We start from the raw sequence: 72,089 nt of genomic DNA, 5'->3' as shown, positions 1-72,089 counted from the left end.
CTATCCCAAAATGCCACATTTTATAGGAGGAAATGAAATACGTGTACTCTTTTTAGTACTTAATGTTGTTTTCTAAACCTTGTATAAAACAATACGTGGGGAAATACTTTTACTACTACCATCAAATTTTATTTTGTTTACTGAAAGGCGCTCTTTAGGAGAAGGCTTTTTCAGGGAATTAAGTAGGAAGGAGCTGGTGAGAGGCCATAACGGGATATCTGGAGTGGGCCCAGAGGAGGCCTGTGTCTGGATTCAGGAGTGAGAGTTTACCAGGTAAGGAGGCTGAGCTGGGCTGGGGCCTAGCAGGGACTCAAAGGCAGGGCACCTCTGTGGTACTCCATCAAGCATGCAGCAAGACTGGGCAGGCGTTTGTGAAATGACCTTAAATGATGAAATGACATCAGAGCAATCCACAGAAGGTACTGATTGTGAGTTGCTGTGAGGATCATGGCCGAGGTGCCACATGGGGGCACCTGTAGTGCAGCGATGAAGAGGGGCTGTATAGTTTGAATCCTAAGTGCTTTCCAGGGCTTACTGCATGTGGCCAGGCACATGCGTGCACAGTATCCTGTAAGGTGGGCATGCCAGGGCCTGTTTCACAGGTGAGAAAACCGGAGGTAGGAACTAGAAGGGCCAGGAGTCAGTTTGACCTGGCAGGTTGATCCCTGCCCTGCCCCTTTCCATCTATGTGAGCTTGCTGGGCCTCAGTGCCTTGTTTCTGAAGGAAGATGTAGGCCATGACATCGTGGTGTTGATTTAAACAGGAGAGATAGTGATGAGCATGTAGCGCAGCCCTTGGGGTAGGGCAGATGCTCTGCAAATGTGCATAGCAGATGCTCACCTAAAGAGATAATGGGCGAGTGGATGGACAGATGGATGGATGACCAGTAAAATAGAAAGACACTGTAAAGCAGCTCAAATACGAAAGAAAAGCAGCTGGCCATCCAGCGTGGGACCTTTTGTTTTTTTTCATTATAGCTTCAAGAGTGTCCTGAACATACTGTAAGACAGGTACCAGTGCTTCCATTTGGGATTTGAATAAACCCAAATTCTGACCTCAAGATATTTCCCACAAGTTCACACGCTGATTTGACTATTCAACAGACATTAGTTCAGCACCTACTCTGTTCCACGTGCAGGGGATACAGTAATTAAACAGATAAAACCCTTTTGCCACATGGAGCTTATAGTCTGCTGGGCAAAGGGGAAAGAGACGATGAACAAAATACGTAACTAATGTTCATGCTCCTACTTAGATGTGAGTCTGAATCCCTGAGGTCTCAAGATTACACAGGCTAGACTTGAATCTGAGACTTTGCGTATCTACCATGACCCTTGAGCCCACCCACAGATTCTCTAGTTGCATGATCACTTATCTGCAGCCTCAGCAGCCACTCCTGAACTCAATTTTGTTTCTCTTAAAATTGCACATTTAACTGTGGCATGCATGTGACAGGGGCGGTGCCAAAGTGCAGAGGTGCCTTGCTCTGTTAGAGCTTGATTCCTGAGAGTCCTGAGAAGAATTGACCTCAGGACCTTTAGACCAGAGGGAAAATTGGGGTCACTCTTTGCTCTGTTGTGTCACATTAGCTGTTCTGGGTTTTATAGCTTCATGGAAGTGAAGCAGCTGGAGTTCCTGACCTTGGGTGCTGACAAGCTAAAAAATAAGAAAAATATCTCCCCGGCTAAATGTGGTATCTGGTTAATATCACACAATAGCAAAGACCCTGGCCAAAATTCAACAGTGATGGACAATATGTTAGCACCCATGTCATGACTGATCCTTGTTAAACTCTTAGTCTACACCTAACTCTGTAAGAGGGATCCAAACCACAGAGATCATAGAACCAGAACCTGATGTTCTGCACCTGTAAAAAATTTTTACCTCCTGATGATCTCTTAATCTCTCCATTTCTCTCCGTTCCCCACAGACATCACCAAACATCAGATCACCCTCTTCTCTCTCTTAAGAGAGCTGAGTTGGTCTCCCAACCTTCTTCAGTGTTTTCCACTGCTCTATAGTAAAAGTAAACACTGATTAGCAGGTTTGTAAGACACTTCAAGACCAGCCCCTTTGAGACCGCTTTGTGCCTCCTGCCTTTCCCTTCTTTGCCCATGTCACAGCCATGATGAATTGCATGAAGCTCTTCAAATATACCACAACCCCAGGACCAGCAAGTGGTGTAATGTTACATCATTGAACTCCCATGTGGTTGACTGCAGTTCAAGTCCTGGACTTGGCGGCTTAAAACTCATGCTGGGCACGTGTGCACCCAAGATCCCAAGAGGAGAATGGAAGAGAAGGGATTACATACAACATGGTCATCCCCCACCCCCACCCCACCCCACCCCCAGGGTGATTTCTCACTCTGTATCACTTCCTGTCTTTCCACTGAGCACACACCCTATAACAAAAATTTCTCTTAAAAATTATATGTGCCATGGTCCCTCTAATAATCAGATACTGCATACACTGTTCCCTCTGTTTGGTATTTCCTCCCTCCTCTTGTTCATTCGGCCAAGTCATACTCGTCCATTTTCCCATTTTAAGTGTCACCTCCTAACATTTAATATTGCCTCCCTAAATGTCCTAGGCTGGGTTGGTGGTTTCTTTCATGTACTCTCATATAACTTGGCCTTCCTACTCAGTAAACATTGGTTGAATAATTGGCTTAATGTATGTAAAAAATGAGTCAGACTGTTTCCCAGAGAATCAGCAGCGAAGTGGAATTCTAGAACTGAGATTGCTGACCTCTCTTTCTTAGCCACCACTAAATTGTGCTAGCCCAACACATAAAGTGTGCTCACCCATGTTAGTGGGCAGCTGTGTGGATGGATGGATGGTGCGTTTCTCTGAGCAGTGTTCTGCCATGGGCTTTGCTCTCCTAAAAATTGATCCTACCCTGGGGTTGTGTCAGTGCACTGAAGTCAGTAGTGGACTCTCTTTTTTTGTTTTTTGTTTGTTTGTTTGTTTTCCTGCTCCAACTCACAACTAAATCTTCAGTGTGCATCTAGCTCCCTGGACAAGTATTTTGTCTCTTCCCGAGAGGCTTAGAAAAAACACCATGATCCCTTTGTCATTGTCCCAGTAAGTGCATCCCGGTAGAAGTCTAAGAGGGCCTCTGCTAATATATATTTTCTAGAAATAGACTTATGGTATCTCAGAGTGTTCATGAGAGAGAGATCTTAAAGATTATTTAATCCACATCCCTATTTAATAGATTTTGTTTTTACTCCCTCCCTTCTCCTCCTTCCTTTCCTCCATTTTCTCCTTTATCTTTCTGTTTGTATATTTTTTTCCTTCTGACAGCAGCTATTGTATATCTGGCAATATGCTCAGACTTGGGAGTTTAAGAATCAGGAAGAGACACACAGCCCCTTCTCTTACAAAGGTAATAGTTCACGTGGACTTGCAGACAAGCAGCCAATCCGAACACTGAGTGCTAGTGGAGCGCTTCTTCGTTCCCTCATTTGTTTAGCCTTTATAAGACATGAGGCGTAGGAATAAGAATACAGTGGCCCAAGTTTGTGTGGAAGAGTTGTGCTCTATGGAATACTGTGTTCTCATTTGGAAGGTCAGTTAAGATTAAGAAATATGTTTCTACTCGGCTGCACGTGTGTAGGTAACAAAAATGATTTTTAACCCACAGGTGGGAGTTCGCATCCCTCTGTTGCCTTTTGTTTCCTCAGCATGCCAGAGTCTAGGAGTCTTCTGGACTTGGCCTTGGTACCACCTCTAGGAGGAAGGTTCAAGTCATGCTTTAGAAGTTATCTCATTACTTGCTAGTTTGGCACTGGACCTAGCAAATACTGTGAAATACTTGGTAGGCAATCTCAACTGTTTCAAATGTTACTTCTCATCTCAATTGTATTTGCTGGTCTTTCCTCCAAATAAGCTAGGAAAACCTGGATTAAGGGTCAGATTCTGTACCAGGTCTCATACTACTTAACATATTTCACTTTTCTCACTGCAGTACCCCAAGCTGATGAAACAACTGGAGGCTTAGGGAGGTTGGGTGACTTTCCTGATGCCACACAGTCACAGTCTAAGATGATCTACAGTTGCGCATCACATGAGCTGCACAACTAGCATTCTGAAATGGGCTTACATAGTTTTGTGGAATAAGAATCCTATCCATTCAGGAGACTATTTTAGTGAGGCAGGGATGATTTTCGTGTTGAAATCTGTTCTTCCTGCTAAGACAATCAATCAGTCTCATTACCTCAAATGCAAAAGCAGGGTTTGTCTTCTAGCATATACCTAAAATTCACCTTTTTCCCCCCTGTACTTTATACCTCTGAGGTTCTTTCTCTTTCTCTCTGATTAGGAGGGCTCTTTTGGCCAACTCTCAAATTCTGACAGCCTTAAGTTTTGATTATCTTTCGTTTTCATCAGCTAACATCAACTCTAGGCACTTAACTCCTCCTTTATCTTATGCTTACTGTGCAGTTGTGGTTTCCATGGGAACCTGGGTCACCCTTGCTGTGAGGCCATAAAGCCTGGATTTGTTGAGGTGGTCCCCCTTTCCTCCCTCCCACTTCCCACCCCCAGCATATTAATTAGACCACTTGATTTTAAATTACAGAAACCAGGCTGAGGTAGCTTAAGCAGAAAATCAGGAATCATTAGAAGATTATTTTTAAAAAGTCTCATAACAACAGGGTCAGGACTGCATGTGAGGCTGAAAGGGAATCTATCTCCATCTTTCATCTCTGCCCTACTCTACATGGACCCTTTATTTTACTCCCCATGAGGACTGACTGTCTTTGGTCTCTGATCCATGTAGAAAAACAGCTGGGCATTTTCAGTCCTCATTCTTACAATCCAGCCATCTAGAAAAATCTAATTCCCTTGGCCCAAGTTTCTGGGGAACAATTCTGAGTGACCATGATGGCAGAATTTGGTGGAAGCAACTGTGTCCAGGAAGGTAGCGCAGGGGCTTTCACAAAGCCCATGAAAGCCCATAGAAAGTGGACGTTATGAGAAAACTGTGCATGCGCTTCAAAATATTCTAACAGCAAAATAAAGTCATACTTTTTTTTTCTTTTTTTTTCTTTTTTTTAAGATTTTTACCATAGAACATGTGTACTTGCTGGAGGGACCCAGAGAGAAAAAGTATGGAAGTCACCTCTCATGGGAGTCGGCCATGTCACCATAGTCCCTTCTCCTCCACTCTCCTCCTGAGATTTTGGGCACACACAGAAACCCTCCCAGAGTGATTTTTAAGCCACCATATCCTGGACTCAAACCACAGTTGGCCATGTGGGAGTCTAGCACATTAACCACCACATTACCTGCTGACCCAAATAAACTCACACTTTAATTGCATGTTTACACCAACTTGTTGAGGTCTGCTCATATCCTTGTTCAAAGTGGCTGACATGAATCTATACTATGAAAGGGTGGTGGCTTTAAGAGAGATTATTGTAAAATGATTAGACTCTGAAACAGGTCTGCTATGTTCTCTTTTTTTTCAGTTACTCATTTTCTGAGAAGTTCAGTAACAATGAGAAGGGTTAAGGCAGAATCAGAGACCTGAACACCATAATGATATTTATCAATATGGCCATGGGGACTAGGCATGGGAAGAATGACCTGGGCAGAAACTATATCCTCTGTCCATAGCCATGTTCTTAGTGCCCAACATGGTGCCTGGTACTCAATGGAAATCGGAGAACTACTTTTTAAATGATGCACAAAGTTGGATCAGAAGATGGCTTGGAAATGAAAGCATGGGATTCCTGCACTGCCAACTGCTGTTCAAGTCCCGGATCTGGCAGCTTAAAAAGCATGTGCATGCACGTGTACCTGTACATGTCTTCATGTCTAAGTCTGTGTTAACAATTTCTTATGTCCAACAAACATGGAAACATGACACCCTATGGTATATATGAGGTAAAAGAATATTCAAATTAAGCTCAGGTACAATAAGTTTGACTGTGTCAAGGCTTCCTGGCCATGGTGAGTGATACCATCCCCCCAGATTTAAAAAATACCAAATGTATGACACCACAATTATGTTAGGCATGGGCTGATTAGTCATGAATCCATCAAGATGTCTTATTTAGTCAAACTGTGTGGGAGATCTTAGTTTTATGGCCCTGAGGTAAGAACCAGATGCCACTTATAGTTTCAGGCTAGAAACCCCCAAGTTTTATGGGCCCGGAACAAGAAGAGGGACATGAATTGGGTGGATTGATGATTTCACACAGATAGTCAAATCAAGGGACACCATTAGGAGATGATATGTATGTAGTTAAGAATTTTTGAGAACATATGTGCTATGTACAATCAATAATAGTATGCAGTATGTAATATTAAGGGCTAATAGCACTAGCTTGATATTCATGTTGTATAACAGTTATGTTGAGTTAATATTAAATGTGCTATGTAAATCTACATTGCACATATATATATATATATATATATATACATGCTTATAAGAATGTTGTAAACAAATTAATGCACAATTATACATATATGTACTATGTACTGTTATATATTAACATACTGGTATATATTATGTGGTAAAGCACATAATGCACAAAGAACTTAAGACAATATAGATAAGCTAGTTGGGAATGGTAAAATCAATTCTTGTTAGAGGTACTGGGATGACAGCATGGATTATAGGGTTGAACAAGGAATAGTTTAATTAGAATGTCAGCTTTGGGTGTTGATGGTGGAGCTATGTGCTTCCTCCTAAAGTGTCCAAGGGAGATTGGTCTCCATTTCTTGTTTACAAGACCAGTATATTGTTTATATTATAGGGACTATTATTTTAAAAGATAGTTTTCCATAAGGCTTGCTAGAGGTATGAACACAATGATAGTTAAAAGGAATAAGATGTATGCTGCTTGTCCGATAATGATGAATGGGTGTTCGACTGGTGGCCGTCCATTCATGTAAATGTCAGTAGATCAGCTACTGGGATTCAGAATAGACATTGGCTAATTGGTCAAAATATCATGCTGCATTGTTCAGAGGTATAAAGTAGTGGAATAATGACTAGAATTAGAATGGCTATTATTAGGGCTGGTACCCCTCCTAGTTTGGGATTGATCACAGGATTGCATATGCAAATAAAAAGTATCATTCTGGTTTAATATGTGGTGGAGTGTTAAGTGGGTTGGATGGCATGTAATTGTCAGGGTCTCCAAGGAAATCTAGGGTAAATAGGACTAGACTTAATAGAAAGAGACTAGTAGAATGACTACTCCAAGAATGTCTTTAATTGTGTATTAGGGGTGGAACAGGACTTTGTCTGTGTCTGAATTAATGCTGGATGGGTTGTTAGACTTTGTTTCATGGAGGAATGGTAAGTGAACAATTACTAGTGCGGTAATAATGAAAGACAAGATAAAATGGAAGGTAAAGAATCAAGTTGCTTTGTCACCTGAAAATCTGCCTCAGATTCGTTATAGAAGGTCCGTACCAATGTATGGAATAGCTGATGGAAGATTGGTAATAACTGTGGCCCCTCAAAATTATATTTATCCTCATGGAAGGACATAGCATGTAAATCCTGTAGCACATGCTGAACACATGTGCATGCATGCCCAAATCCCAAGAAGAGAATGGGAGGGACTGAGATATGACCATCCTCCCTGAGGGGCGATTTATCACTTTCCCTCTTTCTGTTTTTCTCTCTCCAATGACCATATATCCCCTATGGCAAAAACCTATTTTAAAAAAAGAAAAAGATAGATAAAGCATTGTTCTTCATACTCCAACTGCTGGGAAAAGAAGATAAGAATGACTAAAAAGAGTTGAGAAAGAAATATTTGTCTGATTAACATATGAGAGATGACTTTGGATGATATTTTCCATAAGATTGGTAAATAACATTGTCTTGATCTGCAGGAGTGTGGGATACACACATTTATTGTCTAGGATTTTGAAAGTGCCATTAGTGTTGGGACAAGTCTTTTAAGCCTATGGAAGTAAATTCTGTACCTAATTCGAGAAACACTATAAATTAGAGGTGTTAGAAATAGTCTATTTCATGGAGCCAAGCTGAGAAAAAATAATGGACTATTTTATAAGTAATTAAAACTATTCTCTCTAATAAAAAAAAATTCATGTTCCCCAAATTCATACCCTTCTATTATTTTTTGTTGTAATCTAGATAATTGAAATGGAAATATTTTTAAATATACATACTTGGGGACCAGTGGTTAGCGTAATGGCTATGTTGCTGGACTCCCACATAGTCGACCACAGTTCGCATCCTGGACCCTGTGGCTTAAAACTCACACCGGGCGCGTGTGCCCACATGTCCAAGATCCCAAGAGGAGAAAGAAAGAGAAGGGACTGTGGCGTGGCCATCCCTCCTGGGGGGTGATTTCTCACTTTCTGTCTCTCTGTCTCTCTCTGTCTTTCTAGCGAGCACAAGCACCCTATAGCAAAAACCTTTTCAAAACAAACAAACAAACAAAAAATATATACATATACATATACATACTTGGCATAGTGATTAAAGCTCTGGACTCCCACATGATCGGCCGCACTTCGAGTCCTAGACCCAGCAGGTTTAAACTTATTCCAGATGATTGTGTGTACATGCCTAAGATCCCAAGAGGAGAAGGGATTGAGGCCTGGACATCCCCCCTAGGGGATGATTTCTCACTTTCTGTCTCTCAGTCTTTCTGATGAGCACACACAGCCTAGAGCAAAGAAAAGCTCTCTCAAACAAAACAATACTTGGGTGGAAATTTTGGTTCTTGATTAGTTTTCTTTAACTTTCTAGTTGTTACATCTGTTTGTAAAGTATTCACTTTACTCACCTGGAATTCATGTGCCTTGTTAAATATTATAGATACAGATAGTTCTGTGGAAAGAGAACAGAAAAAATAATAATAATAAAAAAATCATCCTTCAGTTTGCACTGCGGTTAGTGAGTTACCCTGTTAGTGAGTTACCCTGTTGTTATTTGTTCTCGGTAAATTAACTTGGATTCAGTGGTTGCTAAAATTTGTTTATATTCTCTATATTACAATTTTCCTACCAAAAAGTATATATCAAGGAGGGATAGTTTTCTGGGAAGCAAATCAAAGAAATAAAGAAAGACTTATAAGAAAAAATGTTCTCATTGTGGCACTATTTACAAGAGAATTTCAGAAACAACCTAAATAGTCATCTTCATAAAAACTATCACATGAATCCATGGACTCTTCCAGAGAGAATACAGCGAGGTCATCTAAAATTTGGTTCTGGTAACTATATAAAAATCCAAAATGTATATATAGCACTGTGCTCACTCTACACTGCTGTACACCGATCCATGAATCACGGCTGGAGAAATATATCAAATGGTAACACTATTAGGGCTAACAGACCAGGGGTGATCCTGTCTTTCTTCTTTATTTTATTTTCCATATTTCTGGTAATTAGCATTTTATAGCTGAAAACTAAACATTAAACAAATCTGCCAGCAGACATCCATGTGGAGGGAGAGAGAGAGAGAGAGAGCGCTAGTGCCCAATGTCGATCACTTTATTTGCTTTTAAAGATGGAAGATTGAAGTATGTGTAGTGAAAAGAACAGGATCGCATACGATCCCATGCTGTGATGTGTGGTCAGACTGAGAAGGTGACACTGAACAGCCCTGAGTAAGGATATGATCATCAAGCTTAATGTAACCTTGAACTTCCATGCTTCAGTAGAAGCACAGTATCTAAACGTGGAAAGACAGTGGTGCCACTCTGCCTTGGGACGAGTCATACTGGAAACACAAACCAGCCAGCATTGATTCAGAGCAGGCAGAAAGAAAAAAACAGATGAGGGACCAGCAATGAGGTCATACGAGAAAAAGCTAGAGAACTGGGGATATTTTGTTGAAAAGTGGGGAGGGGGAGCAACTCAGGAATTTAAGCTCATCCGGAATTATCACAAAGAAAAGGAAAGAGACTGTCTTGTAAAGTTACCTGAGAAAGAAGAAGTGGGAGTCCTTAGAAGGTCGATTTTAATAAAAGAAGAGCTGTGCTGCTCCTGGGGACAGTAAGTGGCCGATCCTTAGAGACAGGCCGTATGAGTCTACAGAGACTGGAACATTCAGGCTCATTGGAAAGACTCAACACAGAAGGACACAGTCCTCAGAAGTACCTTTCAGCCCGAGCTTTGGTGTCTCAAGAACTCTGGGAGGGGGACCAGCAGTTAGCGTAATGGCTATGTCACTGGACTCCCATGTAGTTGACCGCGGTTCAAGTCCCGGACCCGGCAGCTTAAACTCACGCCAGGCGCGTGTGCATGCATGCATGCCCAAGATCCCATGAGGAGAATGGAGGAGAAGGGATTGCGGCATGCCCATCCCCCTAGGGGGGTGATTTCTCGCTTTCTATCTCTCTGTCTCTCTTTGTCTTTCTGGCGAGCGCATGCACCCTATAGCGAAAAACCTCTCAAAAAAAAAAAAAAAAAGAACTCTGGGAGAAGCAGATTAAAGGCAGGAAGTCCCACAAAAAAACTGTATCACATGATTCTTTTCTGTAGGGTAACTCTCAGAGGACTGTTAATTCATAGAAGCAACGGTGAAAGAAAAATGTGGAAGAAAATCTAGAGAAGAAAAAAGTAGAAAAAAGTCTATAATTTAAATACAGCAGTGACCAAAGAAAGTTAATATAGTTAATATTTTGGAGTAGTTCTTGTCTTATTCTATGCCTTGTAGCATATAGATTTAATTTTAACATAAGACAGATCTTTCTGTTTTCAATCTTCTAATAATTAATGAGTTTCTTCAAGAATTAAAAACCTCTCTCCAGTGAATAGACTGAGTAACCACCTGTAAAGAATATTGTCCAATGTATTTTGGATGAAAAATTCATTTTGTATACTATAATGATGTATAGCATATTAATGTTAAAAATAAAAACATATAAAATAAAATAAAATATAAAAAAAACTATGGAGTATGAGCAAAAATTCTTTGATATGTAAAGTAATGTTTGTGGAAAAGTGTAAAAATAAAAACAAGTGAAATTAAAAAAAAGAAAAAAAAAAAAAAAAGAATATTGTCCAGGCGCCAGCAGGTGGCATGGTGGTTAGGATGCTGGACTCCTAAATGGGCCACTGCAATTTGAGCCTTGGACCTGGCAGGTTGCTGTCTTAGTTTCTTTCTCTCTCTCTCTCTCTCTCATGAGTGCACGTGCCCTATAGCATAAAATTTTTAAATAATAATACTTTTTAGAATGTCCAGTGGGTGCCATCATTAGGTGAGAAGGTAATTTAGACCAACAGATGAGAGGTGCTTTCTGTAAAGGGACCAAGTAGTACATATTTTAGGCTCTGGAGGTCATACAGCCTTAGTGCTAATGGCAACTACTCATCTCTGTGGTTGTAGCACAAAAGCAACCAGAAACAATGCCAAAACAAATGGGTATGGCTTTTTCCAAGATAGACCCTACCAAAGCAGGTGGTAGGCCAGATATAATTTGTGAATGCAGTTTCCTAACCTCTTAAACCAGCTAAATGTCTTATCTAAACCAAATAGGCTTCTAGACTTTTATAACTTTAAAGGCCTCACCTCAGACAAAAAGATTGCTGAAGGCCTCATTCAGAACTCTCTAGGAAGAGTTCTGGCTGACTCCTGTGGTCATATGAGTTAAGAGTCAAGTTCAAGAAAGTTAACCCAGGTCTTGTGAGGCAAACACTGATTTTTGCTAATTAGACCCCGGGAACCCAAGCTGGAAGACTGAAGAATAAATGGTCTTTAGAACAGGATGGTTTAAGAGAACCAAGACAAGTCATTGGCATCACACAAAGGCAGAATCTGGACAAGAAAATATAAAGTGAATATGTGTGATGAATTTAGCTCAGTGCCTTGGGATATAAGTGCTTGACAAAATTATTCACTTGTTCTGTCACATGCTAATTCACTCAGTCCACAAAGTTATACAGCAGATGCTTATTAAGTACTTAATGTATGTCAGGAACCATACTCAGTACTGACAACACAACAACAATTAAGATATATAACAATACCAAGCAAGAAAGACACGATCGTTCCGTAAATTGTCATGACTGAAGCTGCTCAGCACTGAGATAAAATACTGCTGATAGAAAAACAGTTCTGCAGGAACTGGGTGGCTGTGCACCTGGATGAGCCTTGTGGTCAGGATGTTTTTCAGAGAAGGTCAAAATACCTGAACGGGTGTTGGGCACAAATGGGATTAGTCTGATAAGAGATTTTGTGGGAACAGGAGAGGCATGTTTTTCTTTCTTTTTTTTTTTTTCCAAGAGATTTTTGCTATAGGGAGTGTGTGCTCAGAGGAGAAACAGAGAGATAGAGACATGAGATCATATTCAAAGGCCTGTGGGAGAGATCACCTCTGAGATTCGTAGAGAAGCTAATGAGTTAGGATGGCTGAAAAGGAGACAGTAAGCTGGAGAGTACAATGAGGCTAGAGTCAGGTTTGGTACCAGAGCCTTATGAACCCTGCTCAGGAGTTTTTCCTTGACCTTCAAAGTAGGAAACCCATTCAAACAGGGAAATAACTTGATGAGCTCTTCACTTTAGAAAGACCAGCCCGGAATGCATTTAATCATCTATTACATATTTTCAATCAAAACTTTGTTACTTCTTACAGAGGGCTAAAATTGGCCTCCGTATGAGGACAGCCTTAAACTCACCAGAAAGGAAAACTGTAAAATGGCTGCACAGAGTTTTCACTGAAGAAGTAAAAGCGAGGAAATTCTAATACCATTCTCTCCATCCCTCCCTATCCTATACCCCAGGCTGTCTTGCAAGATAGTTGTATCAAAATGTGATCAAGCCATATTCCTTGTTCACAAATGTTTTCATTCCCAAAGAAATGACTTCTCTTTCTCTTTACAGATCAACCTTTGATGGAACTTGGACTTGTCACGAGGGCCTCTATCCAGATAAACATTTATGTTGGTGAGTTATATGATTCTTTTCCTCTGATTTGTCACATTCAGTCATGAGTCAAGTCATGGTGAGAGTTTGACTGGATTTGTTGCTTTATTCTTGAGTCATTTGGTATTCACGGTTCTCAAACCTCCCCTCAAAGCCTTCAGAGTTCTGTCCACACCCACTCCTGGGATGGTTCTTCAGGTATACAGGTAACTGTAGCTCTCCTAGGTCATGGTTGTGTTGCTGAAGAGGTGTGTATAAACCAAAGATTCACAAACTACATAGATAAAATACACATCTCCTAGAAAATATTTATGTTTGTAGGAATCCTGCTATAAAATGACAAATATATCTGAAAAAAAATTATTCCTTTTCTGTCTCATTTGAAAAGCAATCACTGGTTCACATGGGGAGTGTGCCTTATGTTCAGTAATGAAACTGTGCTATCATAACTGCTTTGGTTTGATCTGTTGTTGAAAGGATGGTGACAAGATACAGAGTTTGCTCTAGACTGGAAAAAGTTAAGGTTAGACATTAAAATAAGATGGTTTAAAACGTCCCGAAAAGATGTCTGACGTTCACATACGCTGTGTTCTCATGGGAAAACAGAACATAATTCCAGACATGTTATCTATCCTGATCTCTTCTTCGGAGCATGTTTTGTTGTTTCTCGATGAGATTTTCTTCTGCATTTTTTGTTGAGGGTAAGGTTGGTGTTTTGTTTAGTGGGAGGCATAGGAGCGAGAGGTATATAAGAAGAAGCTTGTCTTTCATTTCTGTAAAGAAAAGAGTTCATTCTGGAGACTGAGTTGTTTCTTGCTTTTAGCGCAAAATATTTCTTCATGCGTAGATACAGATTGGGAATAATACATATACTCAGGAGCACAGTTAACATAACACATTTTTTTCATACCCACACATTTTGCCTGTACTGCTAGCAATAATTTGGGGAAAATAGAAACAGGTTTGAAAAATATAATTCACTTTACAGTAATTGGTTCTTTTTTGTAGCTTTCTTTTCTCCATATTAACACCTTTGTCAATGTTTCTCTACCTCTTTATGCACTCCCTGGAACAATAGTTTTTGGATTTTCTGGGGCAGCCATAATTTTCTATCCTGTTGTTCCCATTGTTATATTTGGAGTCACAGAACTCGTACTGATTTTGGGTGGAGAAAATTGTCAATATATGCCTTCTACCAACCTCTTCACATATTCCTCCATCCCTACCCATCTTCCCATCATACATGCCTTACTATTTTTACTTCTGGTTCTAAGCCAATTCCATTTCTATTTTACCCATCCAAGTGCAATGTAATCACTTTTGGATTGTCGGTGCATTGTTGAAAACATTGGTATACTCAAAACCTTTCATGTTTGAACGTCATAAAAAACAAAATCAGAATTCCAATTACATTTGAGGAATAAACTGTGCACATCTTAAAATCCCAAAATGTCATCTGAAATAAGTTGCAGGGGACTCGCTTGTGTTCCTTAGCACACCTGCAGGAAATCATTTACATCTTCACCATATTGTTTAACCTACTTTGATTGCTAGCGGTAATATAGAACAGAGAATCAAATGTTTCAGTACAATTACTTATGTAACAGCCAAATGTGTTAACCTCATTTGAAATCAGTATTTACCTTCATGGCAAGTGAGATAAAATGATTTGTCTGCAATCTCAACAAAAATATTGCTTCAAAAAGCATAGAAAACAATAGAAAGATGTCCATAATAGTGTTGGCAACACATAAACGATTATCCTTTTATATGATGTATTTTTGCTTTTCCCCAGTTATTCGAATGGTCTGGTAGATTCTTTTCAAAATGATCCTCTTAAAATTTAAAAGAAGTTATTTAATAGGGTTAGCAAGTAACATAGTGGTTAAGGCACCAGACTCCCATGCGGCTGACCGCAGTTTGAATCCTGGACCCAGTAGCTTGAAACTCATGCCCCAATGGCTTGACACTTATGCCAGGCTTGTGTGCAAGTGTGCCCAAACCCCTAGAGGAGAATGAACAAGAAGGGATTGCAGCATGGCTATCCCCCGAGGGGGTAATTTCTCTCTCTCTGTCTCTCTGATGAGTGCACGTGTGCATGTGCCCAGTAATAAAAATCTCTCTGTCTCTCAAAAAAAAAAGTTATTTAAGAACCATAGTCAACAAATTCTTCATTTCACTTTGAGATTAAAGTTTACTAATTCAAGATTAAAGAAATAGAGACGTGTTAGGACCAGTAGTTGGTGTAATGGCTATGTTGCTGGGCTCCCATGTAGTCGACTTTGGTTTGAGTCCCAGACCTGGTGGCTTAAACTCATTCTGGGCATGTGTGCATGCGTGCCCAAGATCCCAAGAGGAGAATGGAGGAGAAGGGAGTGCAACGTGGCCATCCACCGTTGGGGATGATTTCTTGCTTTCTGTCTCTCTGTCTCTTTCTGTCTCTCTGGTGAGCACATGCATCCTATAGCAAAAACCTCTTCAAAAAAAAAAAGAAAGAAAGAAATACATGTGTATGTGTATTTATATTTCGCATTTTATATTTGTCTTTAATATAAAGTGATCTAATAGCCACTTGGTAATTCATATAATTCGTATATCGTTAATTTTTAACGTTTCTGAATTGATGTGATCTGAGCGCTGTCAAAATTCAATTATCGTGTATTAATCTGTGGTAGTGTTGCTATCACAGACTATGTTTTTCTTAGTTTAGGAATTAAACTGCCAGTATCAATTGTAAAATGTGTATCCATATCAAGAGTATAAATTTTTCTTCTCAGAGCTTAACCTGATTCTAGATCAGTTTAATTAGTATGAACCAGAAACTTGGTTTCCTGGTTTAGTTATGGAAATAATAGGGTTCTAGTCATTATTATTGTGAAGCAAGAAAAGCAGCTTGGGTTAACCATTTGACTGTGGAGCCTCCATGGTAGTTGTGCAGCTTCCGAGTATCCTTTTCCTTTAAGTTTAAGAGTGAATCAGTTATGAATTGGACCATTAATTCAATAACCATAGAGGGAGGGAGGCACAGTTATTAGCAGGGAAGGGGGAAAATAATGTGCAAGTTAACTCTAAAAAGCTCAACATTAATTTATCTACCATAAACAACTTCTTTTAAGTGTCACCATCACTATGAGGGTCTAATCCTTCTTAACCACCTAGGGTTCTCCTGAATCCCCTTTGGCCATCAACAGTTCTGCATTGCATCATGGAGTGAGCTGAAGTGTGTGTGTGTGTGTGTGTGTGTGTGTGTGTGTGTCCTGTTTACCACCTTTATAAATGATACTATGACTTCAAGGCAAATGGAAAGGGACCACAGTTTGAGCTATCAATACATTAGCTATGTGTTTAAACTTAGAGTTCTTCATTTTTCCTTCACAGCGCTAATTATCTCTAGGCGTTAGTTCCTGTTAATCAGAGTTGGCTTCTGGCAGATGTCTAAGTTCTAGTTCTTGAAACATGCCTGGTCAACATCTACCACTATTAGGTTTGAAAATTCTATGAAGCACTCCAAGATAATTGGTGGTTCCCAGAATGTTTGCTCACACTGTTTAGAACGCGCAGGTCACCCTCTGCAGGTAATAACTTTTTGCTAGAATATGATATTATAGTACACGCTTTCTGTGGACATTGTTGAGCAGTTATTCTATAGTTAAATTCAGTGTCAAATTCAACTATATATGTGGCTCTCTGTGCAAATATCTCGTCTGAGCTGTTGTTCTGAACAGCCCCACCTTCTGCGCATTGCCAGTTTCACACTCGTACAGACAATAACAACTCCATCACTAATCAGCCCTCTTCCTAGGAGCTAGAGACCTCTTTCTGACATCCCTCATGGTACACATTCAGACCTCAGAGTCATTAAAATGTGGAAAAGCATTCCTCTTAGAATTAAGAAGTAGAAAAAATTAACATTTCAAAGGATAAGTATCTCCTCTATAAACACAAGAAAGAACCTCAACTATGAGCATTCACGTTAGTACCTGTAGAGAGATTACCTACATACTTGTTCTCTCTTTCATTCTCATCCTTATTTTTCTGTTTTCTTTCTTCTCATTGTCATGAACAGTTGTGTGTGTGTGTGTGTGTGTGTGTGTGTGTGTGTGTGTGTGTGTATGTATATATATATGTTTCTCTCTTGCTCTCTAGAAGAAAGGAAACTTGGTTATTACTCTTTGTGTGATCATTTTAATCACAAACTGTAACATAATTGTTGATAGTTGGCATATCTGTTTCTGTAGGTCTCTTCCTAGGGTGACTGCACATCCAGCCCGGGGTAGCTTGTGTAAACCTGTTGCATCCATGTAATTGTCAACAGGGCTTTAGCTCTCAAAAGTGTTCTAGTTTGAATGAAAAATTCAATGGATGCAACGGGGGCTCTAATCAAATCTTAAAATGCTCCAAGCTAAGCAAGTGTCTATAAAGTTCTTAGGTCCATCAACACAAGGAGCTGAGGACTATGGAAGTGTCATTTTCCTCATGTCAGAAAGCAAAAGAGAACCTGATGAGTATACACTACTCAAGGAATCTGAAGAAGAGGTCTGGGGAACTTCATCTGGGAAGCTGACATGGACTCTTGCATATACACTTGTGTGACAAGAAAGCAGTGAAGGCCATAAGGAGAGACCTTGAACTGAGAAGGCAGGAAACCAGTCAGAAGTCCCTGATTGTGCACCAGCTCTGTGAGGCTCACGCTGAGCTTTTGGAGAGTCAGAAACCTGTGTTTTTGAAGATCATAGTGACTCCAGTGCCTCTCTTTTCCTCTTTGTTTTTCTTTGGGGTTTTCCTTGGCAATTTAGATTGAAAGATGTCAGACCCTCCACTCTACTTCTGCATAGATGCTTTCCTCCGTCCTGAGGCTAGGTTTAAAATGCAGAACATCACATTCTTGGGAACCAGGATCACCCCAGGAGCTTCAGGAGTCCCAACCCAACAGGGTTTTGGTGAAAAGATTCACCAAAACAGAGCCCACCTATCTCAAGGTTTAAAAACTGGAATGGGCTCTGGACATTGCATAATAAGGACAACATTCCCTTACTGTTTGTCTCTCCTTTCCCTTCCACAGTTTTCTCTATTTCCTCTTCCTGTCCCACCCAGCCCCTTTTCAGGCCTTTCTCACCACTAATTGTAGCAAATCTTAAAATTTGATGACACCTTTTGCCTCTTAACTTTAAAGATAAGTAAACTGAATATTTAAATCTCTAAATGGAATCAGAGAACAAATTATGTTGGTCTTTTTTAAAACACATTATTTTTAATGTATAGTTCACTAGCACCTTTTGTTAAAGTGTCTTTCATTCCAATGTGCAGCTTTTGATATCTTTTTTCCTCTCTTTCATAATTTGATGAAGATCTCTAAGTATGGGACTTAAAAATCAAGCTTCTTAGGGAGCAGGAGGCCAAAATGTATGTTGACTTCTAGGTCTATGCTTTGTATGGTAGAGAGGGTTGCAGTCTGATAGGCAGCAGTAAGTGCCCGAGACCATTTAATCATCTCAACAAATACAGTGTCTACTGGGTACCAGGTGCTGTAACCCCAGGTGGTTCAATGATGAAAAAGATGATGAGGCTGAACTCAGTGATGGAACTCGAAGATCGATAAACAGTAAAGGTGTAGAAGATGGAGAGATCTGACTTCACAAGCTGACTTTATCATTTACTGTTGTAATCTTGCAGGGTCTCTTAATCACCTCAATCTTCAGCTTTCCTAGTGGGGATGAACGTGACTGTTCAGAGAGAATTAAATAATGTGTTTGAATTAAGTCTGTGCATTGTGAGTGGTGGAGCTTGATGGAGCTATTGATGGAACTATAAATGGTCATGCCGCTATAGGTAACAATATGGCAGTTCCTCAGAAAATTAAAAAGAGAATCATCTTATGACCCACAACTCCACTTCTGGGTATATAGTCAAAAGACTTGGAAGAAAGATCTCAAAGGGACAGTGACATACATCCATGTTTATAGCAGCATTATTTATTAAGTCATCAGAAAAGTCATGACATATTTTTCTGTTTTCCTATGCCAAATACATCATGAGTTTTCCAATGACCCAGTGCAGTAGTTAAAATGTAAATACAACCCAAATGTCCAAGGATAGGTGAGTGGATAAGCAAAATGTGGTGTATACATACACTGATTCTTCAGTCTTAAAAGGGAAAGAAATTCTCATCTATGTTAGTTATCACATGGATGAACCTTGATGTCATTACAAAGCAAGCCTGTCATAAAAAGATGAATTTATATGAAGTACTCAGAGTAGTTAGAATCATAGAGACAGAAAGTAGAACAGTGATTGCCAGGGACAGCAGAGGTGGGGAGTGGTGCATATTGGGAAGTTATGGTCTAACGAATGTAGAGTTTTAGTTTTACAGTATGGAAAGGGTTATGGAGATGGTAGTGATAGATGCACAACAGTGTAACATACGTAATACCATTGAATTGCCACTTAAAAATGATTAAGACAGTCTGGCCCTGTGGGTTGTTGGTCGAGGAAGCCTGATCCCTCATAGCTGACCTAGCAGTCTGAATTCTGGACCCAGCATCTTGAGCAACATGCCCAGCGCATGTATGTGTGTGCCCAAAATCCTGACAGGACTAGGAAATGGAGGAGAAAGGATTGTGGCATGGCTATGCCCCATTGAGCAATGCTTTCTCCTTCTCCCTCTCCCTTTCTCTCTCTGGGGAGTGCATGTGCCCCTGACAAACCAAAAAGAAAAGTTAGCATACTTTGTATGGCTCATATTTTACCACAATAACAAAAAAAAAAAAAATCAAGAAAAACTTTTCCTTTCCCTCTGGGGTTGATTTGGTGATTTTCTTGAAAACTACAAGGACTGCATAAATGGGGGTCCATTTCCAGCTCTCTATTCCTGTACCAGTGATCTAGTTTTTGATCTTTATGTCAAGACCTCATTATCTTCAGTTCCATAACTTTATAGTAGGTCCTGAAATCATGTAGTGTTAGTGCTCCAACTTTGTTCTCTCTAGATTTCCTTGGGATTCTTGGGATTCCATATCAATTCTGGAATCACATTGTCAATTTCTACAAAACACACCGAAAAAGATGGCTCCTGGAATTTTGATTGAGATTTTGTTAAATCCATACATCAATATAAGATAATGTCTTAAGAAATTAAACACGGCATATCCCTCCTTTTATCTAGATCTATTTTAATTCTTCTCAGCAGTGTTTGCAGATTCTAGTGTAGAGGTTTTCTCTTTCACTGAGTCCAAAGTATTTTTGTGCTGTATATCACTACTATCAATAAAATCTTTAACATTCTCACTGCTAGACTATAAAACAATACAACTATGGTGACTATTACATTTAACATTATAATCTACTTTTTTACTAAATTCACTTATTAGCTCTAATATATGCACTGTACTTTCCTTTAGATTTTCTATATAAATATATTGTCTGTAAATAGAGTTTTATTTTCACACACTCTCTCTCTCTTTTTTTTCCTTTGTTAACTTCCTTCATTTTTGCCTTGTTTTTTTTTGCCTTATTTCCACTTTTAGGAATAAACTGTTCACCGTATCACCATTAGATATGGTATTTGTTACAGGGTTTCTGGATGAGTCCTTTGTAGAAATTAGTATTTATTCCTACTTTTCTGAGAATTTCTTTTATTCTGAATAGGTTTTAAATTTTGCAAATTTATTTTTCAGTATCTATGGAAGTGATGATATGGTTTTCTCTTGTATTAGGTTAATGTGGCAAATAATATTAATTGACTTTTGAATGTTAAAATAGCCTTGCATAGTGAAAATAAAAGCTACTTGGGCACAGTGTATTATCCTTTTTTATATTGATTTAATGGGCTAATTTTTTGTTAAGTATTTTTTCATGTATCTTCATAAGGAATATTGGCCTAATTTCTAAAATGTTTTTCCAGCTTTGGTATTATGGTTATACCTACTTCATAAACAGAGCTGCAAAATGTTTCCTTGTCTGTTTTCTGAAATAAAACTTTGGTTTAAATTCTTCCTTTAATGCCTGATAGGATTTTATTTCTTCCTTTCATGCTGATAGAATTCACCAATAAAACTTGCAGCTATAGGATTTTCTACATGGAAGGGTTTGATAATGATTCAATTTTTCATTCTATATATAACTATTTAGATTATCTGTTTTGTGTGCGTGTGTCAGTTTTGGTAACGTGTTTTCAAAGAAATTGTTCGGTTCTTATATTATTGAGTATGTAGCATAAAGTTGTTCATAATATTCTTTAAATATCAGTAGGACTTATAATAATAATCACTCTTTCTTGCCTGATGTTTATCTTTTCCTAGCTAGAGTTTTAGTAAATTTTTCAGTTTTTTAGAAGACCCAACTTTGGGCTTTGTTAACTTTCTTCATTATTTGCCATTATTTCATTTCCCTTTTATTTTTTTTTTTTGAGAGGTTTTTGCTATATTTTGCTATAGGTCTCATGGACTCACCAGAAAGATAGAGAGAGACACAGAGACAGAAAGCAAGAAATCACCCCCTGGGGGGATGGCCACGCCCCAATCCCTTCTCCTCCATTCTCCTCTCAGGATCTTGGGCACACACACACACACACACACACACACACGCCTAGCATGAGCTTAAGGCACCGGGTCCAGGACTCTAACCATGGTCAACTACATGGGAGTTCTGTGACATAGCCATTATGCCAACTGCTGGTCCCTATTTCCTTTTACTTATAAATTTATTTGTATTATTTTCTTTTTCTACTAACTTTGCATTTACTTTGCTATTCTTTTTCTTTTTTTCTTTAGAATTATTTTATTTAACTTCATTTATTTATTTTTAATTTGACCAAAGAAGGACAGAGCAAGAGAGAGGGAAAGTGAGAAACCAAGCCAGCCACCAGGTTTAGGTCTCAAACCGCAGTCAGCCATGGAGTCCAGCACTCTTAACCACTATGCCACCTACTGGCCCCCTTTTTCTGTCTTCTTAAAGTGAAACCACTGGTCATTGTTTTTTATTTATTTTAATTATTTTTAACTTGTTATTTTATTTAAGCATTTAAAGTAGTAATTTCCTCTAAACATTGCTTTGGTTTCTTCCTATAAATTTTGCTGTGCTGCAGTTTCATTAGATTCAGATAAAAGTATTTTCTAATTTCCCTCATGATTTCTCTTTTGATCTATGTATTATTTACAAGTGTATTAACTGTCAAATATTAGAACTATTCCAAGATCATTTAATTGTTACTGAATTCAGTTTAGTTCTATTGAGATCGAAGAACATATTTCATGTGATTTTCTATTTAATTTTTTTAAATTTGTAGATCAAAACATGGTCTATCTTGATAAACAGGTAAACTTGAAAAAATGTTTTATAATTAGAGTGTAGTGCTCTATAAATATCAGTTAGTTCAAGTGGTTGACAGTGTTTTATAGAACTTATCTGTCTTAATTTTTTTTTCTATTTAGTGAGAGAAGGGTGTTAATGTACCTAGATATGATTAGAATTATCTCTCTGTCCCTTTAACTTTGTCAGTTCTACATGCCTTCTTGATGAGTGTCTTCTTATCATTATAAACAGGCTTTCTTTATTCCTGGTAAAGGTTTTTATTGAGGTCTGTTATCTGTCAGGTCCAGAAACCACATCGAATTTCAACAGGGTAAATTTAATATAAATAATTATTTGTTAGTAACAGAAGATGAACTGCTGAGAGGCAAAAACAACTCTGAGATCACAGGAATAACAGATACAGGGTGCAGCTACTACCTCTGAGGCTGAGGGATAAAACCTAAGAAAAAACACATTTTGAAGAGAACCCTGGCCATGAGACTCAGACCTTGTTGGAAAGTATGTGATTTGGCATCCTCATGACTAAGGACCAGAGCGGCAGGCAGGACCTGGTACACTAGACTGCTGACGCAGGTCACCAGGAAATTACCTGGTGAGGTGTCACTAGGAATCACTGGAAAGCCACTCTCAAGGCAGCAAGTGAGTTCTCTGGGAACACACCTGTGGGGTGCCACTGAGGCCCCTCAATGTCACTGGGTGCTGGTGTGAACTTGCTAGGAAGCCACCCACAGTGGTGCTACTAGAGACAGTAGGGAAAAACACCTTGAGTCCTGCAGGCCACAGCAGACCCTGGAGAAAAAAAAGGAAGTACACCAACCAGGAAGAAAGACCTTTCCTCCTGCAGCCTCCCTGCAGCACCCTCTGCTGACAAAGCTTCATAAAAGTGGCAAAGGTGAAATAGTCAAAGGGCCCACCTCTAGTCCTGTAAAACAGGCCACAGAAAAAGAAATTCGAAGCTGAAAAAAATGAAGTTGACACCTGGCCGAAGGGATAATTTGTCTGATACTATGAGCTGATCTGGCTTTTTGTATTTGCCATTTGCATGGTTTATCTTTTCCTATTCACTTTCTGTCACCTACTTTTACACAGCATTATGTAGTTGCCCTGGTTTTGGCATTTTAATTCCATTCTGTGAATTTCTGATTTTTAATTGACATGTTTAGTCCATTCACATTTATTGTAATTACTGATATGGTTGGTTTTAGGACTTTTTGTTTTCTGTTTACCCCTTTTGTTTTTTCCCCTTCACTCCCTCTCTCCTTTTTCTTTCTTTTTTTCTCCCTTCCCTCCTTCCTTCTTTACTTTCTTTTTCACTGTCTACTTAGGAATTTTTTTAACAGTTTTCATAATTGAATTTTATTTCATCTCTTGGCTTTTTAGTCATAACTCTTTGCATTATTTTCTTTATTTTTTTTTTCAGTGACTGTTCTAAGGATTAATTTTTCTCTCTACTTAATCATGTTACACCTGTGGTAAAACAAAGAAAACTTGTGACCCCATGTGTCCATTTACCACCTTCACCTTCCTTTATGTTAGAGGTGCCATATTGTGACAATTACAGATACTGCGGCCCCCATAAGATAGTATTATATTTTTTATTTATTTTAAATACATTTTTTAAAATGTAGTCTATTCTGTTTAACCTGTTATTCATCATTGCAAATACTTTTTATTTTTTCCTGGAGACTCATGTTTTCATCTGATACCATCTTTCAGCCTGGAGCATTCCCTCTGATATTTCATGTAGTGCAGATTTGCTGACAATAAATTCTCTAAGTTTTCTTTTATCTTAAAATGTCTTTATTTTACCTCTGTTCTTGAAAGGACATATCACTGGATATGTTTATTCTAGGTTTTTGTTTGTTTTCTTTTAGCACTTTAAAGAGATATGCATCACTCACTGGACTCCCTAGTTACTGATAAGAAGTCAACAAGATTTTGAATTGTTATTGCCCTTTATATCATGTGTGATTTTTCTGTTGGTACTTTAAAGTTTTTCTTTATATTTAGTTTTCAGCAGTTCGACTGTTGTGATTCCCTAGATACAATCATCTTTATATTTATCCTGCTTGGAGTTCTCTGAATTCTTAAATCAATAAGTTTATGTCTTTGTTAAAGTTTAGAAAATTTCATTCACTACATCTTTAAATAAATTTCTGTGTCATTGTTTCTTCCCCCTCCCCCTAGATATCTGTAAGGAGACCTTTTGTTATTGTTCCTTTAATTATATACATATATATATATATACACACACACACACCCATACATATATATATACACACACACACACACACACATATATATATATATATATACACACACACACACACACACACACACACATATTTTTTTTTTTATTTCTGCTCTTCAACTTGGATAATGTCTACAGACTCTCTTTGCTGTCATCTCCATTCTACTGTGAAGCCCATTTGGTGAATTTTTATTTCATAGCTTTCAGTTTGGTCATTTTCATTTGGTTCTTTTTGATAGCTTTTCTTTCTTTGTTGAGATTCCATGTCTTTTTATTCACCACTAGCAAATTTCCTTTTACTTCACTGAGCGTAATTATAAGAACTGCTTTAAAATCTATGTCTGCTAATTTCAACCCTTAGATAATTCTAGGGTCAGTTGCGGTTGATTATCCTTTCTCTTGCATCTGGGTCACAATTTCCTGGGTTTGGGTACATAAAGTAATTTTGGATTTTTTTTTTCCTGGACAATGTGAATATTATATTGTGGAGCTTCTAGATACTGTTATCTTCCTGACAAGTTTTGATGCTTTTGTTTTAGCAGGTAAGTAAGCTGGAATATCTGTCAATCAGGATTCTCCAGGGAACCTGATGAACCAATAAGATATAGATTGGATATGTGATGTTTCTGTGTGTGTGTGCGTGTACATGCATATTATTATAACAAAAGAGATTTATTTTGAAGAATTAGTTCATAGCATGATAAGACCATCAAATCTGAAATACACAGGTCATGCCAGAGGCTAGAAACTTGGGCAGAATTTGATGTTGCAACATTAAGGCGAAATCTTTTCTTTTCCCGGATGTCTACGTTTTTGCCCTTAAGGCCTTTAACTGATTATATGAGGCCCACTGGCATTGTCAAAGGTCATGCCCTTTACTTAAAGTCAGCCTATCTAGATGCTAACCATATCTATTAAACACCTTTCTGGCTGGCCAGGACTACATTCCTGCATGATTAAATCACCACATCCTGCTGGTTAGTGAGTGGACTAGTTAGACTGACCATCATACTCAGCCTCACTCTGCAGAGCTGCATGCTGGCAGTAGCTGGCTGTTCTTAAGTACTTTCATTCTGCCCCCCTGTGCAGGAACAAGCCAGGGACTTGGGCAGAATATATTAACAGACTTTGGTCTGTCTCTTTTCCAGGATTCCTGTCTCACTTTTCAGGGTGGTTGTGGTCACCCTGGACTCTGTTACTGGGTTCTTCAGGCTGAAAAGATGGTGGTTTTATGTTGAAGTTTACCCTTTCTGCATCAACCAATTAGGCCTGTCCTTGGGTTAAAAGCTATAAAAACAAAACACATTCCACTGTTCTCCCTTCTTCCACACTTTATTTTCCTCCAGAATCTGCTTACTCTTCTGTCACTTTCCAGTGCCTTCGGGTCACTGTTTTATTTTTGTTATTTGTTTGTTTTTACATTTAGTCATAGTTTACTGTCGTCTGTGGAAGGGTGAGATCTCGTAGTTTATTTGACTGTGCTGAAAACAGAAGCTCATATATGGGGAGTCTTCAAAATATTCGGGGCAAATGCATATCATGAAAAACTATGCATGGATTTCAAAATTTTTGTGCCAAAACAATCTCGTCCTTTATTTCATTTTTATTGATCTTTTTAAAGTCCCCTTGTTTACCACGAGTAGCAACTGAAACAGTGAAAGAAAAAGCGTAGTCTGTTTAGCACACAGTGACCAGTAAGTGGTAGCTATTATTACTATTAGGATGAACATAGCCATTAGGGTGGTTGTTCTGGTTTGCCATTGGACTCAAACTGGATGGCCCTAGGGTTTCAGCAAGCAGTAAGTCCCGATTCCTCAGGAACAAGGCAAGAAGCCAGGGTCTTAGTCACGGTTTTTTTGTTTTTTGTTTTTAAGATTTTGGTGTAGTGTATGTCCTTTGGCCAAAGAGCTAGAAAGCAAGAAATCACCCCTGGGGGAAATGGTCACACCGCAATCCCTTCTCCATCTCTTCTCAGAATTTTGAGCATACACACACATGCACCCAGAGTGAGTTTTTAAGCCAACAGGCCTAGAACTCAAACCCTGGTCTACTACATGGGAGTCCAGTGACATAACTATTATGCCATCTGCTGGTTCCAGTCAAGGTTGTTTTCTAGGGCTGTCCAGTCTCATCCAAGAACTGGTACTAATCAGAAAACTGAGGCAGCCATTTAAATGTAAAAATAAGAAGAATCTAGAATTTCTCCCTAGTAGCACTGAATGACAGGCACTCAGGTTAGACCGCAGTCCCCTGTGATAATGTAAGCCTCACAAGGGCAGGAATCGTGTCTGTTTTGTTGATGTCTCTATGCCTATGGTTCAGTTTGGTGCCTGTATCTAGTAAGCACTCCATAAACATGAGATCAGAGCGTGCTAACTTACTCAAATGCCTACATGATGACGAGCTGGAAAATGCTTCTTCAAATGAAGATTTACCCAGAACGAAAGAGAGCTGAGTCTGGCAGAACAGATCAAGCACCGCCAGCACCTGCAAAGGCTGAAAAGGGCAGGTGAGCACCCTTCTCCACAGAGCCCACCTCAGCCGGTTCCGCCAGCTCAACCCAAGGTGCTATCCGCTATGTCAGCCTGCCCCAGGGCTGGAAAGCATTAAGACCCTGTGAATGGCCTGCGTGCAACCTCCGTTTGAGGTTTCATCCACATCTTGAAGTAGTTTTTGATCATTTGGGGTTTGGCACCACCAAATCATGGACTTTGCCCAACCCTCACTTTCTTTCATGTTTCGGCCCTAACACCCTCCAAAACAATCTTGAGCCTGTTGATTCTACTTCTTCGTTTTCACTTATGTCATCAAAACATTCACTTTAAATATATCATGGGCAATCAAAGGAGTTGTCAGCTAATGCAAGGGCAACGAGTCAGCCCATCTGGGTAATTTTCCCAACTGCTGCGCTGATCCCTCCGTCACCTCGCAGCCTCCCAGACTGTCCCAGCTACAAAATCTTTGCATGCAGAAACCAACATTGAGATATAGATATATAGATGTGTGTGTGTGTGTATATATATATATATATATACATATAATTTAAAAAGTAATCTGATTTTTAAAATATGTGTTCATTTGTAAGAGACTGGAGGGAATCCAGATAAATATAAACAGATTGAAAGAGAACCCTATCGCCAGAGATAAGCATATACCAGCCATCCTCCTTTCCACACTTTTTCTCTGCCCATGTATCTGTACACAGTTGTAATGGTGACATAACACAGTTTCATACCTCCTGTTTCACGTAATACAAAAAGAAATTCTGTCTCATTGAATGTTACTGACTTTTATAACTGTAATGCCTGTAATCATCTATCCGGTCAAGAAAAATATTTGTAGAACACCTGACATGCCTCAGGGCACTGCAGACGTCTGGTCATGCAGACGAGGCCTCTGCCCTTATGATGTGTACACTGGAGTGCAGGTGACACATAGAAGTAAGGGCCTTGTGAGTCCCAAGTGTGGTAGAGGAAACGAAAGCAGGGGTGGAGGCGAATGTGATGGTTGGGGATACTCTGAGCAGGGAGGTGATGACTAAGCAAAGACATGACGTGAGGCTCACTATTCCTCCATGAAATAGGTACGCAGTAACTCCTGTAACCAGGCACCTGCTGGCCGGCCTGAAGCTGGCTTCTGACTCTCACCATGATGACACCGCTGAGCACCTTGAGATCAGCTGGCATTGAGAGCTGCCCCTCAGGGCCATTCATGGAAGCTAAAGCTGCCAGAGTGAGCAAAGCTGGAAGAGGAGAGAAGGAAGGAGGGAAAGAAAAGTCAGGGGGGGGACAAGCGGAGTAGTGAAAAGGTGACTACAAAGGGGACAGCATGGGGTGTGGTGGTTAAAGCGCTGGACTACCACATGGCTGACTACAGTTCAAGTCCCAGTCTGGGTGGCTGGAAAATCATGCTGAGTACCTGGTGCATGGATGCCCAAATCCCCAAGAGGAAAATGGAGGAGAAGGGATTGCAGTATGGCCATGTCCCTGGGGGATGATTTCTCACTTTCCCTCCCTCTGTCTCTGGTGAGCACATATGCCCTATTGCCAAAAAACAAACAAAAACAGTGGAAAAAGAGGGGAGGTGATCCATCTACATGGTGTGTGTGTACACGTGCACCTGTGTGAGCATGTGTGTGCATGTTCATGTGTGTAGATGTATATGTGATGTCATGGTATCCATGTCCACGAATAACACCCAATAAGGGAATGGAGAGAAGATAATTTCCTGAAAGACCACAACTATTAGAAGTTTCTATTTTATTGGCCAGGATAGGACTAAGTGTGAAAGAATCGGGTCTTCTCACTGCCACCTAACATTTACCAAGTGTCTGATAAATGTTGTTGCCCGTGTCGCCCTCCTGGACTCCCTGAATCTGCTAGTCTAGCCGCTGGTGGCCTGCCCCTAGTGGGTATTCCCTTCCTTAAATTCCTGTCACATTGTATCTGTGTCTCGTGTAGTGTTTGGTAATTAGACAGAGATTTTAGACATGTGGTTTTCTGAATGGATAAATATCTTTTTTTTTCTTTTTTTTTGGAGAGGTTTTTGTTATAGGGCACGTGTGTTCGCCAGACAGACAGAGAGAGACATAGAGACAGAAAGCGAAAGTGAGAAATCACCCCCCAGGGGGCATGGTCACGCCACAATCCCTTCTCCTCCATTCTCCTCTCGGGATCTTGGGCACACACACACACACGCGCTCGGCCTGAGTTTTAAGCCACAAAAACAGTGGAAAAAGAGGGGAGGTGATCCATCTACATGGTGTGTGTGTACACGTGCACCTGTGTGAGCATGTGTGTGCATGTTCATGTGTGTAGATGTATATGTGATGTCATGGTATCCATGTCCACGAATAACACCCAATAAGGGAATGGAGAGAAGATAATTTCCTGAAAGACCACAACTATTAGAAGTTTCTATTTTATTGGCCAGGATAGGACTAAGTGTGAAAGAATCGGGTCTTCTCACTGCCACCTAACATTTACCAAGTGTCTGATAAATGTTGTTGCCCGTGTCGCCCTCCTGGACTCCCTGAATCTGCTAGTCTAGCCGCTGGTGGCCTGCCCCTAGTGGGTATTCCCTTCCTTAAATTCCTGTCACATTGTATCTGTGTCTCGTGTAGTGTTTGGTAATTAGACAGAGATTTTAGACATGTGGTTTTCTGAATGGATAAATATCTTTTTTTTTCTTTTTTTTTGGAGAGGTTTTTGTTATAGGGCACGTGTGTTCGCCAGACAGACAGAGAGAGACATAGAGACAGAAAGCGAAAGTGAGAAATCACCCCCCAGGGGGCATGGTCACGCCACAATCCCTTCTCCTCCATTCTCCTCTCGGGATCTTGGGCACACACACACACGCGCTCGGCGTGAGTTTTAAGCCACCAAGTCCGGGACGCGAACTGCGGTCGACTATGTGGGAGTCCAGCGACATAGCCATTATGCTAACTGCTGGTTCCCTGAGTGGATAAATATCTTAATGACATTGAACATAGTCTATTTTGCGTAATCATTCTATACTTCCTTTCTTTCCATGTGGTGTCATCAGATCTTTGCATAGCAGTTCTTCACCCTCTACATTCCCAGGATGTAGTAGGGGTGTATAGAAAATTCTCTGCTTCAGAAGAAAGGAAGAAATGGAGGTTGGAAAGACAAGAGGCAGAGGAAGGAATGAGGGTCTTTGCAGTAGAGAGCAAAATTCCAGGAATCCCACTGGAATGAGGGGAAGGGAGAGGAAGAGAAGGTAGAGGAGAGAAGGAGAGAGTAGGAGAAAGAAGAGGAGGGTAGTGAAGTGGAGAAGAGGGAATTGAGCAAGGAAGAAAATGCAAGGACAGGCCCACTGGGGTGGCACAGGCAGCAAAAAGGTACTGCCAGATAGGAGGGCAACGCGGAAGACCAGGGTTCAGTGCCTGGCCCAGCCTATACAGACCAGATGCGGTGGGGCCGGCCCGTGGTCCTGGCTGATTGGGAGCCTGGGGCAGGCAGAATTGCAACATGATGAGAACCTGTCAAACCTACTTCTCTCTGTCTTTCCCTTCTGTGTTTTCTCTCTCTCATTAAAATGCAAAGAAAAAAAAAAAAGAAAAGAAAATAGCAGGGGCAACCACACCCCAGTGAACAAACCTTAATACCCAGCCATCCTCTGGTCTATCCAGAAGGCAGCCTGCCCACTCTCATTGGGCCGGTCATAGGCCCTGGCATGTCCGAACTGGATTCCTCAAGAGACAGCCTCACTGGAGAGCAAGTGGTGCCTGTCATACACTTCCAAAGTTGCTTTATGCTCTAACACCCCTCAATGTAATCAGAACTCCCTCTCGGGTGGCCACAGCCCCCGTGGGACCTCATAGTGGCAGACATCCAAGGAATTATCTGATGAGCTTCATTTGCTGACTGGCTCCTGTGGTCAGGCCAACAGGCAGTGCTGCATCACAAGACTTGGTGCTGATGAGAGGCTGGGTGAGGAGGGTAACGCCATGTCTTCACATGCAGACAGTCGACTTTTTCCCCTCTTCTGCCTCCATGACACAGTGCCAGCAATGTGCGGCTGTTACAGTTGACATCGCACATTCAGCACAGGTTCAGGTGTGCATTGGAGCCTCTGGATGCAGGCCTGGCCTTCTTAAAGGAGGTTCTGGGCCTTGGATTTAGAAGAGCTAGCAGACAACACGCAGTAGTCGCTGATGCATATTTAGAAGCTATTTGTATCTGTATCCATTTCCATTCAGCCTTCTTACTAAATCCCAGAAAGGCACTTGCACTGACTAGTTCATAGCACAGGAGTCACACTGAAACTGACCCAGGTTAGAATCATGGATCTGCAATATCTTTGCTCTGTTGATTCTGGTTTACTTAACCTTTCTGTGCCTTTTTTTTTTTTTCCTCATTTTTGAAATGAGGAATAAGAACCCCCATCCTGTGATGAGAATTAAATATGACAGCTGTTAATTCTCTTCATATACTCATAGTAGATACTCCATGAATGGTGGGAATTGTGGTGGTTTGGTGTTGCTATTTTTGTTTTTATTTTATAATTCTTATTTCTCCTTCCCTAGAAACAGATAAACCTTGAATTTCTACTTCTACGTATATGCAATGAGTAACGCCATGTCTTCACATGCAGACAGTCGACTTTTTCCCCTCTTCTGCCTCCATGACACAGTGCCAGCAATGTGCGGCTGTTACAGTTGACATCGCACATTCAGCACAGGTTCAGGTGTGCATTGGAGCCTCTGGATGCAGGCCTGGCCTTCTTAAAGGAGGTTCTGGGCCTTGGATTTAGAAGAGCTAGCAGACAACACGCAGTAGTCGCTGATGCATATTTAGAAGCTATTTGTATCTGTATCCATTTCCATTCAGCCTTCTTACTAAATCCCAGAAAGGCACTTGCACTGACTAGTTCATAGCACAGGAGTCACACTGAAACTGACCCAGGTTAGAATCATGGATCTGCAATATCTTTGCTCTGTTGATTCTGGTTTACTTAACCTTTCTGTGCCTTTTTTTTTTTTTCCTCATTTTTGAAATGAGGAATAAGAACCCCCATCCTGTGATGAGAATTAAATATGACAGCTGTTAATTCTCTTCATATACTCATAGTAGATACTCCATGAATGGTGGGAATTGTGGTGGTTTGGTGTTGCTATTTTTGTTTTTATTTTATAATTCTTATTTCTCCTTCCCTAGAAACAGATAAACCTTGAATTTCTACTTCTACGTATATGCAATGAGTTATTAGTTCCTTCATCCAGACATGACCTTCTGATATTTATTCCTCAAAATAACTCTAGAAGGAGCTGAGTGGGAGATAGCAGTTCTTGATGTTGGGAGAGACAGAAGATATTTCTGGAAGAAGTGGCTTTTATGCCAGGCCATGAAAGAGGGATTTGATTGTGGAGCAGGGAAAAGTGAGACAAGGAATGAGGTGAAAGAGTTGTGTTGTGGGTCTTGCTTCGATATCTCCACGCAGTACGGCCCTCAAACAAGAACTGGCTACTGATCCCGTTCCTAGGAGATCTAGTCCCAAAGCTGCCTCAAGCTCTACCTCACATGTGGGCCCTTATGGTATGCTCTAATCACATCTTCATTCTTAGTCTACCTTCAGCTTTCTCTGCTCAGAATGCTCTCACCCCCTCCCCTGCAGTGAGCTTCCCTGAAGGCTAATGCCCTGTTTGAATATCACATCTTCTGAGGCACTTGCACAACTTCCCCTGGCGTGGTTAGAACTCTCTTTCCTATAGCTCTCTGCTAATACACCCTGTGCTCAAAGGTTCCTATAAGATGTTCATCATGTGTACAGTGGGAATGTTCACTGTCAAAGCCAAAAACTAGCATCTAGTTGGGTTTCCAAGATGGAGTATCATCAGTGTATTTCAGTTGTGGGTGGCCAGCTCCTCTGCACACAGATGACAGTGTATTTCAAGAAAATCCAGTCTTCAGCTTCTGAGCTACCCACCATCCAGAGCAAACCAGGTCCCCCTCTGCACACCTCTGTCCCTGTAGTTTTCAGCCTGCTAAAGCTTTTATTACCAGGTGTAAACATGCCTCTTTTATTTCACTTGCCACATTAAATGTTTATTCTTTTATCACCCTTGCATTGACTGAGACTGGGATGTTCTCAGGATCAAGGACTGAGGGAAACTGTTTGGGGTTTTTAAATACACGAAATGCCTGAGTGCTGGGATCATGGTAGATATTCACATGTGTAGTTGAGTGGGTGAATGAATGAATGAGTGAATATTTAAAGGTTATGGAAGGTCTGACCTAACCACCAATGCATCATAGTGACATACTTCCCCAAGCAAAAGAAACAAGAACACTGTTTCATGTCATAATAAGTAGAGCATGTCAGAACTGTAATCTGTCTTTTCTACTGAAAAAAAAAGTTATTTAATAAAGAATTTCCAAAGCTGTCTGTCAGAAAGGTGACCCTCCGGATAGGTAATGAGAGAGCAGTGACACAGTTGTCAAGGCATCGGTCTCCAGATACCGGGCACCAGAAGAACTGATGGGTCCTACAAAGTCCTGGTGACCAGCACAAGGTGGTGTTTGACAGGTGGTGTCACTCAGTAAACAGAGCTTCTGTGAATTATAGGGTCTGGCAAAGCTGGAGGCTCGTAGGTGGGCCCAACAGCTACCTAAGAAGCTTGGCATGGTCTTGTGAGGGTCTCTTGGCTTAGCAATGGGGATTGAGGACTATTGATTACCAGTCATTAGAAGGAACCAGGGATATTGACAGAGTTCTGTTTTTGTTTTTATTTTTTGAAATTATTTATTTAATTTTATTTATTCTTAATATTTAATTTGCTATAAGGCACATGGGTTTATGGTGGGGGAGGGGGAGAAAAAGAGAGAGAGAGAGAGAGAAAGCAAACAGGCTGCCAGATCCAGGACTTGAATTGTAGTAACCATGTGGGAGTCCAGTACTTCAAGCACCATGCCACCTGCTGGCCCCAGAGCTCTGGTTTTTGTGCACCTACTGTCTTTGTAATTTCCTGTTATCCTTAAAATAATTTACTCTTCACTGATCAGGTTGGTTGTCCCATTTCACTCATGAACAGACTGTACAAACAGTGAAGGAAGTTAATCTGAGCTTCTATGTTGTCTAAACATGCTTTATGAACGTGGATAGTGCACAGTAACTGAAAACAGGGCCAGCTCATGGCCTCATGGTTAAGGCAGCCGGGTCCCACATGGTCAGTTGGCAGTTTCAGTCTCAGACTTGACGGCTTGAATAAAATACTGGACATTTGTGCATGCATGCTCAAAAATCTCCAGAGGAGGAAGAAATGGAAGAGAAGGGATTGAGAGGTGATACTTTCACACTTTCCCTCTTCTTCTCTCTCTGTCTTTCTCCAGCAAGTACACACACCCTTCAGCAATTTTAGCGCAGTCCATGACCTGCTGAGAGGCCATCAGGATGAGCCCTTCCTTCTCTTTCCCCAAATTTGTCCTCTTCCTTTAGAGAGGCCATATCAGCCTAGCAGTCTCTGTCTGTAAGCAGAGGGAGATGGGAACAAATATTGATTCAAGGGATTAGATCCACAAAAAAGAAAAGACTCTTCTCACTGCCAGCCAAACAGGGCCTGGTCTAATAAGTCTGCCAGTAGAACAAGGTAAATCTTGTACCCAGTCAAGAAAGACAATGGTCTGGGGTTTTGTCATGCCAGAGAGGAATTAGCTTTCCATCTCTGGGCCACCGTCTGCTAAGTGACTTGACTGGCTGTTCTGCCTGCCGAAGCTAATGAATGCATTTCCATTTAATTAAAAATTTAAAAAGAACCAAAAAGAGGACAGTGGTGTCCTAGACCTGGGTATGCTGGTTACTAACTGAGAAATCCAAGGTCTCTGAGTCTTTTCTTTCCTACCTATCAAATACAGATCACATTACTAATTCTTATAAACCTGTCTTTTGGAAATCAAATGAGATCATATAAATGGAACCTTTTTACAAATGAAAAGATGTGGCCATTATTATCAGTGCGAAAGTTTAGCAACTACATTTTGAACCTGTACCATGAAAAGAGATCAGACATGCGCAGAAAAATGCCTGACACATAAGGGCTGTTATTTATCTAGCCAGTTTTCAGCCTCAGTGCTATTGACTCGAACTGCAATCAGCCATGTGGGGGTTCAGCACTTTAACCACCACGCCACCCACTGGCCCCCCCAGATGAATCTTATTGTAGAGGACTCTCATGTGGACTGTAGGATATTTGGTGACACCTCTGACATTTACCCATTAGATGCCAGCAGCACCTACTTCTCCCATCCTATCCTATCACCACAGTTGTGATAACATCTCAGAGACACGTGTCCTCTGGAGGACAAAGTCACTTCCAGTAGAAAACCACTGGTCTAAGTACTCACTGGGTGTCAGATTGTGCTGATACTTTATTTATCTATTTAAGCCTTGCAGTAATCTTGAGTTAGTATTATGTAAGAAGCACAATCCACATTTTGTAAATGAAATTAAATTTTGCAGGATATTGTTAAGGTACCCAAGTTTGTGCAAAACAGCAATCTTGCAGGCTCTATAGCCCATGACTTTCTTCTGCCCCTACAAGAGCAACAGAAGAAAAATTTAGCCTGGGTGGCTTTGGGCGAGCAGTGACAAAACATTTGCCAAGTGTTAAACCTCATCAAGCGTCTAAAGGGCCAGTAGGACTCTCTAGTAGTTAACAGTGGGACTTATTCTTACTCCAACTCTGTGTTTCACAGATGATCAGACTTAAGCTCATTATGATGTTGATATTTTTAGCATTGACCTTTAAAGATGTCATCATCTTTTAGACCCCAGAAATTATGAAAAGAGTTTCACAATCAGTAAACTGGATTTAAGTCCTCCCTTGTTTACAAAGTCCATGGTCCTGTCTACCCCAGCTGCTTCTGGACTATGTAACACTGGACTTTTTTTGCAACCAGAACTGGTCTCCTTTATGCATCGCTGTTTTTGAATTAATGTGATAAACACTGTCCATGTGGAGATGCGGTCTCTCAGCCAATATGGTGTCCCCCTTTTTAGCTGTAGAGAGAATGGCAGTAGTAGGGTACTTCAGAAAGTAAACGGAAAATGAAATTATAATGAGTTTATTTTGGTGCAAAATATGTTGAACCCGTGCATATTTTTTTCATGATACACATTTTTATGAATTTTCTGAAGACCCCTCATATGATAGTTCTAACAGTTCATGCGTCAGCTAAAGATAGTAAAACTCGACCTTGTTATCTTAATACAGCTGAGCCAAATATTGCAAAGCTTAAGGCTGTCCAACATTTTGGACTGAAACCTGCCAGTGTTCAGTTGTGCAAGGAAAGAGCCAAATTAAAGATCATGTACAAAATGAAAGGACTATATATCAAATGTTATATCTAAAAAGTAAGATAAATTAGTAGGTTTTAATGGATTTTAGCTGTTAATAGAATGTTCTTGTTCTATAAGTTTTTTTGACTGACATTCTCACACTTCGGCTTTCACACCCATTTTCAAGGACACACATGTGACAATGGGCTAGCCTTTCCTCACAAGCAGCCTCCATCATATCTGACTTAAAAGTCTAAAATTTTAAATTGCACACTCCCTTAGCTTCCTCTCTTCTCTCCTCTCTTCTGACCTAAAAAGTGATTGGCCAGCGAAGGACTTGAGGGGAGACTCAGGTTGGCACAATGAACGAATGCATTATGAGATGGCGTCTGTCTAGTGGCAGACTCAAAACGTGCCTGCAGACCACGGGCAGATCCTACATCTGGCAATAGAAAGAAAACTCGGTGATGGGAGTGGACAAGAATAGTCTGTGTCCTGTGGAGATGAAGGGGAAGAATGGAAAGCGAGCCAAAGGGATTGTGCTGTGGGTCCTACATGAGAGAAACCCACACTTTATAAACCCAGACATAGACAATATGACTCCATGCTTCGGGAGGTTCTCTTGTTTTGGAAGAAAAGAACAGTCAAGCAGTGTAGGCTCCTGGTGCCAGGGCTGCTTGCTGTCAATGCCTTTCTGTTAGCCAGCCATGGCCTACTTCTTTTGGTTGGTTGGGATTGAATTTTAATTGGCCGTGTCCCTCATTCCTCCCACACCATGCCACCTCTTTTTGGAAGCTTGCAAAGAGGTTAAACAAATTCACCACGAAAGTGACTGGTTTTACTGGAAAGCAAAGTCCATGACCTGCTGAGAGGCCATCAGTATGGGCCCTTCCTTCTCTTTCCCCAAATTTGTCCTCGTCCTTTAGAGATGCTGTACCAGCCTAGCAGTCTCTGTCTGTAAGCAGAGGGAGGTGGGAACAAATATTGATTCAAGGGATTAGACCCACAAAAAAAGAAAAGACTCTTCTCACTGCCAGCCAAACAGGGCCTGGTCTAATAAGTCTGCCAGTAAAACAAGGTAAATCTTGTACCCAGTCAAGAAAGACAATGGTCTGGGGTTTTGTCATGCCAGAGAGGAAGTAGCTTTCCATCTCTGAGCCACCTTCTGCTAAGTGAACTTGACTAAGTGGTGGCAAGAGACTGCTGAGTGGTGGGCGGGAGAGCTGGCTATTCTGCCTGCTGAGGCTAATGAATGCATTTGCAGGGGACTGAGCAGCAGGATACACAGCTGAAAATTTTCCCTTCCATTCTATGAAATGAACTAAGTGTTGCTTGGTATAGACCCGGTGCTGGGTATGTAATAACAGTGACACCCTCTTCCCACTCAGAGAGGAGCCCATACTCTAGAACTCCATATGTACAAGGGAAAGTGAAAAGCATGAGGCCATGCACATCTCTTCACTCAATAAATATGAAATGAGTACCTCCTTGAGTGGCATACTTGCATAGACCCTAGGAGTGGAGAAGTGAACAGCACAGTGACAGTGACAGTTTATCCTATGCTTGGCTCTGTTCTAAGGTTCAAATGAGCCCTATAACATGCCTATCCATTATTATTATTATTAGCCTATTTTACATATGAAGAAAGTGAAACCAAGGAGTAAAGTAACTTTCCCAAATGCACCCAAGTTTGTAAGTGGTAGAGTTGGCATTTAAAGATGATAGCCTGGGTCCAGAACTTACAGAGAGGAGAAGATAGATGGGCTCTTCTCAAAAGATAGTGTTTGAACTGAGAGCCTGAAACCAGAACGAGGCAGCCTCTGACCAGGTCAGGCACTGTGGTGGGTATTTCACATGTTTCCTTCCTTATTCCTTACAACAGCTCTATCGGGTAGTTCAAAAAAGGAGATGAAGTTCACATTCAGGTAGATCACAACAGGGGGCGTGACTTTTACGTCATGGAGGTTTGGGGGTTCACGGGTGTGGATATGTCCTAGTTGGAACAGGCCAAAGGAAGCAGTCAGTCCAATGGGAATACAGGATGAGCTGACCTGTTTGTTTGTTTGCTTTAAAAAAGAGTTAAGCATGTAGGAATTCTAGAAGCACAAACAGGAAAGGAAAGGCACAGCAACATTAGAGTGAGTCCAGGAAACAATAGTCTGGTTTGGGCAGAATTATATGGAAGGGATGGAATGTTAAGAAAAGAAGCTCAAGTGAGCCGACCCCATAACCTAGTAGTTGAAGGAACCAGATCCCCTGTGGCTGACTGCGGTACAAATCCTGGCTTCAGCTGCTTGAGAAACATGCCAGACGTGTGTGTGTGTGTGCGCGCCCCAAATCCTGACAAGCTGGAGAAACAGAATAGAAGGGATTGCAATGTGCCTGTACCTCATTGGGAGGTGCTTTGTCCCTTTCTCTCTCTCTCTTTCTCTGTGTCTCTATCTAGTAGGGGCACAGAGCACATACCCTATAACAATTAAAAAAAAAAAAAGCAGCAACTAGAGTGATAGTTTAGGGAAATTTTTAAAGAGCCCTTAATTTTCTATTGTGAGTGACATTCAAAATAAAACATTGAACACCAAACATTATAATAAAATCTCACTGTACTGGGATGTTCATTGAATGCTTTTCCTTCAGCATTTATTAAGAAACTTAGGGGTGTATGAGGAACTAAACTAGGAGCTCTGATTAAAACAGATGCTCCTGCTCTCAACTCTCATGGCAAAATCTCTATACTGTGTACAGATCCACTTTCTGAACCTCAGAAATATGCTGCCCAAAGCAGGACCCAGTCATTGTTCTCTGGCCGAAGATTCTGCTCTAGGGTCACCAGCTTGAGCGTCAATTTTCATTTCAGAGTCTGTGAATCTAGGAGAGAAGATTGGAATGAAAATCCGTATTGACCTCAGAGCAGGCTTTGGAAGTTGCTTTTCTGAAGAAATCTGATATCGGCATGTTTTATTCTGCTTTGCTTTTTTTTCTCAGGAAAAGAACAGAATGAAGCAAGGGCAGAGAGCGTTGCTGGTAAATAGCAGACTCTGTGGTTAGGTAGTTACTGACCAACCACAGGTTTTGTCTGTTTGCTTTTTTTTTTTTTTTTTTTTTTTTTTTGCCATAGGGTTCCTGTGTTCACTGGATAGAGATGAAGAGAGGGAAATTGAGAGATCATCCCATGGGAGGATGGCCACGTTGCATTCCCTTCTCTTCCATTCTCCTTTCAGGATTTTGGGCATGTATGCATACTCACCTGGTGTGATTTTCAAGCTCATGATTCTGGGCCTCAAACTGTCAGACCAACCACAGTTGAATTATGTATGTCTGCAGGTAATGGGAAAGTACCCCAAGAGGCTAATTCTTAGCTTTCTTTAGTCTCAGCTTCCTGGTCTATTAAAAAGGGCTAATAATAGAGGCTACATTATAAAAATAAATAAACTAATTGAGCTGACTCCATGACCTGGTGGTTAAGGCAACCAGATTCCACATGGCCAACCCTACTATTTGAGTCCTGGACATGGAAGCTTGAGAAGCTCACCAGGTGCATGTGTGTATATGCCCAAAATCTTGAAAGGAGGGAGAAACAAAGAGAAGGGGTTTTAGTAAGACCACTCCCATGGGGGATGCTTTCTCCTCTCCCTTTCTCTGTCTCTGTATCATCTCTTTTCTTCTTCTTCTTCTTCTTCTTCTTCTTCTTTCTCTCTCTCTCCCTCTCTCTCTCTCTCTCTCTTGCTCTCTCGCTCTCTCTCACTCTCGCTCTCTTTCTGGCAAGTACATACCAAGCCTCTAACAATAAATGAATGAAAAAATAAATTTTGGCATAGAAGCCATGTGCTTAACAATATTGAACTAAATTCATGATTATCAATCAAAATAATTATACAAAGTGTTTATTTAATGTTTTTAGAGAGACTTTTTTTTTCCCCCTAGGGTACATGTGCTTGTCAGAAAGACAGAGACAAAGTGAGAAATCACCCTCAGGGGGGATAGCTATGCCACAGTTCCTTCTCCTCCATTCTCTGTATTTGGCATGTACAAATACACCCCTGGCATGAGTTTCAAGCCACCAGGTCCAGAGTTTAAACCACAGTCAGTCATGTGGGAGTCTAGCACCTTAACCACTATGCTACCTGCTTGCTCCCCCAAGTATTTATTTTAAAGTTAGAAAACTAGAAGTCACAAAGAAAATTTACTGGGCCAGCAGATGGCATGGTGGTTAAAGCACTAGATTCCCATGTGGCCAGCAATGGTTAGACTACTACCAGCTCACGGCTTAGTAATCACAACAGATAAATAGATAAATACATTTTTTTAAAAAAAAGCTATACTATTCAATGAAAGAAAGAAATTTACTGATTTGGAAATAAGGATTCCCTTTTTCAAACCTGAATGACCCAAAACACATCTCAAGCATCTGTCCAAGCACATACAATCAATACAGTGAGAGGCAGAGATCATCATTTTATCTCAAAGGTGAAAAACCTAAGGTTTAGAAGTTTTTGTGGTTTTTTTGGGGGTTTTTTTGGAGAGGTTTTTGCTATAGGGCACATGTGTTTGCCAGAAAGATAGAGAGAGATAGAGAGAGAGAAAGCGAGAAATCGCTTCCCCTCCCCCCCAGGAGGGGTAAGGCTACGCCACAATTCCTTCTCTATCCTTCTCTTGGGATCTTGGGCACATACGGACATGAACCCGGCATGAGTTTAAGCCACCAGGTCCAGGACTCGAACCGCGGTTGGCTACATGGGAGTTCAGTGACATAGCCATTACGCTAATTGCTGGTCCCACTAAGGTTTAGAAAATTAAAGAGAAACTGAAGATAGGCTTTGTTTGCCATGGGGTTGACACACAGAACAGTCACATGTTATCTAACGAAATATATAAATGTTTACTGTTTCTCATGTGCTGGGTATAAAATTCAAAATAAAACATTCCTGAGCTGCCGCTGGCCTCAACCCCTTCTCCAAGGTAAATCCCAGCTATACTGTATCAGTGATGAGTCAGAGTTCCTGCAGGCAGCAAATGCCACACTCAAATGGAACAACTGAGAAAAGTTAGAAAGGGGAGTAATTGAGTAATTAAAAGGACAACAAGCAGAGGGAATGGTTTAGGAAATGGAAAACTTTAAGTGTCTTTGAGACTCTATTAGGAGTCTACAAAGCCAAATGGCTTAATAATAATAGTCAGACTATTTTCCTCCTTTACTTTCATCCTCTTCTGTACACACACTGGAGCTTTCCAGAGGATACACGACTTGAGAAAGTGGCATCACTCTAATGGATAATGGATATATCTGTGTATTCTTGCGCTTGACAGTTGCTCAGCTTTATGGTAGACATAAAGAGAATTGAACAAAATCTATTTGGGGTTCTCAACAATTTCTGACCACTCAAGAGTCCTTAGAAGAAAAAATTAGGGACTGTTTGGTTGCTGGAATTTGAAGAGTCAACATGGAAGATACCACCTGACAGGCCATAGGTAGCCACCACAACAGCCAGGCAAGTAGGGAGCCTAGGAAACACAAACCCCAACATTCCCTTCTCCATCCTTCCCTCCAATCAGCTGCCAAGTCCTCCCCTTGACTAATCAGCTCAAAGTCAGAGGGCAAGAGCAGCTATTCTCTGGATCACAGAGCAGAGTTAAAAAGAGAGTACAGAGGCGATATAGAAAAGCCAATGGAAAATACCCACACATTTGGAAATTGTAAAGACATTTTAAAAACAAAAAAGGAGAGGAACATAGTGGAAGTAGGGGTCCTTCAAAATAGGATCCTGAGAGACAATCTCTAATTGCTCCCAATCACTTTTCTCCATTTACTTAGCTAGCTAATGAGAGAAAAATTCTGGGTTCAAATTCTGACTCCATGATTTCCTAAATAGGGATCTTTGAGCTAGTTAAGGAACCTCTCTGAGGCTCCCTTTCCTTATCTCCAGCATGGGTTAATAAGACCTACCTCAGAGAGCAAATTGACCAAGTTAGTATATGTACAATACTCGGTATAGACTCTCAGAGAGTATCTGTTTCCCTTTACCCTTTCTGTACAAACTCCTGAGAAGAGATTCTGGAAGTGCCAGAGGTATCTTGGCGCCCAGTGGGGACTTGATTTTAAGCCACAGATTTTGGGGCTTGTCGCTTTCATTTCCTTCACAGGGTTTGCAACCAGTTTAGCTATTCAGAATTGTTCAACATTTGAACTGAAAGAAGACACTCATAATGTGATATATTATAAATGATATAGTAAGATCAATGCTAATTGTGTCCTGATGGGAATGAGTCCTTTGAAGCAACTGACTTTTGAAATCCCAAGTTATCATTGAGACAAAAAGACAACGGATTTCTTTGGAGTTTGCTGATTGGCATGTCTCCCCTTGCCGTTCTATCGTGGCTCCTAACGTTTGTGGTGGGGTAGGGAATGAGGCGTTTAAGTAGGGGCAGAGCAGACAGATTGTGTTGTACCTTGACTGCTTCCTCTACCCTTCTCCCCAAGTGGAATATTTTGGTTTGTTGAGTCCCTCTATAAAGCTCCAGTCCTGAAGTCCTTTGATTCTTCCATGGGATGTTCAGTGTTAACACATGTTTGAATCCTGCTGGGAGCATAAGCCCTGCTTAATAGAAATAAAGGTGTGATTAAGGAGATAATCTGGTAACTGTCAATCACATTTTGCAAAGTTATCCAGTTGCAAATCTGACTATTAGGGGCTTCATTCCCTCCACCAAAGAACATTCATTGCATGTGGCCTCAAGTCAAAGAATTTGATTTTCTCATTTTAATGAATGACTTAGTGTGTGTCTGTATTTCCAATCCCTTCATTTTGACTTCTTCCCTACTCCCACCACCAGTCACCTCTCTCTTCCTCATCTCTGTATCTTTCTTCACACACTTGCACACACATGATCCATGCACTATATGTGGATAGGATATAAATATAAAATTGGGGACAAAAACAAACAAGCAAATAAACAACTCTAGGCCAAACCACAAATTTGTGTTGATGATATGCAGTTACTCAGTTAAGGATCAGATGGAAACAGGGCAGCCAATTTCCCATTGTAGTTGATGGATGGGATAAAGGACTGCTGGACCATTGTCGAAATGCAAATGGTTTTTAACTCCAGACACTCAGGGAAAATGAGATTGATTGGGAAGCTGGTTTTCTTCCCATTATTCAAATGGGCAAATAGATGATAGATATGGAGGAATGAGAAGCGTAGGGTGTCTGAATGAAGATGCTGTAGAAGCTGCTGTTTTCTTGTCACTGAAGTCATTTAGTAAGTAAGGCTCTCTTGTTCTGATAAAGCAGGTTGAACACAGATTTGGGTTCTCCTACTATATTTTGCCTTTTCGTTGACAATGATGAGGATGTCAGGTAAAGGGGAAGAGGGCTATGAGGAGCTCTACATTCTTCAACCCACGATGAACTTTCCAGAGTGATGATTACTACCAACTCAGATATCAGAAATCCTCTCCCCTTCCCCTAACTAGCCTTATCCCCAAACACACAAACATTCATCTCTAATGCAACCCGGAAGTTAATGGTCAGAATTCACACTGCCCCACACTAGTTCTCCCAGAGCCTTTCTGTAGAGCTCTGTGAAAACACAAAATAAGTTTTCTCCAAAACTCTGGGCCAGACACCATGGTGTAGCAAATAAAGTGCTAAGGGATTGAACAGACCTGCATTTGAATTCTCACTGTGTTAGCTACACCTTGGACAAGTTACAAAACTCTCTGAGCCTCATGTTTCATATCCATACAATGAGAGCTTATACAGTTATTCAACAAATATTAAATCTAAGACTCTGTTCAAGATGCTGGAGGAACATTAATGATCAGGACTTTTAAAAATCATGCTTTTATAATAACAGATTGAAAATTGGAGATGATTTCTTTTAAGTGCCTGGCACAATGTTCAAGCACATAGACATTCAATAAATACAAACTACCCCCAGGGCAATCCAAAAATGGAATGAAGAGGTGAATTTACTAGAGATTGCTAGAAGTGTTAGAGCATGATTGTACGTATCTGGGCAGACATCTGTGCAGGAAGGTTTGGAGGGTTCCACTAAATACTCCATCAGGCTCCATGGGTGTTGGAGGATGGGTGTTGGTTCTGGGCTGTCCCAGGCTTACCTACCTCAGAATGGATATAGAGATAGGCTGACAAAGTAGGCGATCATTTTTATGTGAAGGGATTTAAATGCTGGGCTAGAGAAGAATAGTCATCTCAGGGTTCTTTTCAGAAAGAAGAGCTGGATGTAGGGGAAAGATCATGAGTTCAGTGTTGGGCCTGTTGTGTTTGAGATGCTTTCGGAACAGCCACAGGGATAAGTTAAACATTTACTCAGAATTAAGAACCTCACCAGCCATGGTGGTGCAGCAGTAACAAAATGCTCTGTGATGCTTAGGCCATATGGGAAGGTACCAAGTTTGTGTCCCAAGGTCTCCTGTGCACTCTGGATATACACACGTGTACTTATGGTCCTCCCTGCTGAGTCTATGGTGGATTGTGGCATGAAGATCATGTTGTGTTCTCCTCTCTCTCCTCCAATGCCTTTCTCACAGGAGAAATGAATAAATCAATGTTAAAGACAAAAATAAGATAATTAACTATAGCTGTAGTTATCAGTATCTGTCTTCCTTGGAAAATATTAATAGCAATTCTGTCTGTTCACCACTACATTCTCACTTTCTGGTTCATTCAATTGCTGTGGATAGAAGAAGGCAAGGAAAGAGAAAAGGGGAAAGAGAAAGGAGAGGAGCTAATGATTAGGTCGACCTTAATGATCATTAGCTTCTACTCCTAGCAGCTAATAACAGGTGTAAACTAATCGTCAGTGTCTCAAATTATTTTACTACAAAGGAAGCAGAAGGAAAGAAACTAATGTTTATTAAATACCCACAGTTTGTCTGGAAGAACAAAATCCTAGGATTTCTGCCTGCATCCCCTGCAGTGTCTGCCAAAGTATTATCAGCAGTTGCTGAAGATGCCTCGTCTTGCAGGAGTGTTTTGGCCTCTGCACCTTCAGTCCATAGCAGATGTTGGTTAATGAATGGACTGTTGCAACTTGTTCCCTCCTGTTCCGTTAGCCTCCTCTTCCCATCTTCTGATCTGAGGCTGGTATGTTCTCTGTTTGTTTTTAAACAGATTACACCGCACACCTTCCTTCCTCTTCCCTTTGAACAAATCCTCTTCAGTTGCTTTTTCCTAAGACTCTGCAAAGCCTCTCATATTATTCTGATTAGTCTGTGCATGTTCACTGCTCTGTGAGACTTGAGAATATGAATAACTGATGACTAATAGAACCCTGGCTGAGGGATCTCTGCCTGAGAGTCTAACGTATTCAGAACATTTTAAATGGTACAAGTAGCATAATTTGGAGATTTTACTTAAAATACTAACAGGGAAGAGCATTTGCTAATGCTTCCTGGATTGAGGCTCTGTGCTAGACACTGCTTATAGATCATTCCTGGTGGGATAGCACAATCCAGCTTGTTCAAAATGGCACCAGTTCATACCTGTTGTCTTAGTGCAATTCTTAGCAGGACTACCTCCCCCTAACCAATTTCTCAAGTGTCCCTATACAATTATGAGGGCCAGCATTGATTTGGTGATTAAGGCACTGGACTCCCACATGGCTGACTGCAGTTCAAATCTTGGATCAGGTGGCTTGTTTTCTTTTTCTCTTTCTCACTCTCTCTCTCTCTCTCTCTCTGATGAGTGCATGTGCCCTAAAACAAACTAAGAATAGTAAGAAATAAAATTAAATAATTCTCAAAAAAATAATTAAATTTGCTATAGAGCACATATGTTCACCCAGGGGGCGGGGGGAGGGGGGAGGAGGGAAAGCAAGCTGCCAGATCTGAGACTCGAACCTTGGTTGGCCATGTGGGAGTCCAGCACCTTAACTATCACACCACCTGCTGGCCCCAAAATGAAATAATTATTTTTAAAAAAGTTTGCTTTTAAAAAAAGGATAAATTATATGCACACTCCTACTCATACCATTTTCTAGTCTTTCAGTAGAGTCCTCCTAGTTGATACCATTAATTAATCCATTTTTAAGTGAAGCTTTGAGGCTTGAAGAGGTAAGATCACTAACCCAAAGCCTGACAACATGTGCATTGGAATCTGGATTCCAGTTTAGGAATAACTGATGCTGAAGCAGGTTTTCGGTATGAGTTCAGAGGAAGAAACTGATTAAAGTTACTGGTTTCAAAATGAAATACTTCGGTGTGATCATGACCCAGTAATTCCCATTCTCATTCTTATGAGCCTACCCAGAAATGTTTATCTTTGTTTTTACTCTATACATGGCAGGGTTTCAGTCAGAATAAGCCCTGAATAGGATTGCCAAGGGTAAAATGTTTAGTTTTCCTGCCTGCCCTAAATTCTGTCCACTCCACCCCCAACTCCAAACTGCCCTGTCTTCTCTCTAGCAAAATCCAGAAAAGCATGTAGACTCTGCCAGAAGAGACACCCAAGTTCAAATCCCAGCTATCACTTATTAACTGTGTAAATTCAAGCAAGTAAGATGGCAAATGTGTGCCTCGGTTTACTTCTATGTAGAATGAATACCGTTTTCTACCTCATAGAATTTCAGTAGTGTTAAGTATGAGGGCAGATAAAGCACTTATACAGCACCAACATGTATTAGGTATTTTACAAGGTTTTAGCCCCCTTCCCGACTCAGCAAAGATCTGAAATTCCACCTCAGTTTAAGGGACAACATTTTCATCCCAGGGTGTTTGCTAGTATTCCCTTAGATTAAACGGTAAGAGAACAGACACATCCAGTATCCCAGGCTAGTAAGATAATGCGTGTTTGAGAAGAGGATCATTTAGATGATTTACTCACAGGTTACCTCTTTGTGGTGGTGTTAGTGCTATTGTTTCCTTGTTTCTCAGATTATGAACTCTGAGGATAGGTGATCTTATGTTATAGACTTCACTGCAGTGTCATCCATGATGACCCTTGATGAACCAATAGAAGTCTATCCAGTGGAGAATGAGGAAGAGGACTATGTAGAGTAAAAAGCACAGGCTAAGTTGTATAGCGGTTAAGGGGCCCAGTAAGAAGTACAGTGTTGTGGGACCGTTAGGTGAACTGGGATGATGGGACGATTGACACCCACTGAGTGTAGACCATGCATTTAGTTTGTGAGCTAAGCATTTCACGTGAAATAACTCAACTGAGCTTCACAATAATTCTGGATGAGGGATGTTCTTATTGTTCCATTTTGTACATAGTTAACTAAAGCCCAGAGGGATTATATACCTAGTAAGCAGCAAAACAAAAATCTACCAAGACCTTCTGATTGCAGAGTCCAAGAAAGAGGTTGAAATAGAGCTGATGCTGCATGTTGACCTTAGACTGTGGGGGTCCCTTTGGGCCAGAGGAAAGGTCAGCTTTCACTCTGGAGGCCAGGGGGTAGAAACCTCCCTAGATGGAGAACCAGAGCAAGCAGAGAGTAGACAATTGCTAAATTGAAAAGCAAATTAATTTCCTACTTGACTTTAGTCATTCCTGTTTCTGGCTTTGTGAAAGTTGCCAGTGCTTCTCCAATTACCTCAAGAGCTGTTGTAAAATTCTCAATGTAATCTCCAAAGAAAATCAATGTAAAAACACATATTTGTTAAAATGAATTATTCATGACATTAATGTACTTAAGGATATATGAATTCAAATTAGTTTCACTTGCAGTTTTTTAAATGCTTCAGAGGTACACATGTACAAGTTATTCATAAGTTATTTATTCAACATTTGTTGAGATTCTCCTATTTGGTAGGAAACATACCTACCTAGAGACTAACAGACAGCATGGTAAATAATAACAAATATTTTCTGAATGCTTGCTGTATTTTAGACACTGCTCTATATACTTTACATATATTTATTCAATTACTCTTTAAAGTATCACCATTACTACTAATATTCCTATTTGAATGATGAAAAACTGAGTGAATTGCTCCATAGAGTCCAAACCATTTGTCATCAAAGCTTATGCTATTCACCCTGATACTACACACGTTATAGTCTCAGTTCATACTTGTTGAATAAATATACTGAACATTCAAAGTCCAAAACACTAATAGCGATCATACCTACTATTTTTTGGAAAATGTGCCCTGCACTTTACATGCTTTTTCTCATTCAGAAATAATGTGAGTAAAGGAGCTCACTTTCTACTAAGGATAGATGAGTGTTTATTGCTATAAACACCAATAACAAATAGCATAGCCATTTGTGAAGATGATTTAAAAAAAAAAAGAGTGCTTAAAACAACTTTAAACATGAAAGATGCATTCCATGTGAAAAAGTGGAGATGGTTCTTAGACGATGTGACACAAGGCTGAGTTTTGAAGGATTTATGTACACAGAGATGGGGGTTGAGTGGGTGCTGAGTAAGAGGGAGGGCTCCAGTTAAGGAAATCCCTATAAGGAAAAAAACACAGTAAGGGGCCAGCAGGTGATGGAGTGGTTAAGGCACTGGATTCCCACATGGCTGACTGCAATTTGAGTGCTGGACCTGGCAGCCCAAAATCCCAAGAGGAGAATGGAGGAGAAAGGATTATGCATGACCATCCCTCCTGGGGGTGATTCTTACTTTCTGTTTCTCTCTCTCTGGAGAGCACACATGCCCTATGGCAAGAACCTCTAAAGAAAAGAAAAAGAAAAAGGGAAAACCACAATTGAAGGAAAGCACAGAATCAGTATAGAGACTATGAAAGTTTCCTTTAGCTGAAATATTCTGCTCAAAACCACCTAGGAATCTTTTTCTGTTGTTTTCCTCCCCTTTTGTATTAGTTTGGGTGACATTTGGCTACAGTCATGACAAAACTCAAATACAGTGACTTAAACATAAAGAATTTGTTATCACATCACAAGGAGTCTGGATAAATGGATGGTTGTTGGCACTGGTGTGGACAAGTAGCCTCCCAGTACTGGACTGGCATCTTTGTCATTCTCTCATACTATTCCTCATGGCTTTGATTGGCCATCCGTGCCTCAGATATCATCCCTGAACTTGAGGCAGGAGTCAGGAATGAAATGGAGTTGAATCACGATCACTTTTTTTTTTCCTTTTGTCCTGAAAGTGAAAGCATTCCTAGAATTCCCCAGAAGACATTTGCTTATGTCTTACTGGCTAGATCTCTGTCACATGGCCAATCCTAGATGCTAAGGATGCTGGGGAAGACTAAAAATTCTGTAGTATGACAGGAGGAGAGCCGATGGGATAGGAATAGAAGTTTTCTCAACCAATTAGATGCTAATGATGATAATAACAACTCTTTAACTGTATCCTATATTCCCATCACAATCTGGTCATTTCATATACATTGATTTAATTTAATAGTCATTAAATAGATCAGTGAGAGTGCTATTGTTATTCCCATGATAATGAGATTCACCTACGCCCAGTAATTTGCCCATTTAAACGTTTGTCAAGGGGTAGAAGATAATTCTTTTAGCCTAGATTTAGCTAAAATGCCCTCCTGTCCCCTTCCATGATGGCAGTCAGTAACTGGTTAGCTACAGAGTAACTTTCTTTGTGCATTTGTTGTTTCTACTGAGTCTCACAAAAAGTCTATGAGTGGTCAGTAATATTACTATCTAGCACATGAAGAAACTGAACCTTAGTGTGTTTATAGTCCTTGTCTGAGGTCACACGCTGAAGGCTATTGACCTGAAATTCACGAACCAGACTACCTCATTCAAAACCCATATGCTTTCTTATGTGCGATGTCACATTCTGTTGAAATTCTAGGCTTGCCTCGCCTGCCTGCCCACTGGGAGTGTTGACCCCAATCTGGGCAGGCCTTTAGGGTGACTCTGCGCTCGGGGCCTCAGATCCACTTCACCAGCTTCTGATCCCCATGCTTGCTTCTAACTCTTCCCCAATGTTTATTGCACAAAAACTGGTCTTAACAAAGTATTAATTTGCATTCATTCATTTGCCAGTACATATACCCAGTCTAGTGAGATCTTAAGAGAGGTATAGGTGGAAAGAAAGGACACTCTCAATGAGAAGCATGATACATGTAAAGCCATGGGTTTAGGAAGATGAAACAGTTTATTCAGTCCCCCCATTAATCACATGTGACTTCAGGAAGGCTGTCATAGCGGAAGATCACAATGGAGAATTCCACTGATGATCATGCTCAGTTTACAAACTGTAGGAGAGAAAAAAATAATCATTTCCAGCCTTCAAGCACTGTGCGCTGATCTTGAAAGTAATTCTTTCATCAAATTAATTTCCTACTTGACTTTAGTCATTCCTGTTTCTGGCTTTGTGAAAGTTGCCAGTGCTTCTCCAATTACCTCAAGAGCTGTTGTAAAATTCTCAATGTAATCTCCAAAGAAAATCAATGTAAAAACACATATTTGTTAAAATGAATTATTCATGACATTAATGTACTTAAGGATATATGAATTCAAATTAGTTTCACTTGCAGTTTTTTAAATGCTTCAGAGGTACACATGTACAAGTTATTCATAAGTTATTTATTCAACATTTGTTGAGATTCTCCTATTTGGTAGGAAACATACCTACCTAGAGACTAACAGACAGCATGGTAAATAATAACAAATATTTTCTGAATGCTTGCTGTATTTTAGACACTGCTCTATATACTTTACATATATTTATTCAATTACTCTTTAAAGTATCACCATTACTACTAATATTCCTATTTGAATGATGAAAAACTGAGTGAATTGCTCCATAGAGTCCAAACCATTTGTCATCAAAGCTTATGCTATTCACCCTGATACTACACACGTTATAGTCTCAGTTCATACTTGTTGAATAAATATACTGAACATTCAAAGTCCAAAACACTAATAGCGATCATACCTACTATTTTTTGGAAAATGTGCCCTGCACTTTACATGCTTTTTCTCATTCAGAAATAATGTGAGTAAAGGAGCTCACTTTCTACTAAGGATAGATGAGTGTTTATTGCTATAAACACCAATAACAAATAGCATAGCCATTTGTGAAGATGATTTAAAAAAAAAAAGAGTGCTTAAAACAACTTTAAACATGAAAGATGCATTCCATGTGAAAAAGTGGAGATGGTTCTTAGACGATGTGACACAAGGCTGAGTTTTGAAGGATTTATGTACACAGAGATGGGGGTTGAGTGGGTGCTGAGTAAGAGGGAGGGCTCCAGTTAAGGAAATCCCTATAAGGAAAAAAACACAGTAAGGGGCCAGCAGGTGATGGAGTGGTTAAGGCACTGGATTCCCACATGGCTGACTGCAATTTGAGTGCTGGACCTGGCAGCCCAAAATCCCAAGAGGAGAATGGAGGAGAAAGGATTATGCATGACCATCCCTCCTGGGGGTGATTCTTACTTTCTGTTTCTCTCTCTCTGGAGAGCACACATGCCCTATGGCAAGAACCTAAAAAGAAAAGAAAAAGAAAAAGGGAAAACCACAATTGAAGGAAAGCACAGAATCAGTATAGAGACTATGAAAGTTTCCTTTAGCTGAAATATTCTGCTCAAAACCACCTAGGAATCTTTTTCTGTTGTTTTCCTCCCCTTTTGTATTAGTTTGGGTGACATTTGGCTACAGTCATGACAAAACTCAAATACAGTGACTTAAACATAAAGAATTTGTTATCACATCACAAGGAGTCTGGATAAATGGATGGTTGTTGGCACTGGTGTGGACAAGTAGCCTCCCAGTACTGGACTGGCATCTTTGTCATTCTCTCATACTATTCCTCATGGCTTTGATTGGCCATCCGTGCCTCAGATATCATCCCTGAACTTGAGGCAGGAGTCAGGAATGAAATGGAGTTGAATCACGATCACTTTTTTTTTTCCTTTTGTCCTGAAAGTGAAAGCATTCCTAGAATTCCCCAGAAGACATTTGCTTATGTCTTACTGGCTAGATCTCTGTCACATGGCCAATCCTAGATGCTAAGGATGCTGGGGAAGACTAAAAATTCTGTAGTATGACAGGAGGAGAGCCGATGGGATAGGAATAGAAGTTTTCTCAACCAATTAGATGCTAATGATGATAATAACAACTCTTTAACTGTATCCTATATTCCCATCACAATCTGGTCATTTCATATACATTGATTTAATTTAATAGTCATTAAATAGATCAGTGAGAGTGCTATTGTTATTCCCATGATAATGAGATTCACCTACGCCCAGTAATTTGCCCATTTAAACGTTTGTCAAGGGGTAGAAGATAATTCTTTTAGCCTAGATTTAGCTAAAATGCCCTCCTGTCCCCTTCCATGATGGCAGTCAGTAACTGGTTAGCTACAGAGTAACTTTCTTTGTGCATTTGTTGTTTCTACTGAGTCTCACAAAAAGTCTATGAGTGGTCAGTAATATTACTATCTAGCACATGAAGAAACTGAACCTTAGTGTGTTTATAGTCCTTGTCTGAGGTCACACGCTGAAGGCTATTGACCTGAAATTCACGAACCAGACTACCTCATTCAAAACCCATATGCTTTCTTATGTGCGATGTCACATTCTGTTGAAATTCTAGGCTTGCCTCGCCTGCCTGCCCACTGGGAGTGTTGACCCCAATCTGGGCAGGCCTTTAGGGTGACTCTGCGCTCGGGGCCTCAGATCCACTTCACCAGCTTCTGATCCCCATGCTTGCTTCTAACTCTTCCCCAATGTTTATTGCACAAAAACTGGTCTTAACAAAGTATTAATTTGCATTCATTCATTTGCCAGTACATATACCCAGTCTAGTGAGATCTTAAGAGAGGTATAGGTGGAAAGAAAGGACACTCTCAATGAGAAGCATGATACATGTAAAGCCATGGGTTTAGGAAGATGAAACAGTTTATTCAGTCCCCCCATTAATCACATGTGACTTCAGGAAGGCTGTCATAGCGGAAGATCACAATGGAGAATTCCACTGATGATCATGCTCAGTTTACAAACTGTAGGAGAGAAAAAAATAATCATTTCCAGCCTTCAAGCACTGTGCGCTGATCTTGAAAGTAATTCTTTCATCATAGTTATTATCTAATGATTTGACTAATTCTCCCAGAAAATCACTCCTCTAATTAGATGTTACAAATGAAATTGGCTAGAGATAGGAGTCAGGCCCTGCTTTCCCAGGCTGTCCCAACTAGAGAAAGGAATGCAATGTGGGCATAGTGGAAAGTCTTTAGTATTAGAACAGGTGTGGATTTGAATCCTGGCAGTGGGTGACCCTGGGCACAGAAGCCACCCAACCTCTCAGTCTCAGTGACTTATTCTCAGTAACAGATAACTGAACTTATTTCTCAACATTGTCACAAGGTCTTGAGATGTTCTGGGAGGAAGAGTAGGAAGATCTATGTTCAAACACAACCAACTCAAACCACCCTGAAGCCACATGGTTTTGTTGAGAAAGTTGCTACAGACAATTTCCTCTGTCAACCAGAAAATTGTCAGGGCAGGAGTCACAACCAGTCTGGAAAGGCAGTTAAAAGATGCAATTTGTTTCATCTGGCTTCATTTTATGTCTAAACAGGGAGAGAACTGACTAAACCACACTCTTGACAAGGAAGCCAAAATGCTTATGTGCAGCAGAATGAGGAATTGCAAACTAAGGGTGATTTAATGGGACTAGAAATATTCAATGCAGCAACATCGGTTAGGTGCCAGCGATAGATGGCTAAGCACAGGTGGGCCAGGTTCTGGCCTTGACCCTGCTGTTAACTAATTGTGACCTTGTAATAGTCATGGAAAGTTCCTGTTTCCTATGCAACATCTATACAATGGACATAATAAAAGAAGATAGCCATGAGACTAGAAATATGAAAATATTTTTTATTATATTTAATTTTAGTCATTTTGCTGTGAGATCATCTGAAAGTGTGAGGTGGATTATTGATGTTGTTAAGTTGGTCCTTTGTACAGTAGCCAAAGTCATAGAACGGCACTTCATAAATATCTCTGTTCTCAGGAACTCACATTCCAGGGGAAGAGGCTGACACATGCATAAATCACTCTAACACAAGGTAAATAGTGGTAAGTAGCATAGGAAAGGTACAAGCCAAAGGCTCTAGAGACCTGGGAGTTGGGAGATTAATTTCCAAGATGAGCTCTGGAAAGGTTTCCTGAAGGAGATAGGATTTGGGTTGGACCTTGAAATCTTGGAGAGCTTTGATTTATACCATCTTGTCTTGCAGCTCATAGAACATGCAGAGATCTATCTTCTCAATTGACTCTGAGCTCCTGAAGAGTAAGGACGTTGAGTTTCATCTCCCGTCACTGGCTCTGTGGTGTAGGGTCTGGCATCCAGTCGGGCTTCATAAAATTGTTTGAGTCCAATTAATAATTATAATAAAAGGAGAAGGAGGAGGAAACAAAGATGAAAAGGAGTTATAGTAATAATATGGGAGGCATTTATTCTTTTATTAAGTTCATGTTATGTGTCAGGTGATTTAATGCCTGACCCTCCCAGGGACTCCTAAGCTAGGTGCAATCATGACACACCCCATTGCCCAACTTCTATTCCATAGACACAGGAATTGAAGCCCAGAGGGAGTGCTCCTTGAATCAGACCCCACCCTTAGCTCTGGTGCTGACTTTACAACCGGATTACCTGAGTCCTGAACTTACAACCATGACCTCACACAGCCAGTAATTAAGGAAAGTGAGAAGAGAACTCCTGGAAAAAGTCTAAGAACAATGGATTTTGTGACATTTCTAGTGGAGAATATCTCTGAACCTAGCAGATGTCGATTGCTCAGAGCTCTCCAAAGAAATGAAACCACTAGTGTGTGGATAGACAGATGGATGAACAGAGGCATATTTTGAGGAAATAGTTCACAAGATTGTGGGAGATAGCCAATTCAAAGTTCACAGGGCAGGCTAGCATGCTGGAAACTGAAACCCAGGAAAGATTTCTTTGTTGAACCTCAAGGCAGGATTCATTTGTCTCCAGTATACTATAGTCTGTGTTCTTAAAGCTTTCACCTGATTAGGTGAGGTCTACCCACATTATGGAAGATAATCTGCCTTACTTGAAATTAGCTAATTGTAACATAAATCCCATCCACAAACACTTCATAGCCACATGTAGACTAGTGTTTGACTGAGCAACTAGACATCATAGCTTAGCCAATTTGACACAAAATTAACCATCAGAAGATGTAGTTAAACAGGGACCCCTGAGAGAGCCAGCAGGCCAGCAGGTGGCACAGAGGTTAAGGTGGCTGGATCCCTTATGGCCAACTGAGTGGTTTGCGTTCCAGACTCAACGGCTTGAAAAATATGCCAGGCATGTGTACATGTGTGCAGCAAATCCTGAGAGGTGAATGACGGAGAAGGGATTGCAGTATGGCATGCCCCCAGGGGTGCTTTCTCACTTTCCCTCCCTGTCTTTGTCTTTGTCTGTATCTAGAGAATGCCCATGCCCTGTAACAAAAAAATTAAATTAAATGAAATTAAATTAAATTAAACTAAATTAAAATTAAAAATTAAACAACAAAAAAATCAAAAACCTCAGAAAACTTATGCCACTCTAGACAACCTTTTTATTTGCTCTTAATTATTATTTTTTAATGCATAAGAATAAGAAGAGTTTGAAATTTGTACATTTGTTAAGGGAATTTTTTTTTCTCATAAAAGGAAAACTTTAAAAAATAAATTCTAGGGACCAGCAGTTAGCGTAATGGCTATGTCGCTGGACTTCCACATAGTCGACCGTGGTTCGAGTCCTGGACCCAGCTGCTTAAACTCTCGCTAGGTGTGTGTGCTTGCGTGCCCAAGATCCTGAGAGGAGAATGAAAGGGAAGGGATTATGGTGTGGCCATTCCCCCCAGGGGGCGGGGTGATTTCTCGCTTTCTGTCTCTCTTTGTCTTTTTGGCAAGCGCACGTGTCCTATGGCAAAAACCTCTCAAAAAAGAAAAGAAAAGAAGAGAAGAGAAGAGAAAAGAAAAGAAAAGAAAAGAAAATTTTCTACAAGGGTTAAAAAAATAAAGAGAATAGAAAATGCCAAGGTTTAATTTAAACATCACAGTATTTTATGTATATTTCATTTAAGAGTCTCCTACGTGGGGAAGAATATTGGGTTCTTGTGGTATATGGGTAGTGACCCGTTTTGCATTGATTTCTACAAGGTTAGCAGTGGGAGAAGATCTTCAGTGTCATTCAGTGGAACCACACGTGCTACAGAGGGGAACACCAGGACCCAGAGAGAGAACCCCCATAGCGTAGCTCTCGGTCACTCAAACTACTGACAGAACCAGGACTGCTGCCATTCTCTGGATAGGGCTTCATTCATCAGGCTCATTATCCAATTTTGTTACAGCAGAGGCAAGAAAAATAAACACACATGAAAACCACATTCTCCGCCATAGGGTTGAATGAGCCATGCTCAGACCAGCTGTGAGCCAGATGTCTGCCCTCCCTCACAAGGCTGCATGAGCAAATGAAGACAAGGAGGTTTGCAGGGCCGGGGATTCCCAGACTCCAAATGAACAGGGCAGGGTGCTGAGTATCCTCAGTGCTGACTAGGGTGAGAGCGGCCTGTATGTCATGGGAAAACATCAGGCAGTCTACGAATAGCTGGATGAAGCAAAACTAAAAACTTGGATTCTGGTCCCCACTTTGCCTTCTGCTAGCTATGAGTTTGCTTTTCTGGGCCTCCATCTTTCCATAAAATGGGGAAAGGGCTGGCATGTGGCTTGCAGGATAAGGCAGCCTGATCCCACTGGGCCGACTGTGCAGCTGGAGTCCTGGACTCAGTGGCTTAAAAGACATTCCAGGAGTCTGTGCTATCATGCCTAAAATCCCAGAAAAGAGAGAGAAATGGAGGAGAAGGGATTGTAGCGTGACCATTCCACATGTGGGGTGCTTTCTTCTCTCCCTCTCTGTCTCTCTGTGCCTATCTGGTAAGTACACATACCCTCTAACATAGATAGATAGGCAGGCACGCAGGCGGACAGGCTAACGAACACTGCTCTACGAAGACGGCAGAAAAATCTTTGTCATGCACAAGTAATTTGTCTTTGAGCAGTTCACTTAGTGTATCAAAGCTCAGCTCCTAAAGAATACAGTTTCTGGTTAGGATTTAAGGAGAATAACTTCCCACAGAGTGGACGCTCTGTAATTATTTTTCCCTAACTCTCCCTTTCCCTCTCTAAAACCAAAACAGAGACCTCAGTTTTCCCTGTATCTCCAATCATTCAAACCCTCTCAGTAATCCCTACTGCACTTCCCCTTCTACACTGATCAGTCATTCAGTAACTATTTATGAAGGGACTGTGTCGTGTCAGGAACTCTGCTGGGTCTGTCCCTGTGCTCACCAAGCCTCAGCCATGGCCAGGTGTCTGGGTGTCCCCCTGCAGATGACACAGTTTTAGCTTCACTTTGACAGCATTGCTGACATTATTTCCAGCCTCCAACCCCAATACTAGACATGCTTGCCAATTTTCACTGGTGGGAAAACCAGGAGACCTGCAAAAAAGGGGTGGAGTAGAAGCCTGAGGGTGGGTCCTGACAGCTGGTGCTATTGAAGCATTGATGATGTCTGCCCACGCTTTGGAATCTAGGTGTGGCGTCTGCTAGCCTCCCACCCAGATAGTAACAGAGGGGCCCAAAGAACACTTTTTGATCTGTTGTAGGACCTGTAGGGTGAGGTTCCTTATAATCTTTTCTGTTGGGCAAACTGTCACTTGGGCCCTGGTTATGTCTGTATTCTAAAGCTCAGTCTGGTCTCTGTAGGGCCTGGACTATATCCAGGCTCTTTGGCCCATGGAAACCAGGGCAGGAGTCAAAGAACTTCTGGAGCAGTCCTCACGTGTGCAGAGCCCGGGAAGGGTCTGATTGTAATCTGGGTGTCTGAGGCCTAGCAGCCCAAGCCTCTCTGCAGTGAGTCACCTCTCAGGTCTGAGCTCATCTGAGGTGCTCTTACTTGCTGCATTGCTCATAGATGACAGGGAAATGAAATCACACAACGTGTGCACTGGAAGGACGCTAGGCAATCATTTAAGCCAACCTCCTATCGTGGGAAACTTTGGAAATTTTGACTACTCAGGCTCAGGTTCCCTTCCTGGGCCCAGGCTTGCAACTGCCTCCTTGCCCTCCACCTCACAAGTCCCAGGGCTTTGTTCTGCTTCCTTCTGTCTCTAGCTTGACTGCAACTCACTGCATCTCTGAGGGCCCAAGGGAACTCCTCACCCACGATGGGCTTGAGAATAGCATACAGGACCCAATGCCACATGGTCCTACTCCTTCACATAATCAGACGGCAAACAGATTAATATGAAAACAAGCAGGTGCTCTGCAGGTACCCTGCCTTGGTCACTCAGGTGACCAAGTAACCAGTGGCCCAAACTCCCAAAGTTCTTGGATGTGTTTCCATGGAATGTGGTCTGTGGTTCCCAGTCTGCTCTTTTTTAATCCACTGGGTTGATAATAACAGAAATTCCTTAGTCTATGAATTTTATAAAGATGGAGGTTTTTTCACTGGGTGGTTTCGGAAGTTCAGAGTAAAGTTTGGTTAAACCTCTTGGTATTGTGTTTCCCTGGAATGTTACCTAGCTCCTCAGGGCCTCTGTATACTTCTCTATAAAATGGGGATACTGACATTAACATCTCAGGATTATTGTGAAGTTATAAAATAATGTGTGTAAAGCACCAAGTTACTTTTGCACTGAGCAAGAATTTTCTTACTTAAATTTTCCCCATCTAGCCCATTTTTTAAATACCCATAACCTATTTATAGAATGTGCTCAATAGCATGTGTGTGTGTGTGTGTGTGTGTGTGTGTGGTACAGACCAAGCAAGAAGAAATGCCGGTCGATGCCAAGATGCGAACTTTCACCTGCCTCTTATTATCTGTGTTCCCTATTACCTGTCACTAAGCTCTCTGCTTTGTTTGGTCAACCCCTGCAAAAGACAAACCATACTGCCCTTGTTCTAGTGCTACTCAAATAGGATGTACACAGTTAGAGGTAGTCCATGTACCTGGGAGGGGTCATTATTATCTAGAGCACACTTAACAGAGGGTGTAGGGATAATGCCAAAATGGGGTTTCCTAACAGTAAGTCTAGGAAATGTTGAATTAAAGAAGTTCCTCATTGTAGGACTTCCCCATGCCTTTAATCTGCCCAAATATATTAGGAGTCTCCAAGACTGGGATCTAGTGCACCGCCTCACCCAAGAATATGTGACTGCTGGCTTCACATTTTGAAAACCATACTGCGGGCCCAGTGTTCCACAAGACATGCTTCAAACTGCTTCTACAGCCCAGAAAATGAGGGATTTAACTGTCCCACCATCTTACCTGCAAGGCGATGAAATAGGGAAAAGCAATTTAGTAGCATAAAGGACAGCTTTTAAGAGCAATTCCTTCTGGCAGCAAGAAGCAAAGAGCGTAGGTACCAAGCTTTAAGAACCTGGAGTCAGGCTGTAATGGCATTAAATGAAGGTGCCGTTGGGAGGCCCAGTGAGCCCCAAACAATTACAGAAGGTTTCAGCTTAGAAGTGGTACCCCAAGGCAGCTAAGAGGCTAAGAGGCAATGGACATGAAATGGCTAGATTTTCTTTCTTTCTTCTTCTTTTTCTTCTTCTTCTTCTTTTTTTTTTTTTTTTTTTTCAGCTTAAACAGCAGAGGTGAAAGTGTGAAAGACAGAACTTTTAAAGCTGTGGCTTGGGATTGAAGGCTGGTCAGGAACCACATATGAAAGGCTTATAGACTTTTGAACATAAGCAGATAAGCTCAGCAACATCTGTGCAGCTAGGATTTCTCTACAAACCACTGTACACACCCAGAAACACATAAGGGTGCAGAGTGTGGGCCCCATCCTAGTTTTGAACTTTGCTGAAGTTATTTCCTCACCTGAAATTCCTTCCTACCACCTCATTCAGGTGCTTGGATCCACATCCCCCACCTCTAGTTCCTATACCTTGTTTTAACTGCTATTTTTAAAAAATCAACATCTATTATAAAACAAAGCATAGTGCAAGTGTTCATCGTTTCTTTCTTTTTTTAGCCCATTGTTGCCAGAAAAGGCAGAGATGCTCATTCAGGAGGCCCAAAGTCAGGTCCATGCCATCCACCACCAAGAGACAAAACTTGATGAATAAGGAAAGGAATTTATTCCGTGAGGCCAACACCAGGGACAGCAAGGGCTGGAATCCATAACTGTCTCGGTGGTACTAGACAAGATATAAAACCTATGCAGGGGATGAAATCAGTTTGAGCTCAATTTAGGAAAAAAGGGTAAGCTGTTCATTGTCTAGGACAAAATGATCCTGGAGGTGAAGAGGCCTGGTCATTGTCTTTGACAGAATCACAAGGAGGTGTGAGCCTGGGGATCAACCACTGCCTTGTGGGAAGGGGCAGTTTCCCTTCTGGGCATGCAGGGAAGTGTGGAATGACCAGTTTCCTTTCTCCACAAAGAGCTTAAAGATAAGCTGTGACTAAACACCAGCAGATGCAAATAGAGTCAGTCAAGACAACTCTTAAGTCCTGATTTAGAAGCTAGGTGTGTTTTTATAATGCCTAAGCGGATAAAATCTTCTCAGACATATGGGAGTGGGTGGTGGCATCTTTCCCTTCCCTGTCTCCATAGCCAGGCAACTGTAAAGACTCAGTAGGGTCACTGTCAAGTCCCATTAGCCAGGCATCAGCTCCATCCATTGTGAGGGAAGCAAGAAGCTAGGTTCTGTGAACCTCATTGTGAAGTGAAAGAGTGAAGTCGAGATAGATGTTGCTGATGTTTAATCTATCATGTTGTATTCTTCTAAGACTAAGTGTAATGTTGCCCCTTTGGTTGTTTTGTGGCTCAGTTACATTGCCACCAAATAAATACGTGGTACATGAATATCAAGAATGATGTTGGATCTAATGAGGAGTTTGCAAAAGAGGTAATGAAGAGAACTTATGCAGCACATCCACAGACTGTCCAAAAGGTTTCAGGACATTCTTGATAAGCAATGCCCTGCCCTAGGCAGGCCCTCACTATGCCTTTTTTTTTAATTTTTGATTTATATTTCTAGAGACTCCAATATGTCTATTTCACCCTTTTTATAAAGACTAGGTACCTCCTGGTTTTTTATTCCAAGATCTAGAAATAAAAGGCAGGGTTAGAGAAAATGCAGAAGAGGAGGGAGAGTTTGATTATTGAAGTCAATAGGTAGTTCAGTTCAAATCCTGGCTTTGCAGTTTCCTAGTTGAGGAATCTTATTCAACTCTCTTCACTTTTCTAAGACTCCATTTTCTGTTGGAGTGTATGGGGATGACAATCCTTTTTTGTCTGGTCAGTTTGTAGGTAGAAGAGGAAGATGAAACACATAGTGTAGTCCCTGGCACAGTGCAGGCACTCAATGAATTGCAGGAACAGTGGTGCAGAGAGGAATCGAGGAGTGTCTGAACCCAGATGGTGGCTGTTACAATAGTAAGGAAGGGACAGGTGCATGAGACATTATGTCTCAACATAGACCCGAGTTGTACTGGAGTGAAAGCAAGTGATGACAGGTCTCCGTTAAAGAGATTAAGTGCTTGGCCTTGCATGAAGCTCAGAGTACCAGTCACAATGCAGCTTGACAGCTGAGCATCAGGAACTGCTGTGAAAATAAGCCAGGTGTCTCCCAGGGCCCACCCTGGGGATAAAGGGTTGAATTAATTAATTAAAATAATAGTTGTAGATCCGCTTGATGTTCAAGCAGATAAATGACAGGACCGCCTAATTGGTGAATGTGGATGAGATTGTTAATAAATGGGTTTTTGATTATAAGTTCTAAAACGTCTTTTATAAAGTTGTGGTTCATTTTCAATTTTATTCATGGGTACAAATGTTCCATGTGGCTTTATAGAGTGACTGCTGAGGCATAAAGTTGATGTTCCTTGCTCTAATTTTCACCCTGATCACAACATGACAAAGAAGAGCAGATTGTAATACTTGGCTCTTCCAGAAAACAGAATAAGTCAGAAGAGTTCAAAGGACTTGAATGCTAGCCAATACGTAATAGAATGATAGAAAAGCCTGGCCTTCAAAATTAGAAAAAGAGAGGTTGAAATCCTAACTATGGCCCTCAAGGATATGAATTCGGCCATAATAATTAATCCAAGTTTCAATTTTGTTTTCTGTGCAATGGGTATGAAAAATCTCACAATTAAGATAACATAAATGACCAGGTGGTGGCACAATAGTGACACAACCAAACCCACATTGGAAGGTCTTCCTTGGGGCTCCTGGACATCTGCACATGTAATTCAGGCTGACTGAGGCTGGGGATGGATCATGGCATGAGGACCTGTTGGAGGCTTTCTATCACCCTATTTCTTTTTCTGTCTCTGTCACATAAATAAATTTTTAAAGTAAACTTTAAGAAAAATAACAGAAGCGGGGCCAGAAGGTGGTGTGATGGTTAAGGTGCTGGACACTCGCACATGGCTGACCATGGTTTGAATCTTGGACTTGGTGGCTTCCTTTTTCACCATCCCTTTTTCTCTCTCTCTCTCTGCATGACTCTCTCTGATCAAATTAAAATAAATGAATGAATAAATAAGATTAAATAAAGAATTCTTAAAAATAAAATAAAATAGGGACCAGCAGTTGGCATAATGGCTATGTTGCTGGACTCCCATGTAGTCAACCGTGGTTTGAGTCCTGGACCCAGCTGCTTAAACTCAAGACAGGCATGTGTATGTGCCCAAGATCCCAAGAGGAGAATGGAGGAGAAGGGACTGTAGTGTGGCCATGCTCCCTTGGGGGGGAGTGATTTCTCATTTTCTGTCTCTCTGTCTCTCTATCTTTCTAGCAAGCTCGCACACTCTAGCAAAAACCTCTCCAAAAAACAAATAAATAACAGAAGGGAAATTCAGTGCCTACATCTGATTGATGCTCACTAAACATTAGTTTGCCTCCTTAGAGATAAGATTTACAGGATTTAGAACATTAGTTTGCCTCCTTAGAGATAAGATTTTTAGGATTTAGGTTATTTTTAATTTTTTTAAAGAATTATTTTATTTAACTTTATTATTATATCATTATTTTTCAGTTTGATCAAAGAGAGACAGAGAGAGAGAGAGAGAGAGAGGAAGTGAGAAAGCAAGCCACCAGGTCCGACACACGAACCGTGGTCGGCCATGTGGGAGTCCAGCGCCTTCAACCACCATGTCACTTCCCGGCTCCTACAGGATTTAGATTTTTGTGAGACTTCATATTGGGTAGAATGAAAGAAACTGAAGAAGACTGCTAAGAACTTTATCTGTGACATTTTTGGTCAGAAATTGACAAAAATTCACATCCTAAAATTCATTTGAAAATATAGGAAATCAAGAGTAGTACCAGTGCTCTTAAGAAAGAATAACAGGGCTATCTCTGTGGTCCAGGGGTGATGCACTGCTCAAGACATGCTGGAGCCCACATGGCAACCACGGTTTGAATCCATAGCCTGTTCAGATTGAGATCCCCCAAACATGTGCAAGAGTGCCCAAGATTCGATGGGCTGGACAACTGGAGGAAGGAAATCGTGGTGTGACCAGATCCTGAGAAGGGTACTGCTCTCTTTGTACCATCTTAAGTAGCCTAAGAAGGTAGAAAGACTGCATGGGTACTGGCTGAGCTGCTAGGGTCTTTAAGCTTTCTGAATTACTTTCTTTAGGCATCAAAAGAAACAATACTACTTGTGTTGCAGTGTGGACATAGGGGTAGATGGCGCACATCTATTTGAAACATGCTATCTGTCCTTCTGTTCCTGGAGCACAGAAGCTACCCAAGATACATAGGACACTTCTTCCCTTTCACTTTGTAGGACATGTGGCATGTACAGTGGAAGAAAGCCAGGGACTCAGGGACTCAGACGTGAGTTAATACTTTCTCCTGCCCTATGAGCAGGAAGATAGAGAGGCAGCATTTTATCCCAAAGAAATGGCTTGAATGGTAGAATGGGTATTCTAGTTAGGAAAACTATTTTAGATATGTTGGGTGGAAGAAAAAGGCAGACTGTTTCTAATCTTGCTGTCCGTCATAAGATCCTGCCATGAAGGATGGCAGGAAGTCAGAAATGGGGAGATGCCAGCGGGGCTGAAAACACCTTCACCTGCTCCTCAGAAGAGTCTACAGACTACCCAGATCTCTCTTCTGATCATTGGCTCCTCCTTGTAAAGGCATGGCCTGGAGCACTCCCTTAGTGCATTGTGTTGGATGAGAAATGACTTACTGAATTTAAAATTTTCAGTTATTTTCTTTAAGGAATTGGAAAAGCCATAGCACCTTAAGGCCACAAATGTAACCTAGAAGCACAGAGACCATATTGATTCTTGGCCTGATGCTCACCAGCAGCCCTGGATAAAGTCTTATCTCTGCAAGCTTCCTTCCTCTGTGATCTTGAGCAAGTGGTTTAGAAGTCTCTGGTCCTTACTTAGTTTCCTCACCTTAAAAAAAAAAGAAAAAAAAAAGAATATTGTAGGGGTGAAGGGGTATTCAAGTGATACTTGCCGTAGAGTGTGGTAAAAGTCTATTCACATGTGAGAAATTATGAATCACCGGCAAGGTAGAATCAAAACACTAGCTAAAATACATGGAATGTATACCAGAAATTATTCAAAGCCTTTTGTATTTTTAGTTTTTCAACCTTCCCCTCTACAGGGAGTAGGTGCTGTTATTTCCATTTCACAGAAGGGATAAACTAAACTAAGAGAGGTTAAGTAATTCAACTGCGGTCACGAAGCTGACAGGTGCCTGAGTCATCATTTGAACTTGGATTAGCTGTCTTCAGAGTTTTCAAATTCTGCACGAGAGTTCTACTTTGGAGTTGGGCAGACCTGGTTGGTCATTGAGCTTACTTCTCTTATTTTTGCACAAGCTAAATCCTGTAACAATGGTGGCCTTATTGACAACTTGGCAAACTTTTTCATGCTCATGGAGTTGTTGGGAACAGTATGTATAGCAAGTGAATGAACAAGAAGTAAATAGATGTTGTATTCTCCCTTCTTCATTTCAGGAAGGAGAGGCTAGCTGTTTCTGTATGTTTTAACTTACCCAAGAGTAGAGAATAGGCCACTTGAAAATCAAGTAGTGAAAAAAAAAAAAAAGAAAGAAAGAAAGAAAAGGAAAAGAAAAAATAAACAAAATAGAGATTCTGATAAATATTAGGAGACAATAACCAGGATGATAACAGGAAAGAACCCAGGGTACTGGGTTCTTAGGTGGGATGGCCAATGCCTCGAGGTGGTCACACCACACAAATGGAAACTCTCCTTGGGGCCTGCTTTAATGATTTAATAGTAGCTGAAGAATCTGTGGTAATGACTGAGGCAGGTAAGAGCTCTCAGAAGATTTTATTTGAGAGAAATAATGAAAAGATGGTATATTTTTGGCCTGCAGGTGGTGGGACAAAATACCCCATGCATATTTTGTGTGTACATCTGAGCACCATGAGTCAAACTTGATAAGACCTAAACAAATCTGGTTTCTTTCCCTCTTGGTATCATCTCCTATTATTCCTCCTAGGCAATAGCCATGGAGGGATGTTAGGTAAAAGCATTTTTTCATTTGGAATAAAGCATGCCATAGTGATCAGATTGCAATCAACACTTTGGCTTCTCCCATCACACATTAAAAAAAAAAATTAATTTTAACATGAAACTTTGATGAGCCAAATATACAACATTGCCTGGGTCGATATCTACATTTCAAATGCATTTACTGTCATTACTGAAAGGATCTCCACTTGGTGAACCATTAAGACAAAGCACTGAGTAAATTAGCTAAATCATGCCTAGGGTAACTGCTCTGCAGAGCTTGTTGGGAAAAGACTCTCTTCCTGCAAGTGATGATTGGTAAAGGAATGTTTCTGAAAAATTACCTTTCTAGGAAGGAGAGAGCTGCTCATCAGAACATCAAATGGAGGCAATGACTAGGGACACGTATGGAATATATTAGAGTCTCAATAAATAAACCCAAATGAGTCTCCTTTCTGTGTCACCAGTCAGCAACACCACCATTTATTTCACCAATATTGATTCAGCACCTACTACGTGCAAGACAAGGTTTGAGGCACTGAGGATTTAACAGTAAGCAAGTGAACTAAGTAAATAGACCAACCTCCACCCACTGGGACTTACATTCAGGTAGTAGAAAATTGTTACAGACTTAATGTGCCTCTCCCAAATTTATGTCAAATATACCCAACCTCCAATATGATAGCATGTAAAGATGGAGTCTTTGGGAGGTCATTAGGGTTGGACAAAGTCATAAGGGTAAAGCTCTCATGATGAGATTAGTGCCCTCACAGGAAGAGACACAGTGCACTTGCTCTCTCACTCAGCCATAACACATAGCGAGAAGAAGGAGAAAGTGGCCATCTGTCTGCAAGCCAGGAAGAGGCTGTAAGATGGAACTCAACCATGCTGAGACCTAGATCTCAGACTTCCAGCCACCAGAACTATGAGAAAATACATTTCTGCTGTTTAAGCACCCAGTCTGTGGCATTTTGTTATGACAACCAGGGCCATCTAAGATAAAGATAAACAAAGAACCAAATGTTGAAGTGCATGGTATACCAGCCAGTGGGAGATACCATGGAGCCAAAGAAAGCTCAAGAGAGAGGAGAGGCCAGCAGTGGATGATGGGAGAAGTTGTGACTTTGGGTAGCATGACCAGGAGAGCCTTTCTGTGCAAGGCTTAGATATGGTCCCAGCATGGAGGTAAAAAGCACAAGCTTGCCTCACATGGATCCTGAACTTGAGTTGTGAAATATTGCTTTCAGGGATGCAAGATGAAGATTTTCTGCTGAGACTTCCCCCTCCACACTCATTTCTAAGTGAAAACAGAATGGAAGGGAGATTGCAGATCACCTCCTCTGTGTGCAGTTGAACACTCAGATTGAACTTGAAGAATTCGGAAGAAAAGCACCATTCCCATCCCTCAGATGAGTAGAAATCACCACGGAGTCACAAGAAATGTGGGAAAACAAGAAAATACCACTCCTCCAAGTGAAAATAATAACTCCTCTTCATCCTCAGACAGTATGATGAAACTCTTGGAAATGTCAGACAAAGAATTTAGAATTTTCATAGTGATAAAGCTCACAGAGATGGAAGATAAGAGAGTGAATGAACTGCCAAAGAGGCAAGAGAAAGAAGCTGATGAGTTCCAGGAGGTGAGGAAATTCTTGCAAGATCTTAAAGAGGAAATTCACACTACAGAAAAAAATCAAATGGACCTGTTAGAGATGAAGGTTATAATACAGGAAGTCAAAACCTCCCTTGAAAGTATTAAAAGCAGACTAGATCATACAGAAAATAGAATCTCAGATGTAGAAAACAGAATCACTGACCTAGAAAAATCCACCACGAAGACTGAGAAAGTTGCCCTAAAAAAAATGAGAATAATATACGAGAAATACTACATACCATCAAACATCCAAACATCTGGTATCCCAGAATAAGAGACTCATAAAGAATTGACAGTCTATTCCATGAAATCCTGGAAGAAAACTTCCCAAACCTAGAGAAGAATCCAAAAATCTAGTCCCAAGAAATACAAAGGACCTCCAATAGAATCAACCCAAGAAGACCTTCTCCAAGACACATTATAGCCAGATTGACCAAAACCACAGACAAAGAAAACTAAGATTGGCAAGAGAGAAATGTCAAGTTACCTACAAAGTATACCCCATCAGGCTGACAGTGGACCTCTCATCGGAAACAATGCGAGCAAGGAAAGAATGTGAAAATATATTCAGTGTTGAGTAAAAAACAATTTCAACCAAGAATACTATATCTGGCAAGGTTATCTTTCATATGGGAAGAGAATACAAGAACATTCTCAGATAAACAAAACCTGAAAGAATTTACCAGCATCAGACAGATCTTCAAGAAGTTCTGGAAGGAATGCTATACTAGAAAAGTAAATACAGACACACAGAAATAAGAGTTCAAAAACTAAGAAAATGGCCAGCTTAATCGTAGGGACAAGCCTGGAGTTGAATATTATACCGCAGAATTTAATCAGGAATATTGAACCACAATAGAAGATAAAGTACATGAGAGTGAACTGGTGAAATAGAATTTTATAACTTTTAACTAAAATATTGCTGATTTTCTTCTAGGCTCAGTACCGGGTTTTAAGGACTTTTGTCATGTTCTGAGCTGCCAATAGGTTCATGTACCTACTATTTGAACAGAATCCCAACCTGTCTCCTGGCTTTAAGTTTTAAGTATAGTTTCTTAGCATATCTTTGATTTATTAAAGCTAAAACTGCTTTTCTTGACATTAAAAAATATAGTAAAAAAATACCTAATTAATGACCATAGTAAGCTATATAGTATCAGCTAGGTGCTACCTTATAGGATATTCATTCTACTCAGAGTTTCATGCCTAAAGTCATATATGTATTCACAGATATGTAAATATCAGCTGAACTTGCTATTGAAAATTGTTAGATTATTTAAGAAATTTTGTGAATCAATAAAATTTTGGGGGAAAACACAAGAATGGAAAACAACTGTGGGCACCTGAGATAGTGTGTGGGGGGGTGGGAATTGGCATAGAGTGAGAAATAGGGGAAAAATATACATATACACACACACACACACACACACACACACACATATATATATATGAAACTAGAAATGGAAAGTTATTGAAAATAACATGTATGATTAAGCCACTATGCAGTATATTCTGGTTGGGAAATCACATTTTGTATGCTATGATAATGCTCAATGAATTAATGTAAGTTAATTCATTAAAAATAAAAATGAAAATAAGCAAAGTTAAGTAAAATAATTCTAAAAAAAGATTTTTTTAAAAAAAGCACAAGCTTTTACTTTTTTTTTTTTTTTTTTGTAAACTTTAATCAAATTTTCTCATGCACCAGAATTTCCTAGAAGGCTTTTAGAACACACATTGCTAAGCCCACCCCAAGAATTTCTGATTCAGTAAGTTGGGTCAGCTGGAGAGTCTGCATTTCTCACAAGTTCCCAGCTGGCCCTGATGCCACTGGGCTGGGGAGCACGCTTTGAGAAGCACTGCTCTCAAGAATGTATGTCAGTCAACTCAACTGTAAACAAAATGGCAATCCCTCCATCACCAGGTGGCTGTGAGTGCCTGGCAAACAGTTCTCAGTGAGTGGTCACTGCTGCTAGTGCTGGTATCGTGATTCTTGCCAGCCAAAGTTCGGCTGTCGAGCCCTTTGTTTCCTCAACTGTAACATAAGCCCCTTTACTAGCTGAGGTAGTTTTGTGCTGAGAGTTTTGGGCTTGGGAGTCACTGTAAAAAATCACTAGAGATGACACTTAGCTAAATCTTAATGAGTGTCTGACCGTCGGCCTGGATGAAGACTAGAGAGGAGGAACTTGGAGAGGGCGTTCTGAGCAGGGGTCTCCCATGCCATCGGCGTGGTAGTGAGGAAACACACTGTATGTCCAGGGAACTGCAATGCAGGGTGTGTGAAGAGGCCCACTGAGAAGAGCTTACACGGGGCTTGGCAGAGTGGCTTGGTTTTTATCCTGAAGCTACAAGAAGCCAGAGAAGGATTTGTACAGGAAGGAGTGTGGGTACATCCAATCCAGTCTGGGACCGATTGTCTAGAATGGTCTGGGGGGAAAGACTGGACTAGAATAACTGTGTCTGGGGCTCGAGGAACGGCGATGAGGCCAGAGCTGCGGGATATGGTGGGCAGTTTGTACTCTGTATTAAGGTCTGGCTGGGAGAAGAGAGTGAAACTCCAACCTGCAAACAGCTCACCAGACAGCTCTGACCTGACATTGAGATTGCATTATCTACACCAGAGGAAAGTGACAGCCCCAAAAGATGACCCCAAAAGATGAGGACAGAAATATTCAGTCTTGATCTTACACAGAGAACACTTGGTTATTAACATATGACCAACATTGTAATAACCTTTAAGATCCAAGAGGGGCAGAAAGTTACCCCATTTTGGGACCAGCAGATGGAATAATGGTTACATCACCGGATTCCCACATAGTCAACTACAGTTCAAGTCTCAGGCCTGGCAGCTAAAATTCACACTGGGTGCACGTGTGTGCGTGCAAAAATCCTAAGAGGAGACTGGAGGAGAAGGGATTGTGGTGTGGCCATTCCCCCTGGAGTGGGATTTCTTGCTTTCTGTCTCTCTGTCTCTCTCTGACTCTCTGGCAAACACATGTACCCTATAGCAAAAATCTCTTAAAAAAGAAAATTATCCCCATTTTTAAGGTTGATGAAACTGAGACTCACATAGGGTACATCTCTTGACCATGATAACAAAGTAACCAATAGGTCTAGGATTCAAACTCTGGTTGATTTATTCTAAATCCATGTGCTCTCTTGGAGCTGCTCATCTAAGCACTCCTGAATTCCTCCCTCCCCTGCCTCTGCATTTCCTTTGATTCTGAACTTGAATGCTGACCCAGAAGGTCTAATTCATTTGCATATTAATTGAATGTGGTCTGAGAGAAGGGTCATCAGTTCCAGTGTGCAGTCTGAAGTCACAATTTTAAAAATCCTAGATAAACCAATGTGTCATTTGCTGGTTCTCTTGGCTAAGGAAAGGAGAAAGAGAAATAATTAAGTTACCTGGGTGTTTGGACTTGGATCTTCAGACTACTAATTGTTAAAGGCAGGAAACTGATCCTCTAGGGATGGAAGCTATGCTTTAGTACATCAAAAACTCCTGTTTTCTTTTTTCTTGCAAACATGACAAGGAAAGTTATAGCTAAAGAGGAGGGTGTATATAATTAAATGTCAAAACATATTTTGAAAAATGGTTTTTAACTCCTCAAATCTCTCAGCAGGATGAAAAAGAGAAACTCTTTAATAAAGCCTTCTCTGCCTCACTGAAGACCAAGTTGTGGCTAAAAGCAGAGACTTGAGGAGAAAGACAGTGTCACTCTCTGCAGCGCGTCCTTCTCTTCTCAGTCAGGCTAAATGCAACGACGTTTTAAGTGCATTATCTCATTAGACCTTCATAGATACTTTTCTTTTTTTAAGCTTTTTTTAAGCCATAGGGCACATACACTTGCCTGAGAAAGACAGAGATGGTAAGAGAGAAAGTGAGAAATCACTCCCAGTTTCCCGGGGTGTGTGTGTGTGTGTGTGTGTGTGTGTGTGGCCACACTGAAATCCTTTCTCTTCCATTCTACTCCTGGGATTTTGGGCATGCATACATACACGCCTGGCATGAGTTTTAAGCCACCAGGTTTGGGATTTGAACTGTGGTTGGACATTTAGGAGTCCATTGTCTTAACCACCACACCACCTGCTGGCCCTGATACCTTTCCTTTTATTAAGTTTTGTTTTTGGGTTTTTTTTGTTTGTTTGTTTTTTGGTTTTTTTTCTTCTTGCCATAGGGCACACATGCTCACCAGAGAGAGGGAAAGAAAATTCATCCCCCAGGGGAAATGGCCATGCCAAAATCCCTCCTCTGTTGTTCTCTGGAGATTTTGGGCCAACAGGCACATGTGTCCAGCATGATTTTCAAGCCACTGGATCTGGCCATGTGGGAGTCCAGCACCTTAATCACCACTCCAAATGCTGGACCCCATAAACATCCTTTAATGCATAATATACTCACATTTCACAGATATGAAAACTGAGGTTCAGAGAGATTTGGTAGCTTGCCATTTCCATTCCCTTCCCTCAACTCTCTGCCTGAACCACCAGCTAGCTGGCTATTTCCCACGCAGAGGGCTGAAAAAGACATTGCAAGAGACAATACTTTGAAGACTTCAACAGACCTGGAGTCACATCTGAACAATTAAATCTAGATTCTCTGTGGTTCATTTTCTTCACTACAGAACAAGATGTTTCAACTTTCTTGAGAAAGTTAAATGAAGTCATAGATGTGACTGGTATATAGCAGAGACTCAAAAAATAGGTCCTTCTCCAAAAAAAAAAAAAGGGAGGGGGGCCCAGGACCAGCAGT

The sequence above is a fragment of the Tupaia chinensis genome, unplaced genomic scaffold, assembly GCF_000334495.1.
Source record: "Tupaia chinensis unplaced genomic scaffold, TupChi_1.0 Scaffold139431_1, whole genome shotgun sequence".
NCBI lineage: Eukaryota > Metazoa > Chordata > Mammalia > Scandentia > Tupaiidae > Tupaia > Tupaia belangeri.
The sequence above is the reverse complement of the archived record's forward strand: the minus strand, read 5'-3'. Positions refer to the sequence as shown.